This window comes from Schistocerca americana, chromosome 3 (genome assembly GCF_021461395.2).
Source record: "Schistocerca americana isolate TAMUIC-IGC-003095 chromosome 3, iqSchAmer2.1, whole genome shotgun sequence".
Lineage (NCBI taxonomy): Eukaryota > Metazoa > Arthropoda > Insecta > Orthoptera > Acrididae > Schistocerca > Schistocerca americana.
This window is the reverse complement of record NC_060121.1, coordinates 409765678-409837766: the sequence shown is the minus strand read 5'-3', so window position 1 is coordinate 409837766 and position 72089 is coordinate 409765678.

Here is a 72089-nt window from a genome sequence, read left to right as displayed (position 1 = left end):
AACGTAATTTTTTCGGATGAATCCAGGTTCTGTTTACAGCATCACGATGGTCGCATCCGTGTTTGGTGACATCGTGGTGAACGCACATTGGAAGCGTGTATTCGTCATCGCCATACTGACGTATCACTCGGCGTGATGGTATGGGGTGCCATTGGTTACTCGTCTCGGTCACCTCTTGTTCGCATTGACGGCACTTTGAACAGTGGACATTACATTTCGGATGTGTTACGACCCGTGCGTGACTCTACCCTTCATTTGATCCCTGCAAAACCCTACATTTCAGCAGGATAATGCACGGCCCTGTACGGGCCTTTCCGGATACAGAAAATGTTCGACTGCTGCCCTGGCCAGCACATTCTCCAGATCTCTCACCAATTGAAAACGTCTGGTCAATGGTGGCCGAGCAACTGGCTCGTCACAATACCCCAGTCACTACTCTTGATGAACTGTGGTATCGTGTTGAAGCTGCATGGGCAGCTGTACCTGTACACGCCATCCAAGCTCTGTTTGACTCAAAACCCAGGCGTATCAAGGCCGTTATTACGGCCAGAGGTGGTTGTTGTGGGTACTGATTTCTCAGGATCTCTGCACCCAAATTGCGTGAAAATGTAATCACATGTCAGTTCTAGTACAATGTATATTTGTCCAATGAATACCCGTTTATCATCAGCATTTCTTCTTGGTGTTGCAATTTTAATGTCCAGTAGTGTAGCTTGCCCATTAAACAGATCTGGCTTTTTGACTGTTGACGTAATTTTCATTAAAAACACTTGTTCTCTTTTACCCTTATTTATGCATATTTAGACTTTGTCTTGTCGAGGTACCTTGATTTCACATACATCGTGTTTTTTGTGGAAAACATCAATAGGAAAAATACCAAGCCGCCAAGCAATATTTTCAGTGTCACGAAAACAAAGCAAACATTAAAATAAAAATTAAGATGACTCAAAGACGCAAAATAGATTAACAAACTGAGTGAGCTCGACTAGAATAGGTTCACTTCCGATATTCCCATATTTCTGTACATGCGTAGTCTGCAATGTACTGAAGATTTTAGAACTTTACGCTCGGTACAGTCAGCTGTTCAGTGGCAAGCACATGACGCGCACTCACATCGAGTAGTCTATTTTAACAGAAAGTCGCTCATTCGAAAGGGGTTTACGTTGAAGAATATAATGAGCAGACAAGAACTAGGAGCTACAAGCATAACTGAACAGATCAATGAGTATAGAAATAAGTGGAGAGATCGTGTCACAAGACTGAATGAAAACAGAATTCCTGAAATAATGATGAATAATCGTACAATAGAGAAATGATCAACAAGTTGACAAAGAAACAGGTGAGGAGCTCTAATACTCGTAGAAACTATCAACAACAAGAAAGGCACCGACGAAGAGGACGTAACTGGCAAATGACTAACATCTGAAGAAAGAAGAACAATAAACATAAAAAACCTGTTCACCGCAGGAAACATAAATGTCGCTTCTCGTAAAGAGAGTAACTGGCACTTTCGCCGTACATGCAATAAATGTAAACGCTTCGTTTTTGTTTCTGTTTTAACATCAGAATTATGTCAGCCACTACATCCGACGTACTCCTCTTGAGAGATTCAACAACTGTATTGATATTCAAGATAATTCTCTTCTATTGTTACATATAAATTGCACATTTTAATTAGATTCCATGTTTCGATCACTGTTTAACAGAAAGTCGCTCATTCGAAAGGGGCTTACGTTGAAGAATATAATGAGCAGACAAGAACTAGGAGCTACAAGCATAACTGAACAGATCAATGAGTATAGACCTTCGGACCTAAAACAAAATAAAATTAAATATGTACCATTCCTATTTTACAATAAGTTGAAAAGAAAGCAATGGTACATAAATGTAGAATTTATCTGAGTAGTTGCGTCAACAACCCATCTTCTCTACTCAGAATCACATATCAGAGTACTGTGTTTTTCAATTGCAGTCAGTGTTTGAAATAGGTATCTGTTGCAGGTAGGGGAGTGTAGGTGGAGGGGGAAGGGGAATGGAGTGGGGCTGATAGGGGGGAGGGAAAGATGCAAGGAGGGGGTGGCGTGGATGTCACGGATTTAACAAGAGAGATCGTGCTAAAATTATGGAACGTATAATAACATAAATATTCTCTTTAAAACGGTAACAATGTAGAACAATGGGTATGTAAATTGTAAACGGCATAAAACAGTAAAATTATAAAGTTGAGTGAGGGGGATTGAGAGTGGGCAAAGAAGGCAAGGGAAAATGGATGGTTATTGGGATTATGGGTTTAACAAGAGAGGGACTAATGCTAAAATTACATGAAGCCAGTTATGTAAAAAAAACCTTCTCTTAAAACACCAGAATGCGTGCATAAAACTGTAAAATGGGATAAATAGGAGGTTATAAATTAGAAATAAAATAGCAAAAACTGAATTGTATTTCAAGACATATAAAGAGTGAAACTCTGAAAGAATAAAATCGTAAGGTCTTACTCCGGAAGTAAGAAATAAAAATTGTACAAAATCTCAGTCCTCTTTGCCCCACTTTATAACTTTACTATTTCATTCCGTTCACATTTCACATACTCTTTATTCTACACTGTTACTGTTTTAACGAGAATTTTTATGTAATTATGTGATTATAAGTTCTATAACTTTAGCACAACCTCTCTTGTTAAAGTCCTGACATCCACACCAACCCCCCTCCCTCGCCTGCTTCCTTTCCCCTCCCCCACTCAGGCTCACACCATCCCCCCTCTCCCCTCCCCTACCTCCAACATATACCTGTTTATAACATTGACTTCAGATAAATAACACAGTACTCTGATACGTGGTTCTGAGTAGACAAGACGGGTTGCTGACGCAAGTACCTGCGAAAATTCTACATTTATGTACAGCTCTTTTCTTCTCTATTTCTTGTAAGATATTAGTAGTACATATTTAATTTTATTTTGTTTTATATCTGAAGATCATCCTGAGTGATCGAAACATGTAATCAAACTAAAGCTGTCCTACTGAGACGGAACCATAATTGAGAATTATCTTAAACTACTTTAATATTCGAGACTTTATTTACACACCGACCAATCTGACATGTAAATGTTTACAAACACATTTCGAGTAAGCATGAGGGACAGAAAATTCGCTAGCAAAGACATAGTGACGATGGCTCTGAGCACTATGGGACTTAACTTCTGTGGTCATCAGTCCCCTAGAACTTAGAACTACTTGAACCTAACTAACCTAAGGACATCACACACATCCATGCCCGAGGCAGGATTCGAACCTGCGACTGTAGCAGCAGCGCGGTTCCCGACTGAAACGCCTACAACCGCTCGGCCACAGCCCGGCAGACATAGTGACGTATGGATGTGCGTGATGCAGGGAATGCTCACTATTCGTAAAGAGCTACAAACCGCAGCAAGATTTGGTCTCCCAGTTTTGTAGCAGACTACTATATCGCGAGGCAAACAAGCAGTGCTCTGTACTTCCTACACGCGCACGGCTTTTCCGAGTAGCAGTGTGGCAATAGCGCCACACCACGGTTGTCATGCCTGCCTTACGAAACTCTGGGGGAACTGTTGCCCGTGACTTGGTAGAACTGAGGTAGACAAGTGAATCACGGGGATCGCCGGAGCGGACAATGAGAATGCTGCTCTTTCTTCACGTCGTTCTTGCGGCTCCGATATCGCAGGATGATGGACGGCGATTTCCGCGGAAATGACGGACCGCGTCCGTCGGTGTGGACAACGTTCCGCGTGGGTGTTCTGCGCCGACGTTCTGCTCCACGAATACGCCAAGTTTTGGTTTAGAAAAAAGAGAGAGTAGTTGTTTTCATGGCTCCTAAAATGGCGGGGAGTATTGATCTCGGGGTGGTAAGCTGTTTAGTATACAAAAAGTGAGCGTTTTACACCTTTATTTTTCCTCAGCGGCGTTAAATAATATACACAATAATAAGGAATAAAGTTACCGAAAATAACAGTAATTTAATTGACACAGAGCTATTTAATCAGAAAAATATTTCAGATTATTGCTTGTGAATACATCAGAAAATATTTCCCCTTTTTCTTATTTTCAATTTTTGGTAAATAAGGATTCTTAAACATTTAAAACTTTGCTCTAGAGATACTCAGAAAACTATTAACATTTATTCTGCCTCCTAGTAAAACAGAAGTTAGAATAACCACCATCTGATGACACACTAGAAAAATTTAACGAAACTTTTGAGATTCCGAAAACAGTTCACTCAGACAATGTTTTTTGTTCAGTAAGAAAATGACTGTTCTATAAGTTAACAAGTTTTAACACAATGAATCACAAAAGATCAAGAAACAAATACATTTGATTAACAGATTTAAAGTAGAATTCAGAGGGAGATCAAAATAAATACAGCAGCCAACATAAGATTACTGGCTTGAGCTCAGCCCATACATCAAGCAGTTGCTCGATTCAGCATAGACTCTCAGACACGCACAGCATACACAGTCAAATCATATAACAGAAATAAATTACAGTTTGCACGTGGCCGTTGATCTTGGCATAGTAAACTTAAACCAATGGGCAACTGCGCTTTAAAAATAAGCCGCGCGGGATTAGCCGAACGGTCTAGGGCGCTGCAGCCATGGACTGTGCGGCTGCTCCCGGCGGAGGTTCGAGTCCTCCCTCGGGCCTGGGTGTGTGTGTTTGTCCTTAGGATAATTTAGGTTAAGTAGTGTGTAAGCTTAGGGACTGATGACCTTAGCAGTTAAGTCTCATAAGATTTCACAAACTTTTTTTTTTTTTTTTTTTTTTTTTTTAAGAGACAATTGAAGATACAAGTGCTTTATAATAGTTTTAACACCTACGCATTCAGAATAAAATACACATGCAATTTTGACGAGTCAGTATTAACGCTTGCCGACCTGTGTGGCCGTGCGGTTCTAGGCGCTTCAGTCTGGAATCGCGTGACCGCTACGGTCGCAGGTTCGAATCCTCCCTCGGGCATGGATGTGTGTGATGTCCTTAGGTTAGTTAGGTTTAAGTAGTTCTAAGTTCTAGGGGACTGATGACCACAGATGTTAAGTCCCGTAGTGCTCAGAGCCATTTGAACCATTTATTAACGCTTAGTCAGGTAATAGTAGAAGTAGAACTGTGCAGAATGTGAGCCCTTTTACTACAGTGTGAAGGATAACTCGGTCATGTTCTGGTTACCAGGGATGCTGATATATTTTAAGAAGGCAGGCGAAAGTTAGACCAAGCTATGCACGAGAATCCAAAACAAATTTCGGTGAGAAGGGCTCAGTAAAAGAACAGAATTAATTGTTGCCATACCTGCTGAGTTTGGGAATCTTGTCTGTGGAATAATTATTTATGTGTATTTTCTGCTACAGCCATTTTTAGTTTTTTTATGTTTAATTTAACACAATATAACGTGTTTGGAGCATGTTCTGCCTATGTGCAGACGTTTATGCATAAAAGTAAAGTGTCTCAAACTAAATTAAAATAGAACGTTTTGTTTATTGTTCAATGCTGGAGTGACTCTTGGGACTCCCTCCAAATACTTCAACAGCCACTCCAACAGTTAACAACAAACAAGAAGTTCTATGTCAATTAGTTAGATTCATGTTCCATGGATCATTTTGCACGATAGATCTTAATGATGTGGAACGAGTCATTTTGCATTCACATCGATAACTAATAGGCGTATATCGTAACATTCAGAAAATTTCTAAGGTTTTTTTATTACAGTAATAGAAATTCTTCTATGGAATAGAAGGAATTGGCAAGAAGAGACTTTTTCAGTTTGTTTACAAATTTTACTTTGTTGTCTGTCAGGCATTTTATGTTATTGGGTAAGCGATCAAAAATTTATGTCACAGCATTGTGCACCTTAAAGTGAAGCAGTAAATGTCATTTTTCCTTCTGGCATTGTAATTATGTACAACATTGTTCCTTTTGAACTGTAGTGGATTGTTTACAGTAAACTTCGTGAGGGAATATACACTGTGAAGAACTAGTCAGATTGCCTAATTCCTTAAAAAGATGTCTACAAGGCGATCGTGGCTGAGCACCACGTATTATTCTTACAGCACGTTTTTAAGCAAAGATGACTTTCTTTGTCAAAGATGAGTTACTCCAGAACATTATTCCATATGACACCACTGAGTGGAAGTATGCTTGTCAACTTAATGATTTGCCTCTTCGCAAGATTTGCCATGATCCTAAGCGCACATGTGGCCGACTAATGTGTTCTAGGAGTTCCAAAATGTGTTTTTTCCCCATTTAAATTGTTATCAATATGGGCGCCTAGGAATTTTGAAGTTTCCACTCTTTTTATTATTTCCTCACCATGTGTTACGCTTATCATAGCTAAGATATCCTAGAGGTCCAGAACTGAATATATTGTGTCTTTTTAAAATTGAGGCTGAGACCAGTGGCATTCTTAATAGAGCCCGCATCTCGTGGTCGTGCGGTAGCGTTCTCGCTTCCCACGCTCGGGTTCCCGGGTTCGATTCCCGGCGGGGTCAGGGATTTTCTCTGCCTCGTGATGGCTGGGTGTTGTGTGCTGTCCTCAGGTTAGTTAGGTTTAAGTAGTTCTAAGTTCTAGGGGACTTATGACCACAGCAGTTGAGTCCCATAGTGCTCAGAGCCATTTGAACCAATTCTTAATAGAGTTTAAGACAATTTACTTTTAAGTAACAATTTTCTGTTTGCATAAACGCCTGAAGATTGGCAGAATATGCTCAAAAAGTGTTGCAATATGTTAAATTAAACATAAGACAAATAAAAAAGGGCGGCAGAAAATACAAATAAATAAAAGACTAAGAATTTTCAAGAATCACATGCAATACTTAATCACAAGCAAGATTAGGTGCTCAACATTACTTCCTCCACTAGATGTTGGTGAAATAAGGAATGCTGGCAAGACCACATCCGTCAAGCAAGTCAGCAGAAATGGGAACCGTGCTGACTCAGAAAATGTAGCCCATGGCCATGAGGGCAGGGCGAAGCTTTGATTCTCCAAATGACATAGGGACACTCATCACGCTAAATGCTCGCCAACTACAACACGGGGACCAGACCAATGTCCTCGACGAGCGACCCTGATAGCTTCCGGAACAGCCAGCAAGACAAAGCCTTCAAGAAAGCTGCGCATGCAATTAAATCCCTTCAAAGAGAAACAAGCCTGCCCGTCTTAGGATTCCGTGGAAGCATTCAGAAAGAAATGACCCGCCGGAAACAAAATGAGTGTATGCACGGCTCAGGGCACTTGTAAGCAGTTCAGTCGGAATTGGTGGTCTATTCGTAAGGGCGAGTCTGGTGACTGTAAGGTCGCGCGGTCAAATCCCAGTCAGCGTCCGGAATTTTTCAGTATGCCTTTAAGCCAGTCTTCACCTCTCAGTGATGTGTAGATATCGCAGGAACGACACGTGGTTTGGATACCGCCTGAAACGGCAGGATTACTTCGGTAAGTTAAGGGCGGCCAAGTCGCCTCAGTGGCGTCCATTTCAAAAATTTGCAAACAGGCGGCTGAACATCCTTCTTGGAGAATGCCCAGCCAATCATGCCACAAGAATTTACTGACTAAGCAATTCAACTACGTCTTTTCCTCTGTTGTGCCTCACTTCATTGTGCCCGCCCTCTGGGGGGTAGTGTCTTTGATTTGCAATGCAAACGTCCTCGTTTCGGGTTCTAAACCCGCCACCCCTTGAATTTTGAATAATAATAAGCATTGATGGCCGAAGAGTTTTGAGGGAGGGGACTGACAAGGGGAGGTGACCGTGAGAAAAAGATTGAATGGCCAACGAAAGGATAACGTTCTACGAGTCTACGAGTCGAGGGGGGGGGGGGGGGGGGGGTGCAATGACAGAAGATCGAACATGGTAGGATCTCGTATTTTTGGGTTACCGGGAGACAACAACACATTGCGAACAGTTCCTGAAATTTCCTCTACATCTACATCTACATCTACATCACTACTCTGCAATTCACATTTAAGTGCTTGGCAGGGGGTTCATCGAACCACAATCATACTATCTCTCTACCATTCCACTCCCGAACAGCGCGCGGGAAAAACGAACACCTAAACCTTTCTGTTCGAGCTCTGATTTCTCTTATTTTATTTTGATGATCATTCCTACCTATGTAGGGTGGACTCAACAAAATATTTTCGCATTCGGAAGAGAAAGTTGGTGACTTAAATTTCGTAAATAGATCTCGCCGCGACGAAAAACGTCTTTGCTTTAATGACTTCCATCCCAACTCGCGTATCATATCTGCCAACCTCTCTCCCCTATTACGTGACAATACAAAACGAGCTGCCATTTTTTGCACCCTTCGATGTCCTCCGTCAATCCCACCTGGTAAGTATCCCACACCGCGCAGCAATATTCTAACAGAGGACGAACGAGTGTAGTGTAAGCTGTCTCTTTAGTGGACTTGTTGCATCTTCTAAGTGTCCTGCCAATGAAACGCAACCTTTGACCCGCCTTCCCCACAATATTATCTATGTAGTCTTTCCAACTGAAGTTGTTCGTGATTTTAACACTCAGAAGCTTAGTTGAATTGACAGCCTTGAGAATTATACTATTTATCAAGTAATTGAATTCCAACGGATTTTTTTTTTTATCTCATGTGGATCACCTCACACTTTTCGTTATTTAGCGTCAACTGCCACCTGCCACACCATATAGCAATCTTTTCTAAATCGCTTTGCAACTGATACTGGTCTTCGGATGACCTTACTAGACGGTAAATTACAGCATCATCTGCGAACAACCTAAGAGAACTGCTCAGATTGTCACCCAGGTCATTTACTCGTATATAGATCAGGAACAGCAGAGGTCCCAAGACGCTTCCATAGGGAACACCTGATATCACTTCAGTTATACTTGATGATTTGCCGTCTATTACTACGAACTGCGACCTTCCTGACAGGAAATCACGAATCCAGTCGCACAACTGAGACGATACCCCATAGGCCCGCAGCTTGATTAGAAGTCGCTTTTGGGGAACGGTGTCAAAAGCTTTCCGGAAATCCAGAAATGCGGAATCAACCTGAGATCCCCTGTCGATAGCGGCCATTACTTCGTGCGTTGCACAAGAACGATGTTTTCTGAAACCATGCTGATTACGTATCAATAGATACCTTCGAGGTGATTCATAATGTTTGAATACAGTATATGCTCCAAAACCCTACTGCAAACCGACGTCAATGATATAGGTCTGTAGTTTGATGGACTACTCCTACTACCCTTCTTAAACACTGGTGCGACCTGCGCAATTTTCCAATTTGTAGGTACAAAAATGGTTCAAATGGCTCTGAGCACTATGGGATTCAACTGCTGAGGTCATTAGTCCCCTAGAACTTAGAACTAGTTAAACCTAACTAACCTAAGGACATCACAAACATCCATGCCCGAGGCAGGATTCGAACCTGCGACCGTAGCGGTCTTGCGGTTCCAGACTGCAGCGCCTTTAACCGCACGGCCACTTCGGCCGGCCTTGTAGGTACAGATCTATCGGTGAGTGAGCGGTTGTATATGATTGCTAAGTAGGGAGCTATTGTATCAGCGTAATCTGAAAGGAACCTAATCGGTATACAATATGGACCTGAAGACTTGCCCGTATCAAGCGATTTGAGCTGCTTCGCAACCCCTAAGGTATCTACTTCTAAGAAACTCATGCTAGCAGCTGTTCGTCTTTCAAATTCTGGAATATTCCATTCGTCTTCCCTGGTGAAGGAATTTCGGAAAAATGCGTTCAATAACTGCGCTTTAGCGGCACAGTCGTCGGTAACAGTACCATCGGCACTGCGCAGCGAAGGTATTGACTGCGTCTTGCCGCTTGTGTACTTTACATACGACCAGAATTTCTTCGAATTTTCTACCAAATTTCGAGACAATGTTTCGTTGTGGAACCTATTAAAGGCATCTCGCACGAAGTTCGTGCCAAATTTCGCGCGTCTGTAAATTTTAGCCAATCTTCGGGATTTCGCGTTCTTCTGACCTTCGCATGCTTTTTCCGTTGCCTCTGAAACAGCGTTCGGACCTGTTTTGTGTACCATGGGGGATCAGTTCCATCTCTTACCAATTTATGAGGTATGAATCTCTCAATTGCTGTTGCTACTATATCTTTGAATTTGAGCCACATCTCGTCTACATTTGCATAGTTCGGAAGGAATGGAGATTGTCTCTTAGGAAGGCTTCTAGTGACACTTTATCCGCTTTTTTAAATAAAATTATTTTGCGTTTGTTTCTGGTGGATTTGGAAGAAACGGTATTGAGCCTAGCTACAACGACCTTGTGATCACTAATCCCTGTATCAGTATGATGCTCTCTATTAGCTCTGGATTTTTTGTGGCTAAGAGGTCAAGTGTGTTTTCGCAACCATTTACAATTCGTGTGGGTTCGTGGACTAACTGCTCGAAATAATGTTCGGAGAAAGCATTTAGGACAATCTCGGAAGATGTTTTCTGCCTACCACCGGTTTTGAACAAGTATTTTTTGCCAACATATCGAGGGAAGTTTGAAGTCCCCACCAACTATAACCGTATGAGTGTGGTATTTATTTGTTACGAGACTCAAATTTTCTCTAAACTGTTCAGCAACTACATCATCGGAGTCTGGGGGTCGGTAGAAGGAGCCAATTATTAACTTAGTTCGGCTGTTAAGTATAACCTCCACCCATACTAATTCGCACTGAGTATCTACTTCGACTTCACTACAAGACAAACCACTACTGACAGACACAAACACTCCACCACCAATTCTGCCTAATCTATCTTTCCTGAACACCGTCTGCACAGCACAGCATTAGCGCATATACTTTTTGAGAAAAGGCTTCTAGTAACATAAAAAAAAGCGAAACAGAGAATATGAGGTTCAAAGGTTTTCTTCTCATACTTCAACACGTAATAAGCTTACCTCAGTTTTAAAATCCTCCATACTGATACTCCTCGTCCTCCAGGTGTCTCTTTTCTCCTCTTCGAATCTGCCTGGCCTGTATTTGCAGGTAAGACACTGAAGAAAAAATATAGGAGGTCCATTTAAAAAAACATAAGTTTGTGTTAAAAAATACATATGCTTTCGTTTTAGAATGTTTCCAAATATGTACATTCATGGGCCCCAGCCCTACATTGATACCGGTGAAAGTCGTTTTCCAATAGCTGTTATTGTTCCAGAGATATTTTGGGTGAACAAGATAGCTGGGACACCCTGTATAAATCAGGGTATGCAAGAAACCAGAATGTGGGCTTAACTGCATTCATAACAGTTTCTGGTAATGAGTGTTTGTGAGAATACGTTTCATTTATGTTGCTGAAATTACACCAATAGTCTTTCGGACACAGGCTGTGGATTGGTGTTTGCTCAGTGCATAGTTTCTTGAAAAAATTGCCCACACATTGCCTCTAAATTAGGTGTGTCTCTCCTAATAGCTCTCCCATAAAATAACTGAAGAGAATCAGTTTCTTTCAGAGTAATCCTGCCTTTTCCTTCTAGTGGTTTTCCATCCTCAAGTACTTCACCTTTCTTCTCTTTTAGCAAGCAACGAAGCCTACCACCAAGCCTCTTTTGGATGTGGCCAACACATTCCAGCTTTTCTGTTGTTGTATTTTACGGATTTTTATCTGTTACAGCTTTGAACGAAGAGAAGTCCCCATCATCAAGGTATTTAGTATATCTAACACCATTACTGGTCCTCAGATCTGGAGAACAGCCTCACAACTGCTGTAGCCTCCATGCCCCCACTTGAGCCACTATAATTTATAGAGCATGTTACTGCATGCTTTTCTTACCACAGTCTCACTGTCTTCATTGTTGGACATTTTCCTTGTTGCACACTGGTGGCAGTATTTAGACATAATTTCTAAATCTAAAACTTTACCTGAGTCGTTACCAATAACAGGTGTCACTCCATACAGATATGTGTAACCCCTTTTCATCCAGGTCCTATCTACAGACACACACAGGTCAGTAACATTGTAGGAGATACACTGTCATGAATATCTACCACAGGATCTATTTCTTTTTGGTTTACTTCCACCAGTTCCTCCAATGCTTTCTTCCTAGAAACTTCGGCAGTATCGCATACAACATCAGATAGTTCTTTATTTATTTCTTCAGACCTTGCACAAGGTGGAGGCATGTTCAGAAAATCACACAATAAATTACCTGCTTCCCTGCCCAGTCCAAGGCATCTCAGAGGACATGCTAACATAAAATTGCTTCCATAGGTACCAGTGTCAGTCTTTTTGGAGGAGGAAAATGAAAATTCATAGCCACACGAATTACAAATTAATTTAAAATCACAAGCTATTCCCATTCTTCTCTCCTCAACAACAATCATGCATTCCGCATGTTTACAGCTAATACATGAACATGAAAACTTTATAGCCTGGCAGAGAAGCTCTAAATTAATAAGTTTGAATCCAGTGGAATCCATATCAACATCATTCACGCACCTGTACAATTCTCTTGTCCAAAGTTTCGAGGCTGAAGCTGCGAACTTACGTTCTTCATTTCAATCTGCTTTCTCTTTTTTGTTGGCAAACCGATTTCCATGAAACCTCCCTTTCCTAAACACTGTTTTTCCACTACCCATTATACATAAATCTTGACTTCCTCGTAAAGGTTTCCAAATTCAACCTTCCACCTGCTATTATTTGTTAGTATTGTCAGAACGTAAATAAACCACATGCAAGAAAGTTTTCAGGCAAAGATATAGATGTCAGCCAAGGACATAGATTTCCACCAAAGATATCGAAAGAAAATAGCCTTCACACTGACAAAAATTCCGTTGAAGCAAGTACATTCCGAAACGTCGGAAAAGGTGGCAGTGGCAACCAGTGCAGAATTAATCAGTTTAACAATTTAAAAGCATTTCTAAAGCTACTATCACGATAAAATTCCCTTTCAACATAGATTAAACTGTGTAGATAAAAAATAATATTTTTGAAAAATTGAATTTTTGGACCAAAATCCACCACATCCCCTCTTAAAGGAAGGAATAATTTATTGTTGAGAAGAAGACATGTAAGTTTATTGGGATGCATCAACGTCTTGAAAGTGCACTTATGAAACAGCGACATCACTGGAATATGAATATCCACATATACAAATGTAGGGGAAGGGGTTGTGAGATTAAGACTGTACCTCATGTCGGGTTGGCTGTTGTATAGAGACACTGCCTACTGGTACATGATACGTAGATTTCTTTTCTTAAGATTTCTTATGGCTGTTCTTAGTTTTCAGATAGTGTAGTTATAAGTTTATGTGTATTTCGTCCACAGCAATGGAGTGTTTTGGGACAACAGACTACTGAGTATATTGGATTTATGTCCTCGCTAAAGGTGTGGATGGACGTTGATGTACGATTAAGATAGTGTATGTTGAGGTAGTCCAACATCAGGGTACTTTTGGACGAAATGATAGTTTGATGGAGATATTTTTTCAGTTTTTTATATGAGGATGAAAAGTGTGTAGTACTGTGAGGTAAGCGAGATTTTTTGGCTCATAATGAGCGACAAGGATGACCTAAGGTCAAAACAGTACGAGTTAAACTGTTCAGACGAACATCAGCCTACAGCAATCCTAGTGTCAGCAACAATATGCAAACTTTGTGTGGACATTGCAGTGTAATATTTTTTGCGTATTTGTTTATTTAGAACTCAGCAAAGAGAGGATGTATGAGAGAAGTAAGATGACATTGAGACAGAGTGGCGACAGACACGAAAATAGTGCCTGCAAAGTTAACATGGATAAAAGGGAGGACATAACTAAAGAGCTGAGTGCACTAACGAGCAAGTATGTAACAACTACAGTTTCTATGACATCATGCGCACTACTGCTTAAAGTTGCCTGCAATGCTGATGACGATTTTAAATTTTAATGGCATAATTTTGATTGAGATATTGTTTACAAGCAGAGAATGTGATATGGAAAAGACTTGAGAGGGAAGAGCCTGGTGGCACAAGAACATAACATAAACAGATGTACCAGAAGAAAAAAACCGTGGTATTGAGTCCAGATACAACTACATAACAAGGAGGAGGGACAGAATAATTTGCCAAAATAGGAAAAACCGCAGAAACTGTAGTTTGATTATATGAATCACTGGTGATGGTCCCTTTATTTAATCAATATTAACCATACATTTGCTTGATGAAATATAACTAACTGGGATACTGCGTACATGCAACTACTTACGCTTTGTTGACCATATGGAATGGGGTGAGGAGAGGAGAACTACAGTAGTACTAATCATCTAACAATAACCCATTAACCATGTAGCAACATTTATATGAATACGCTGAGGTGACGAAAGTCACGAGATACCTCCTAATAACGCGCCGAACCTCCTTTTCCCCGGCGTTGTGTAGCAGTTTGACGTGGCATGGACTCAACAAGTCGTTGGAAGCCCCTGCAGAAATACTGAGCTATGTTGCCTCTCTAGCCATCCACAACTGCGAAAGTGCTGCCAGTGCAGGATGTTGTGCACGAACTGACCTCTCGATTACGTCCCATAAACGTTACGTGGAATTCATGTTGGGCGATCTTGGTGGCCAAATCATTCGCTCAAATTGTCCAGAATATTTTTGAAACCAGTCGTGAACCATTATGGAATTTTTTTGAAATTTTTTGTAAGTTCCTATGGGACCAAACTGCTGAGGTCATCAGTCCCTAGGCTTACACACTACTTAGTCTAACTGAAACTAACTCACACGAAGGACAACACACACATCATGTCGGAGAGAGGACTCGACCCTCCGACAGGGGGAGCCGCGCGAACCGTTTCAAGGCGCCTAGACCACGCGCCTTCTCCGCGCTGCGAACAATTATGGCCCGATGACACGATATTGTTGTTTGGGAACATGGAGTGCATGAATGGCTGCAAGTGGTCTCCAGGTAGCGGAACATTTTCAGCCAATAATCGGTTCAGTTGAGCCAGAGGACCCAATACACTCCATGTAAACATAGGCCACAACATGATAACGCCGCCACCAGCTTGCGCTGTGGACCTGGGAATACTGAATTACCCAGCGATTTCCGGAATGGAACGTCCCATGCGTTAGCTTCAACTACTATTCTGTGTTCAGAGTCTGAAAATTCCCCCCATGCGGCCATAATCACGTCGGAAACCTTTTCACACCAATCACCTGAGTTCAAATGACAGCTCCGTTAATGCACTGCTCTTTTACATCTTGTGTACACGATACTAGCGCCATCTGTATAAGTGCATATCGCTATCAGCTCAGTGTCTAACGAACGTTCATGATCTGATATGAAAGATAATGATATGCCATAGCGGCAATAATTTGTCAAGTATACTGCTTACATAATAACGTCCATATGATTGTAATGGACGTTAATATGTAAGCAGTATACTTGATGCACCGGGTGATAAAAAAGTCAGTATAAATTTGAAAACCGAAAAAATCACGGAATAATGTAGATAGAGAGGTACAAATTGACACACATGCTTGGAATGACATGGGGTTTTATTAGAACCAAAAAAATAAAAACGTTCAAAAAATGTCCTACATCTGATCAGAATAGCAATAATTAGCATAACAAAGTAAGACAAAGCAAAGATGATGTTCTTTACAGGAAATGCTCAATATGTCCACCATCATTCCTCAACAATAGCTGTAGTCGAGGAATAATGTTGTGAAGAGCACTGTAAAGCAAGTCCTGAGTTATGGTGAGGCATTGGTGTCGGTTGTTGTCTTTCAGCATCCCTAGAGATGTCGGTCGATCACGATACACTTGCGACTTCAGGTAACCCGAAAGCCAATAATCGCACGGACTGAGGTCTGGGGACCTGGGAGGCCAAGCATGACGAAAGTGGCGGCTGAACACACGATCATCACCAAACGACGCGCGCAAGAGATCTTTCACGCGTCTAGCAATACTTTGGTTTTTTTGTTCTAATAAAACCCTATGTCATTCCAAGCATGTGTGTCAATTTTTACCTCTTTATCTACATTATTACGTGGTTTATTAAGTTTTCAAATTTATACTTACTTTTTGATCACCAAGTACATGATTGTAATTGCACAGAAACCAGGTGGCAGTTATAAGAGTCGAGGGGCATGAAAGGGAAGCAGTGGTTGGGAAGAGAGTGAGACAGGGTTGTAGCCTATCCCCGATGTTATTCAATCTGTATATTGAGCGAGCAGTACAGGAAACAAAATAAAAATTCGGAGTTGGAATTACAATCCATCGAGAAGAAATAAAAACTTTGAGGTTCGCCGATGACATTGTAATTCTGTCAGAAACAGCAAAGGACCTGGAAAAGCAGCTGAACGGAATGGACAGTGACTTGAAAGGAGGATATAAGATGAACATTAACAAAAGCAAATGAGGATAATGGAATGTAGTCGAATTAAATCAGGTGATGCTACGGGAATCAGATTAGGAAGTGAGACGCTTAAAGCAGTAAATGAGTTTTGCTATTTGGGGAGCAAAATAACTGATGATGGTCGAAGTAGAGAGGATATAAAATGTAGACTGGCAATGGCAAGGAAAGCGTTTCTGAAGAAGAGAAATTTGATAACATCGAGTATAGATTTAAGTGTCAGGAAGTCGTTTCTGAAAGTATTTGTATGGAGTGTAGCCATGTATGGAAGTGGAACAAGGACGATAAATAGTCTAGACAAGAAGAGAATAGAAGCTTTCGAAATGTGGTGGTACAGAAGAATGCTGAAGATTAGATGTGTAGATCACATAACTAATGAGGAGGTACTGAATAGAATTGGGGCACAACTTGACTAGAAGAAGGGATTGGTTGGTAGGGCATATTCTGAGGCATCAAGTGATCACCAATTTAGTATTGGAGGGCAGCGTGGAGGGTAAAAATCGCAGAGGGAGACCAAGAGATGAATACACTAAACAGATTCAGAAGGTTGTAGGTTGCAGTAGGTAGTGGGAGATGAAGAACCTTGCACAGGACAGAGTAGCATGGAGAGCTGCATCAAACCAGTCTGTGGACTGAAGACCACACCAACACCACAATGATTGTAATAATGAAAGTAAGGTACTAGATGTTAACTCTTTTGTAAATTTACACAGAATGATTGTGCTATGTAATGTTGCGTTATTTAATTTTCTTTAGCGTCCCTGTAGCATTACTTACGTGAACAAAGGGACGTTTAATTCTAGGATTATGTAATTATATAAAGCCGTCCAAAGTAACTTTAAAGATCTTAAAAAATATGTTGTGAATGTTGTTGTATTTGGATAAGGTTTATAATGGATTCGGTTTGGGCGATTGTGCAGAGTCATGAGCGTAGAGTGGGGACGCGGCAGCAACTTGGACAGAGGGTGTGGTGCGCCCGGACCACATGGTGCCGGCGGGCACGAACCCTTCTGGAAGTTGGGTGGCAACACTGAAGATGGCAGCCAGTTACAGCGGCTCGGACACTTTCCCCGTCGGTGGAAGAATGAAAGGCAGAAAGGCAGGCCGTGTGACGGAGTGTTCCAGGGGTCTGGAGTCGGAGCACAACAGAGACGTGGCTTTCCCTTCAAAAGACGGCCGTGCCGAGACCCAGGATGTCGCAGTGCTGATCTTTACATTGGCAACCCCTTGCGCTAAGAGTGTCGTGATTACTTATCGTGACTACCCTGTACAGTAGGAAATGAACATTTTCTCTACAGCCATTCTTATATAGAGGGACTACGTTAAAATGAGGAACTGACACATCTTCCTTCCTGGTGGGAGATTTACTCTATAGCCAGTCTGTTCCACTTCGCAGTACCGTGCTACATGGTCACTGGTCAGTTGGGCTCTTAGGGAAGGACTGACGTAGCATACAGAAAAGTTACAACAACGTTTGGTTAAAGTAAAAGCAAGGGTGGTAACATTAAGGGTGCAATGAGAATTCCACTGTTAAATGCAGAGCGGAGAGTGGATCGGTGTAAATAGTACTATGAAGGTTCTATGAGGAGAGAACATGCTTGATTGATAGAAAAAGAAACAGGACTCGACAGAGAAGATAAAGGAATCTACTATTGGAATCAGAGTTTAAAAGAGCTCTGGAAGGCTTAAGATAAAATAAGGCAGAAGGGACGTACAACATTTCATCGGAATTTCTAAAACCATCGAGGAAGTGCCAACAAAACGACTATTCACTTTAGTGTGTACAATTTGTGACACTGGCGATATACCATCAGACTTCTGGAAAAACATCATCCACACAATTCTGAAGATTGCAAGAACCGACCAGTGCGAGAATTATCGTACAATAAGCTTAACAGCCCATGAGTCCAAGCTGCTGACAGGAATAGCATACAGGAGAATGGAAAAGAAAATTGAAGATTTGTTAGGTGACGATCAGTCTGGTTTCAGGAAAGGTATTGGACCAGAGAGGCAGTTCTGACCTTGCGGTTGACAATGGAAGCAAGACTGAAGAAAAGTCAAGACACGTTCATAGGACTGGTCGACTTGTACAAAGCTTTCGGGAGCATAAAATGGTGCAAGATGTTAGAAATTTTGATAAAAATAGATAAATATAAGCTATAGGGAAAGAGGTGTAATATACAGTATGTACAAGAACCAGAACAGTAAGAGTGGAAGACCAAGAACGAAGTGCTCGGATTAAAAAGGGTGTAAGATGGGGATGTAGTCTTTCGTCCCTACTGTTCAATACATATTTCGAAGAAGCAATGACGGACATAAAAGGAAGATTGAAGAATGGGATTAAAATTCAGGGTGATAGGACATCAATGATAAGGCTCGCTGATGACATTACTGTCATCAGTGAAAGTGAAGAAGATTTACAGGCTCTGATTAATGGAATGGAATGAACAATCTAATGCGTACAGAATATGGATTGAGAGTAAATGGAAGAAAGACGAAAGTAATGAGAAGTAGGAGGAATGAGAACTGCGAGAAACTTAACATCGGAAATGAGGATCACGAAGTAGACGAAGTTAAGAAAATTTGCTACTAAGGAGCAAAATAACTCTTGATGGATGGAGCAAAAACAGACAAAGAAGACTGGCACTGACAAAGGTGGCATTCCTGGCCAAGAGAAGTCTACAAGTATCAAACAAAGGCCTTGATTTGAGAAAGAAATTTCTGAGAATGTACATTTGGAGCACAGCATTGTATGGTGGTGAAACATTGACTGTGGAAAAAACGGAACAGAGCAGAAGCATTTGAGATGTGGTGCTACAGGAGAATGTTGAAAACCAGATGGGCTTATAAGGTAAGGAATGAGGTTCTCCGCAGAAGCTGTGAGGAGAGGAATATATGGATAAGAAGAAGAGACAGGATGATAGAACATCTGTTAAGTCACCAGGGAGCTGCAGAGGATGAAAACTGATGAGGAAGACAGAGATTGAGGTACATCCAGCAAATAACTGACTGGGGTAAACACTTTGGCCACTTTTTCTCTACGAGTAATGTGGCCACGTTTCTCCATCGGACACCATGTCGGTGTTAGCGGTACACGGATGTAACTATCAAACTGAAAGAAACAACATTTGTCGGACAAAAGACGTTGTCTGAACTTTGATATGGTGAAAAAGTATTACTCTACGTGTAAGTGAGATAACGAGAATAATATAAATGACTTCCATTACATAAGACGATTGAAAATCGAAGTAGTTTTTAGTAAAAAATAACGGATCAAGCTTCCTCTGTCAAATTCACTGACTACAAAGATGGTTCACATTAGCACTAGTTTAATCATTTACTTGCAGACACCAGTACTGATCAGGGCAAAAAACAATGCAATGACGCTTTTCTCTCACTGGTCACTTTACCTTATCTTCTCTCACCTGTCCGGAGTGTTTTGCGATGACGTTTGTTTTTCAGGACAAACGGGATTCAGTTACTGAAAGCCGTTCATAATAGCTCTAAACAACAACATGCCCAATTTTGAGAATTCGTTTACTTTCACATTTAGTGGTTCAGCGATGAGCTTAAGTTCCACTCAAGTGAGTAAGTGAAACGCCACAACGTAAGAATATGGGGAGCACTGCATCCACACACCACAGTCAAGAGTATCTAAAACTTTAGGGATTTTGGCCGCAGAATACGCAATTACACAAATGAAGCAGTATTGTGAAGCTTACGCAGTTCTGTAGGACTAAGGGCAAGAGTCGTTTGCGGTCGTGAGTTTGGCTGAACTTTCAGTTTGCGCGCGTTCGAGGGAACGTGGAATGCGAAGTAATTTGCTAACGTGAAGGTATCGCAAAGAGTTTCTTTTATTGCGGTCAAGAATTTTTGTGGTTCACCAAGGCTGGATTTTCGGCGGCGACTATTCACAAAAATGAGTTCAAGAACGCCTGCTTTACTTCTCTTTCATCATTTACAGTGGAGACCTAGTTAATCCTGTGAAACTTCATTATAGATGGCCATGCAACTGTTTATTTTTATTCTCAGTGCTACCGGTTTAGATCAGTAGACCATTATCAACCCGAAGGAAAGCGTAACGAGCTTGTAACTGCAACATTTTAAGTTAACAACTTCAATGTAGGTAGAAAAACATAGCTTGTGTTAGAACAAATAAACTGCAAAAGACACAGATATGTAGGAGACGCACACAAGACAATCATACATTTCAAACTGAAGAAAATTGTAACGGATTTGTTTCTCTTACATATCTGTGTCTTTTGGAAATTATTTATTGTAACACAAGCTATGTTTTTTTACCTACATAGAAGTTGAAGTTGTTCACTTCAAATTTTGTAGTGACAACCTGGTTACGCTTTGCTTCGGCTTGATAATGGTCTACTCATCGAAACCGGTACAACTGAGCATAAAAATAAACAGCTGATAGTGGCCTACAATGAAGTTTCACAGTCATTTGACAGCTGTAAAGCCCCACCTCATCACAAATCTAAAACCTAGTTAAGTGATGAAGAGAGTTATTAGCTCTAAGAGTGGCTGGAATCAGTCAATAAATGAACTCGGCACTGGACAAAATGACAGTGAAACAGTTTCTCCATTATAGATTATTTACAGTATCTGTTTGCAATAACACTGAATCTTGTGCGTAATTTCTTTTATTTTATGGGCACTGTAATACTATTTGATACTGAAGCTGCAAGGGGACGAAAATGACATATGAAGGTGGTTATTAATTCTGGCCAAGGAAAAAATCTTGGTATCTCCTGGTGAAGTTGAAATAATTACGGGGCCAGTTGGAGGGGCTGTTAACTCTGCCACGCATGTGTTAGGAGAGCTCTGAATCTTGCTTGAAAATGGAAGTTGTTACCAAACTGAAGGAAAGGGATCTGAATTTCTTCACGTATCGTCTCTTGCTAATTGAGGAGAGGTTCAGGCCTAATATGTGGAATAAGCTCATACACAGAACTTGACTAGCAGGAATAGACCGTACTGGAACTGCCGGAACGAACGTTTCAGTCGTTTTAAAATTTCAGAAAACTGAGCACTATTCCTTGAAATATCTGTAATTTTCAGAATTGTATTTAATTGTATTCGTATTTAATTATAATTAATAATCACCGAACATGCATTTGTCGTTCGGATGTTAATTATTGTCATCGTACTGCAAGTGTCCATTTCTTTATCTCGTGAGATATTGATTTTACTGATAAAAGCAGTTTTTTTGCTGCTTTGACCGTCTTCTTAGTACCTTGATTATCTTCCAATAAGTTGCTTTTAAAAGAGCCATTCACTTGCGTGAGAAACCTTCACTACTCATGCATCACGAAACAAAAAATAGTTATAGAAGTATTTGGTTCATAATGCACTGTCACAGTTGAAACATTTTATCGAAGACAAATACGAATAATCAGCACATGGCATGAGCAAATATCGAACTCTAGTATATATTTATTATTCGCCAATTCATCCGGGCTACCCTCGGGACGACGGGCTATGATGCGTCAATTGCAGACTCTACAGCGTATTTCAGGAGGAATAGTAAATACACTACCATTACAATTGCTGCACCAAGAAGAAATGCAGATGATAAACGGGTATTCATCGGACAAATATATTATACTAGAACTGACATGTGATTACATTTTCACGCAATTTGGATGCATAGATCCTGAGAAATCAGTACCCAGAACAATCACCTCTGGCCGTAATAACGGCCTTGGTACGCCTGGGCATTGACTCAAACACAACTTCGATGGCGTGTACAGGTACAGCTGCCCATGCAGCTTCAACGCGATACCACAGTTCATCAAGAGTAGTGGCTGGCGTATTGTGACCAGCCAGTTGCTCGGCCACCATTGAGCAGACGTTTTCAATTGGTGAGAGATCTGGAGAATGTGCTGGCCAGGGCAGCAATCGAACATTTTCTGTATCCAGAAAGGCCCGTACAGGACCTGCAACATGCGGTCGCACATTATCCTGCCGAAATATAGGGTTTCGCAGGACTCGAATGAAGGGTAGAGCCACGGGTCGTAACACATCTGAAATGTAACGTCCACTGTTCAAAGTGCTGTCAATGCGAACAAGAGGTGACCGAGACGTGTAACCAGTGACACCCCATACCATCACGCCGGGTGATACGCCAGTATGGCGATGACGAATACACGTTTCCAATGTGCGTTCACCGGGATGTCGCCAAACACGGATGCGACCATTATGATGCTGTAAACACAACCTGATTTCATCCGAAAAAATGACGTTTTGCCATTCGTGCACCCAGGTTCGTCGTTGAGTACACCATCGCAGGCGCTCCTGTCTGTGATGCAGCGTCAAGGGTAACCGCAGCCACAGTCTCCGAGCTGATAGTCCATGCTGCTGCAAACGTCGTCGATCTGTTAGTGCAGATGGTTGTTGTCTTACAAACGTCCCCATCTGTTGACTCAGGGATCGAGACGTGGCTGCACGATCCGTTACAGACATGCGGATAAGATGCCTGTCATCTCGACTGCTAGTGATACGAGGCCGTTGGGATCCAGCACGGCGTTCCGTATTACCCTCCTGAACCCACCGATTCCATATTCTGCTAACAGTCATTGGATCTCGACCAACGTGAGCAGCAATCTCGGGATACGATAGACCACAATGGCGATAGGCTACAATCCGACCTTTATCAAAGTCGGAAACGCGATGGTACGCATTTCTCCTCCTTACTCGAGGCATCACAACAACGTTTCACCAGGCAACGCCGGTCAACTGCTGTTTGTGTATGAGAAATCGGCTGGAAACTTTCCTCATGTCAGCATGTTGTAGGTGTCGCCACCGGCGCCAACCTTGTGTGAATGCTCTGAAAAGCTAATCATTTGCATATCATAGCATCTTCTTCCCGTCGGTTTAATTTCGCGTCTGTAGCACGTCATCTTCGTGGTGTAGCAATTTTAATGGCCAGTAGTGTACTTTAGGAAGTGGGACTACAGAGCAATTCGATAAAACTACCCGTGTAACATGTGTCTAGTTTTTGTTAGTTGCAGAGGTACAGCTGTTAGAATGTAACCCAAACCAATACTCAGAGAGAGAGATGCAAAGGCACATGATTAATTCAAAGTTAATTTTCATATACTCTTCCTTCTTCTTCGTTGCACTTTAGAATTCTCTTGACAACGCCGTGGGAAGTCTTCTACGGTCGTCTTTCCGTTGTTTCATGTGGGCAGCAGTGTTGACAATGCGAGTGATCAATTCGTATCTTATGTTTACTTTTTCTTTGTAGACTCCTTTCAATCACCCAGGCAGGAAAAAATCTAAATGGCTGGTTCCGACGACCTACGTGACCAAGAAGCGTACCCATTTCTGCCATACACTAGAAATGTTAAATTTCGACAATGTGTCGACTAGAATATGCAGGAGTCCCGTCGTGCTAAAATAACATACCCGTCCTTGCTGCCAAAAGAAACTCATCCACTTTAAGAAAATCTAGATAACAAGGCCTTGAAATATTATGCGGTAACACTCCAGGTCCAGTCAACAGATTGTCTATCATGCCACACCATACACAGAGGTGACTAAAGTCATAGGATAGCGATATGCACATATACAGATGGCGCTAGTATTGAGTACACAAGATGTGTAAAAGGGCAGTGCAGTAACGGAGCTGTCATTTGTACTCAGGTAATTCATGTGAAAAGGTTTCCGACGTGATTACGGCTATACGACGAGAATTATCAGACTTTGAATGCCGAATAGTAGTTGGAGCGAGACGCTTGGAACATTCCATTTCGGAACTCGTTAGGTAATTCAATATTCCGAGATCCACAGTGTCAAGAGCGTGCCGAGAATACAAAATTTCTGTTATTACCTCTCATCACAGAAAACAGTGGCAGATGGCCTTCACTTATCGACCGAGAGCAGCGGCATTTTCGTAGAGTTATCATTGCTAACAGACAAGCTACACTGCATGAAATAACCGCAAAAATCAATGTCGGACGTACGACGAACACACCCGTTAGGACAGAGGGTCGAAATTGGGCGTTAAGGGGGTATGGCAGTAGACGACCGATGCGAGTGCCTTTGCTAACAGTCCGAAATCGCCTGCAGCGCCTCTCTTGGACTCGTTACAATGTAGATTGGACCCTAGACGACTAGAAAACCATGGCTTGACTAGATGAGTCCCAATTTCAGTTGGTAAGAACTGATTGCAGGTTCGAGTGTGGCGCAGACTCGACGAAAGTTGTCAACAAGGCACTGGGCAAGCTGCTAGTGGCTCCATAATGGTGTGGATTGTGTTTACATGGGATGGACTGGGTCCTCTGGTCCAACTGAACCACTCATAGTTGGAAACGGCTACCTGGAGACCATTTGCAGACATACATGGACTTCGTGGAATTTTCGTGACGACAATGCACCATGTCACCGGGCTACAATTGTTTCCAATTTGTTTGAAGAATATCCTGGACAATTCGAGCGACTGATTTGGCCACCCATATCGCCCGACATGAATCCTATCGAACATTTATGGGACATAATAGAGAGGTCAGTTCGTGCGCAAATCCTGTACCGGCAACACTTTCGCAGTTATGGACGGCTATAGAGACAGTACGGCTCAGTATTATTGTTGAGTCCATACCACGTCGAGTTTCTGCACTACGCCGGGAAACAGGAGGTCCGACACGATATTAGGATGTATCTCATGTACAATTGAGTGTACATTCACAGTGAAGTGTCTTTGAAACCGTGTCTCCACAAAGGAATGTGTGTTTTCGTCGGAATACTGATGTGAAGATGTGACTTCCTAGTCTTACTAATAGCATCACGAGTGAAAGTGATTTGATCAGTGTGATTCCTCAGCGATTTACCACTAGCCAACGACAACATTTCAACCATTTACCTTCATCTCCTTCTAGAAGATGTTGAATCCGTTGCAGATAATAAGGACATAGCCCCGGGACACGTGATGTCCGCCATGCTCGTGTATGTGCAACACCGACGTGTAAAATAAAAAAAAATGGTTCAAATGGCTCTGAGCACTATGGGACTCAACATCTTAGGTCATAAGTCCCCTAGAACTTAGAACTACTTAAACCTAACTAACCTAAGGACATCACACACACCCATGCCCGAGGCAGGATTCGAACCTGCGACCGTAGTAGTCCCGCGGTTCCGGACTCCAGCGCCAGAACCGCACGGCCACCGCGGCCGGCCCTACGTGTAAAAATTCTGCACGTGCTTGTTGAAGCGTTATGCTCTGCCAACTGGAAAACGTCTTCCATTGCATCCACACTCCGTTCAATTGCACGATCAAGTGGTTTATGGCTACTGGGCGCTGCACCAGTCTCATTAGCTTCGCAGCAGCCGAGTTTCCATTAAAAAATCTTTATACTAATACCATATCAGCATATTCGGCATTTGTAAATACGCATGGCACATTTAAACGATGCAGTAGAATTGACTTAAAAATCACAATCAGAGCTGAAAAATTCAAGTATGTAAAGTCAAGCACAGCTTCACAACTTGAACCTCAAAACAAAAATGATAATCGACAAATAAATTCGTAGCAAGCGGAGGACCAACATGCGAAATGAAAACTGACCTCTCTAACCAGTTGTATCTTTGTAGCCTGTAAAGGTTGTGCGCTTTAACGTGGAACGTTTTATTCGAACAAATTTATCAGTACCACTTCCTACAATATTTACTATTCCTCCTGGAACATCCCTGTCAGCCGCGCCATAGTTTAGCCTGCCGTCGTCATGGCAGCTTAAACAACTAACAAGGGGGCGCACGAATTTTCGCGTGTCGATTTGACTCACACTGATAGGCTGTGCCGGCCGGGGTGGCCGAACGGTTCTAGGCGCTACAGTCTGGAACCGCGCGACCGCTACGGTCGCAGGTTCGAATCCTGCCTCGGGCATGGGTGTGTGTGATGTCCTCAGGTTAGTTAGGTTTAAGTAGTTCTAAGTTATATGGGACTGATGACCTCAGAAGTTAAGTCCCATAGTGCTCAGAGCCATTTGAACCATTTGATAGGCTGTGCAGGCCATGATCACAACTTCAACGTATGTAAATAACAAGACGCAACTCCAACCGCTTTCGAGAAATTTCGAGTCTGAACATTTTACACGTGCTTACATGCTTCGTATGGCCACTCGTAATCAACGATTTCGCAGCCAAGAGAGTAAGCGCTCAGTTTTATACGCGCGAGATGTGTGGATCGAATCTCGCTTCCGGTATTATTTTTTTTATTTCATTCCCAGGTAATTCTAACAACAGATAAAGGTGCTACGTCGCGAAATTATATGATGACCGAGCACCGCTTACGACTGTCACCCAAGTCCGTTTTGCAATAGACGTACTGAAAAAACCATGCACATGTAATGATCGGCGTTCATTACAAGTGCTGTACGTCGCAATAACTATTGTTTCCCATGTTTCTGTGATTTGTGTCGTCCTGATTCGTACAGTGCTCCATAGGTTACGCATTATACCTGCCACCCATGTAGATAAAATAATATAAATCAAATGACTATACTGATTTGATTGAAAGTTCTTGTGTATCGATTTTTTTCCAATCTCATTACGAAGTTGCCCACCCGGTTGGCCGTGCGGTCTAACGCACGGCATTCTGGGCGGGAAGGAGCACCTGGTCCCCGGCACGAATCCGCCCTGCGGATTTGTGTCGAGGTCCGGTGAACCGGCCAGTCTGAGGATGGTTTTTAGGCGGTTTTCCATCTGCCTCGGCGAATGCGGGTTAGTTCCCCTTATTCCGCCTCAGTTACTCTATGTCGGCGATTGCTGCGCAAACAAGTTCTCCATGTACGCGTACACCACCATTACTCTATCACGGAAACATAGGGGTTACACTCTGGTGTGAGACGTTCCCTGGGGGGGTCCACAGGGGGCCGAACCGCACAATAACCCTGGGTTCGGTGTGGGCGGCGGAGGGGTGAAGTGGACTGCGGTAGTCGTCGTGGGGTTGTGGACCACTGCGGCTGCGGCGGGGACGGAGCCTCTCCGTCGTTTCTAGGTCCCCGTTAACATACAATACAATACAATACAATACATTACGAAAATGTTTTCTTCTTTATTTTCCGGATAAAAGTTATGAAAGTAATAAATTAAATCATTCAGTAATGATAGATTGCACAGTCATAATAAGTACGTCGGAAGTACAAAAAGAATTGCCGGTAGCGACATTCCATCAGTAGACCTCGCGCTCTTGAAACTAAACGCTTCAACGCAGTCGAAAAAATGGCTCTGAGCACTATGGGTCTTAACTTCTAAGGTCATCAGTCCCCTAGAACTTAGAACTACTTAAAACTAACTAACCTAAGGACATTACACACATCCATGCCCGAGGCAGGATTCGAACCTTCGACCGTAGCGGTCGCGCGGTTCCAGACTGTAGCGCCTAGAACCGCTCGGCCACTCCTGCCGGCTACACAGTCGACTGTGATTACTTGAGCCTTAGCAACTACACAATTTCGAAACTTGATTTTCTCGAAAAGGGTTGCGTGTTGTGTTTTCCTGTTTACATAAGTTAAAGTCGTAGTCGTACCCTATACATCTTGTCAGTACGAATCAAATCGGTGAAGTGAAGTACGGTGTCCTTGTAAGCAAACAGCGTCAACTCTTAGTGCAATCGGACATCCTACTCATTCAAAATCCAGCATAAAAATTCGTTCCCTTTCAATACATCTGGGATTCTTGCTTCCTTTGCGTCACAGGGTTATTTGGTAGGCGTGATAGCGTTACGGAGATGTTTAATAAACTCAAGTGGCAGACTCTGCAAGAGAGAGGCTCTGCATCGCGGTGTAGCTTGCTGTCCAGGTTTCGAGAAGGTGCGTTTCTGGATGAGGTATCGAATATATTGCTTCCCCCTACTTATACCTCCCGAGGAGATCACGAATGTAAAATTAGAGAGATTCGAGCGCGCACGGAGGCTTTCCGGCAGTCGTTCTTCCCGCGAACCATACACGGCTGGAACAGGAAAGGTAGGTAATGACTGTGTCACGTAAAGTGCCCTCCGCCACACACCGGTGGGTGGCTTGCGGAGTGTAAATGTAGATTTAGATGTAGATGGTGAAACACGTCAGTTTATTCAACACTCGGTTACTTGCGCTAATGCCTCTGTCAACACGTGCCGCTGTGTGCCAGGTCCCCTGACGTCATGCGCTGTGTGGCAGGTAGCGGCGTTGGTCGAGGAATCTACATAGTCGTAGGCGTGCACGCTGCGAAGCTTGGTACCACGCAGCCGAGCAGTTGCGATTAGGCCTACTGTGGTTGAGTGGATCCTGCCAAGGAGTAGTCACAAGGTTAGATACACCTAACCACTCCACGACAGAAACTTTCAACGATCGAGGGATTACATTCAAGTTTACGACAGTATTCTTCGAAATAATCCTATCTTCGTCAAGGTACAGAGACCTAAAACGTAAGGAGCTCGAGTACGTAAGTAGAAATTATACGTGCTAGATCGTGATTCATTGCGAAGCATCTAAGGACGTGCAACATGGCCAGACACCAGTGCGGCTCTGTTTAGGACCTTTACGTGCTGGTTTACGAAAAATACGGAAGCAGACAAAAAATTCTGCGAATGAACGAAGGAATATTTGATCACCACGAAGGTGTTGGTTACAAAAATATATCCGTAGCCATCACGACACTCTTCGCAGGTACACTCACTTTCGAAATACTAAGACAATGTTTATGCGGACGGTTCTCAGAATATATAGTCCTGCTACCATATTTCCTAATGCTATGAATGACGATTGTAACTTCTTTGTTGCTACTTTTTAAACTATGTAAGTGTCTGTCTGGTGACACTTTATGCTTGTTGGGGATAGTGTGTAGCCATCAGTTGTAACTGTGTGAAACTTCCGAATTTGGAGTTCGTATGTGTATAGCTGTACACGCTTTATAAAATATCTGTGAAGCCTACAGATCTCATCATCTAGATGTGATTACTGTATAAACTTCATGTGCATCCTTTCTATTTGGATTTCTAATGTAAAACATTTATACAATCTTTTAATTGTACAATTTCGGTATATATGTTAACCAAATCAACATTCACATATAACTATGCAATATTCTTGCATAATGACTAAACAGGTCACTGAAAATAAAGTGTGCCTATCCACTGCTATGAGCACCAGTACTTTTGGCCTAACGACAATCATTAACACATATATGAAATAAACACATACAGCAGCTAGATGTAATCTGAATCTGTGCAAAATGAATTAACACTCACAGTTCCCTAAACACTCTAGATAATGTATGAACCTGGTCCTGCGGGCCGGCCGGAGTGGCCGAGCGGTTCTAGGCGCTACAGTCTGGAATCGCGCGACCGCTACGGTCGCAGGTTCGAATCCTGCCTCGGCATGGATGTGTGTGATGTCCTTAGGTTGGTTAGGTTTAAGTAGTTCTAAGTTCTAGGGGACTGATGACCTCGGAAGTTAAGTCCCATAGTGCTGAGAGTCATTTGAACCATCTGAATTACCTGTGCAATAACAGAAATATAGCTATACCATGCAATACAAATCTTGTCATTTGCAACAAGATGAGCTTGAAGAAGTCACAGTGCTTTCCAAATTATGTAAATAAATCTCGCTAAAGTAAAATGTTTGCAAGCCAAGTGCCAGTAAATCACATATTACTAATCGGATCACGTGAGCTCCAATATGTGTCCGGATAATCTTATTTTGGAAACTTTTTGAATATGCAGGTGGAATGTGAAGGACCAGTAACGGATAACTTGAACAATATTTTGGTTTAATTGCACATTATTTACCGGAATTATACATTGAAGAGCCAAAGAAGCTGGTACACCTGCCTAATATAATCTAGGGCCCCGTGAGCGCAAAGAAGTGCCGGAAAATGAAGTGGCATGGACACGACTAATGTCTGAAGTAGTGCTGGAGGGAACTGACACCATGAATCCTGCAGGACTGTCCGTAAATTCGTAAGAGTACGAGGGAGTCGAGATCTCTTCTGAAGAGCACATTGCAAGGCATCCCAGATATGCTCAATAATATTGTTGTCTGGCGAGTTTGGTGCCCAGCGGAAGTGTTTAAAGTTAGAGGAGTCTTCCTGGAGCCACTCTGTAGCAATTTTAGACGTGTATGATGTTGCATTGTCCTGCTGGAATTACCCAAGCCCGTCCGTCGGAATGCACAATGAACATGAATGGATGCAGGTGATCAGGCAGGATGCTTACTTACGCGTCACCTGTCAGAGTCGTATCTGGACGTATCAGGAGTCCCATAGCACTCCAAATGCATATGCCGTGCAACCAACTTGAGCAGTCCCATGCTGACATGCAGGGTCCATGGATTCATGAGGTTGTCTCCATACCTGTACACGTCCATCCGCTCGATATAATTTGAAACGAGACTCGTCCGACCAGGTAACATGTTTCCAGTCATCAACAGTCCAATATCGGTTTTGACGGGCCGAGGCGAGGCGTAAAGCTTTGTATCGTGCAGTCAACAATGGTACACGAGTGGGCCTTCGGTTCCGAAAGCCCATATCGCTGATGTTTCGTTGAACGGTTCGGACGCTGACACTTGTTGATGGCCGAGCATTGAAATGTGCAGCCATTTGCGGAAGGGTTGCTCTCCTGTCACTTTCCACGGTTCTCTTCACTCGCCGTTGGTTTCGTTCTTGCGGCATATTCTTCCGGCGGCAACGATGTCGGAGATTTGATGTTTTACCGGATTCCTGATTGTACACTCGTGAAATGGTCGTACGGAAAAATCCCCACTTCATCGCTATCTCGGAGATGCTGCGTCCCATCGCTCGTTTGCCAACTATAAGACCACGTTTAAACTCACTTATATCTCGATAACCTGCCACTGCAGCAGCAGTAACCGACATAACAACTGCACCAGACACTTCTTGTCTTATATAGGCGTTGCTGACAGCGCTGCCGTATTCTGTCTGTTTACATATCTCTGTATTTGAATACGCATGCCTAGTGTTTCACTGTAAAATATGAACATGTAAGCATTGATCATCGTTGTCATTAGTAATTACTGTAATTTTTGATACGCTGTAGAAAGCTCGTGAAATAAACACTTCAGATAAAACTTCCTCTTACATTCAGTACTTTGAAAGGGAAAGAGTAAAGAGTGACTTGATTCTTTGCTGGTTCATGCATGTTACGAAGCGCTTAAAACAAAAACGTTCTAATAGTCGAAACACATGTTACAAAACTGGAGATGTTAAAACTGAAACACCTCCCTAAACGAGACATTCCGTTTCCTACAGTGACAGCACCCGCAAATGCATAGCCAGATATTACTTTACTCGATATTTTCCAAGCTGCATCAACTACATATCGAAATCAAGCTACCACACCAGTACTTCCCAAGTCAATACGCCCAATTCCACCAACACTCGACAAAGAAGTGCTCGCCAGTAGAGGTCTGGAATTTGGACGTTTTGCTCACTCATACTCATTCGAGCCCACCAAATTCGGGCCCTGTTTGACCTGGTACTAATGCTCGAAGCGGGCAGGTTGTGTTGGAACGAGGCGCCTTGTGGAGGGCAGCGCCCGGCACGCTGCTACTGCCACCGTCCCAGTAGCCGCTGTGTGTGTCTGCGGGCTGGTGCCGCCCCTGACAAACGCCCACCAGCTGATCCAGCTACACTAACATCGCTGTAGTTATGCTATAGACGTATATCCCTGGCTGGTGGTAACTAATTGCGACATCTTTGTGATCCAAAAGAGAAAATAGCTTGCTTTATCCAATAACGAAAATCTGATAACAGTTGGAGTTTCACAGGAAAACTATGCAACTACCAACTTTTGCAAAGATCGTAAGGTACACTACTGATCATTAAAAACGCTACACCAAGAAGAAATGCAGATAATAAACGGGTATTCATTGGACAAATATATTATACTAGAACTGACATGTGATTACATTTTCACGCAATTTGGGTGTGTAGATCCTGAGAAATCAGTACCCAGAACAACCACCTCTGGCCGTAATAACAGCCTCGATACTCCTGGGCATTGAGTCAGAGCTTGGATGGCGTGTACAGGCAGAGCTGCCCATGCAGCTTCAACACGATACCACAGTTCATAAAGAGTAGTGACTGGCGTATTGTGACAAGCTATTTCCTCGGCCACCATTGAGCAGACGTTTTCAATTGGTGAGAGGTCTGGAGAATGTGCTGGCCAGGGCAGCAGTCGAACATTTTCTGTTCCACAAAGGCCCGTACAGGACCTGCAATATGCGGTCGTGCATTATCCTGCTGAAATGTAGGATTTCGCAAGGATCGAATGAAGCGTAGGGCCACGGGTCGTAACACATCTGAAATGTAACGTCCACTGTTCAATGTGCCGTCGATGCGAACAAGAGGTGACCGAGACGTGTAACCGATGGCACCCCATACCATCACGTCGGGTGATACGCCAGTATGGCGATGACGAATACACGCTTCCAATGTGCGTTCACCGCGATGTCGCCAGACACGGATGCGACCACCATGACGCTGTAAACAGAACCTGGATTCATCCGAAAAAAGTGGCCGTGCGGTTAAAGGCGCTGCAGTCTGGAACCGCAAGACCGCTACGGTCGCAGGTTCAAATCCTGCCTCGGGCATGGATGTTTGTGATGTCCTTAGGTTTAACTAGTTCTAAGTTCTAGGGGACTAATGACCTCAGCAGTTGAGTCCCATAGTGCTCAGAGCCATTTGAACCATCCGAAAAAATGACGTTTTGCCATTCGTGCACCCAGGTTCGTCGTTGAGTACACCATCCCAGGCGCTTCTGTCTGTGACGCAGCGTCAAGTGTAACCGCAGCCACAGTCTCCGAGCTGATAGTCCATGATGCTGCAAACGTCGTCGATCTGTTAGTGCAGATGGTTGTTGTCTTGCAAACGTCCCCATCTGTTGACTCAGGGATCGAGACGTGGCTGCACGATCCGTTACAGACATGCGGATAAGATGCCTGTCATCTCGACTGCTAGTGATACGAGACCGTTGGGATCCAGCACGGCGTTCCGTATTACCCTCCTGAACCCAGCGATTCCATATTCTGCTAACAGTCATTGGATTTCGACCAACGCGAGCAGCAATGTCCGGATACGATAAACCACAATCGCGATAGGCTACAATCCGACCTTTATCAAAGTCGGAAACGCGATGGTACGCATTTATCCTCCTTACACGAGGCATCCCAACAACGTTTCACCAGGCAACGCCGGTCAACTGCTGTTTGTGTATGAGAAATCGGTTGGAAACTTTCCTCATGTCAGCACGTTGTAGGCGTCGCCGCCGGTGCCAACCTTGTGTGAATGCTCTGAAAAGCTAATCATTTGCATATCATAGCATCTTCTTCCTGTCGGTTAAATTTCGCGTCTGTAGCACGTCATCTTCGTGGAGTAGCAATTTTAATGGCCAGTAGTATAATAAAAAAAACACATTTCTCTTTTTTATAGCATTATTTGCGCCATTGATTCAACTGTATATATCTGAACGTGACCACTTAGGAAGTTAAAATTCTAACAGGAACAAAATTGTTTGGCAATTATTCCCTCTTTCCGTAATTACAGTAAGTCTGCTTCTTCCGTCCGAGATACCAGGTGTAGAATTATGAAACTGGAATTTCCCTATAGATGATGCTAGCCGTCAGTGTAGGGCCCGTGAGACCACGTCTGCAGCCCCATCTGCTTCCTATAACGGCTGACGACGAATGTCAACACATAGTAGTCCAAGTTCCGTACATCGGTATCCGTTTCAAACCCGTACACATGTCGAGTTTTGTGTCTACGAAATACGAATTGCGGACAGTATTGGTTTTCTGTTTGCATTTGAAGAAAATTGCTGCAGAATCGCATCTACTGCTTGTCGAAGCTTTCGGCGGACATGCATTTTGGAAAACACTGTGTTTCGAGTGGTTCAAAAAATTCAAAAGTTCGAAGACAACGAATTCCAGGCCTTATTGGATACAGATGATACTCAGACTCAACAGCAACTTGTAGAACATTTGAATGATACGCAGAAAACTGTTTCTCTTCGATTGAAAGCTATGGGAAAGGTGCAGAATGTGGGAAAATGGCTTCCGCATGCCGGCCGGGGTGGCCGAGCGGTTCTAGGCGCTACAGTCTGGAACCGCGCGACCACTACGGTCGCAGGTTCGAATCCTGACTCGGGCATGGATGTGTGTGACGTCCTTAGGATAGTTAGGTTTAAGTAGTTCTAAGTTCTAGGGGACTGATGACCTCAGCAGTTAAGTCCCATAGTGCTCAGAGCCATTTGAACCATTCTTGGGTTCCGCATCAACAGAATGAAAGACAGTAAGCAACTCGAAAGACCGCTTTTGAAATGCTGCTCGCCAGATACAAAAGAAAGTCGTTTCTCCATCGAATAGTGACAGGTGATCAAAAATCGATATATTTTGAGAATCTTTAGTGTCGTAAATCATGAGTGAATCCAGGCAAACCATCGACATCCGCTGCAAGACCAAATGGCTTGGGAAAGAAGACAATGTCCTGTGTTTGGTGGGGTCAGAAGAGTGCCATCTATTACGAGCTGCTAAAAACTGGTGAAACCGTTAACACTGATCGCTACCAATAGCAAATGATCGATTTAAATCGAGCATTACGTGAAAAACTACCGGAATATGCAAAAAGGCAACACAAAGTCATATTGCTCCATGACAACGCCCCATCACACACAGCAAAATGGATCAGATAGACGATCGGCGAGTTCAGATGGGAAATACTAGGACATGCGGCTTGTTCTCCAGACTTGGCTCCGTCTGATTATCATCCATTTGCATCACTAGGACACGCTCTCGTTGAACAATGCTTCAACTCGCATGAAAATGTACGGGAAGGCTCGCTGACTGATTCGCTTCAAAAGAAGAACTGTTTTGTGTGTGTGTGTGTGTGTGTGTGTGTGTGTGTGTGTATGTGTGTGTTTGTGTGGCATTTATAGTTTAACGGAGAGGTGGGAGAAATGATTGTTTATCAGTTTCAAGCATCAGACTTGTAATTATTGCAACCAAATTTCGATTTCATACTTCTGCACCTGGTAAGGTTCCATGCCGCACTGAAATTTCTTTCGCTAGTCCCATTTGAGGCTGGAACACAAAATATTCTTCTCGCTAAATTAGATAGCGTGGGAATGAGACTAGGGATATGCATTCGTCTCTCAAGACGATCATCATCGTCACCACTATCCATTCGGGTTAAATAAAAGTCAAAATCATCGGTAGATTGAGTATGACATGACCCACAGCCTAGTGACTCCCGAAAACAAACTTCATTTCTTTTGGCAACTGAGTGCGGCTGATATTCGCTCAACGACAGTGTTATTCAAACTGATTTAGACACTTTCAAGTGATTCCAAAAAAAAGTTTGTACTGAGGTAATGTGATATAATTAATTTGCCTGCGCTGGCACCAATGAAAAACAAGAAAGAACGGTTCTTCAATTAGTGAAACAAAAGGGATGGCAGTCCTTCAGTAAATGAAGAAAACAAACGATGGTTCGTAAATAACGGAGACACTTGGACATCCCGAATCCCAAAGTAAATAGATAAGTTTCGCTGTACTTCAGTGAACACAATCTTAAAGTCTGAAGAGCTTTATGTTGAAAACCGTGAATTCAGTTTCTGCAGTTACATACTCTTCAATGAACAGTGTCTTGAAGTCCTAATAATTTAGATTAAAACGGAAAAATAAGATTCTCACTTCATGTTTAAAACCAAGGTCCAAATCCTAGCATCAGTCAAGCAGAATGAACACTTAATAGCTCTTACGGTGTGCTTCGCGGAAGAAGTATAGAGAGCCAACAGTGATGAAACACCAAAGTCCGACAAGGATTGAAGCGTCCAATCTGACACTATCTTATCGACTAGAAGAACAACAGTGAAATACGCTGTTTTCCCCATGTTAAAAATATGATTCGGATTGTTGTTATTCTGAGTGTTTATAAAATTCAAATAGCATTTAAGGTCAATAAGCTCACAAAATATCTGTTATTTTTATGTAATTACAATCCAAAAATCATTAAATATTAAGCTTTGGTGATGTGATCGGAAAAGCTCTGTTACTGGCTGAAGCTCTGGCGACGTCACACACTAGGAGTAAGACTTAAGTTATTTGTGCGTTATACGAGCGTTAGCCGAAGTTACGAGGTTTTTACGTAGTTTTTCAAACGCAATTACAGCTTTTAAGTAAAAACAGAACGGAATTTTGTGAACGGTAATAGTGGAAACCTTCCGAAAGTTGATGCGTTTCCTCTCCACCCATTTAGAGCGGCAATATGTGCAAAGACGGACATTCTTTTCCCTGCTCCCTGCAACATCAGTTATCCCGCCCAAATGTAAGAATTTGTGGAATTTCTGCAAATTGGTCCGTATTTTACATCTCGATTGTTGACTATCAGTCATGAATTACGACCCCAAGAGAATAAAATTATTCTTTCCAACTATTAGTGCTGATTTCCTTACAAGTCACTCCTCAGAGACCTCGCTCTTAATATGTGCCGTGTGGCACAATGGATTGCGTAACCGAGTGCGGATAAAGAAAACACCCGTTTCTTATTCCAGAAAAGGCATATATTTCTTAAAAGTTTTACACAAAATATGAAAATAGCTTTATCAAGTATTTATTATAGCAATTGTTTTCACAGGTTGTAGGTTGTGTTCCAAAAATGAACAGCATAGAGACAGAAGTGATGAAACTTTTGCAGGACCTGACCATCATTTTGCAGGACAATGCTCAAGCACGTACAGTGCAAGCTGTTACTGATTTGTTTGACTGATGGGGCTGCTAAGTGCTATCCACCTACTGCACTTCCCTGACTTAAGCCCTCGTGAGTTCAACTAGATTTTTAAACTGAAGGAAACACTTCACGGCGTTCGCTTCAGAACTGCTACAAATTCGTCGGGCAATAGACCGCGGCGCTCGAACTGTCAACATAAGTGGCACTGCTAAGAGTATCCTGGCGACGGGTTATACGCAATGCTGGCGACTACTTTGAAGGTCAGTAAAATTTTGTTGAAACACGTATCTATTTTGTACGAGCTGTAAATAAATAGTTGCCACTATTAAAGTTCCAACCCTCTTAGCTTCACACTGACTTTTGTCTGAGAAATGGACAACTGAGGATAAATGTATTTACTTTGCGTAAAAACAGTTCAGTTCACTTTTTTGGAAAGCATTGCTTGTATTGAAGATACCACCTTACACCCACAGTACAACGAGGTGTAGGATGCTGACGATTTGTTTGGGGAGAGATAAAAAGCATTTACAGTACAACTTTCAGATAAAACAAACGTAAGGAATGTGATGTTCGTGAGTGTAAACTAACGTCAGTGTCAGAAAGAGACACATTTCATTTCTATGTAAGATGAAGAAACTTCAAAAGTTTAAACAATAAGCATCCTGGATGACCAGTACGAAGATAAAAAACATTGTTTCTAATAAAGTAATAAGTCTGTGGTCACATTAATTACAAAATAATTTTTGTAACTTGACGATTGTGAACAGCAACTGCAACGCAAACGCATGTAGCCAGCAATGAAAACAAAATAATACTCTAGAACTAAATTTTCACTCTGCAGCGGAGTGTACGCTGATATGAAAATTACTGACAGATTAAAACTGTGTGCCGGAGCGAGACTCGAACTCGGAAAATTTGCCCTTCGCGGGCTACTGCTCTACCATCTGAGCTACCCAAAGACGACTCACTAGCCGTCCTCACGGCTTCAATTCTTCCAAAACCTCGTCACCTACTTTCCAAACATCACGGAAGCTTTCCTGCGAACCTTGTAGAACTAGCACGCCTGGAAGAAAGGATGTTGTGGAGATGGTAGAGCAGTTGCCCGCGAAAGGCAAAGGTCCGGAGTTAGAGTCTCGGTCTGGCACACAGTTTTAATCTGCCACGAAGTTTCATATCAGCGCACACCGCGCTGCAGAGTGAAAATTTCATTCTGGAAACATCCCCAAGGCAGTGGCAAAGTCACATCTCCGCAATCTCCTTTCTTCAAAGAGTATTAGTTCTGCAAGGTTCGCAGCAGAGCTTCTGTAAAGTTTGGAAGGTAGGAGACGAGGTACTGGCGGAATTGCAGCTGTGAGGGCGGGTCGTGAGTCGTGCTTGCGTAGCTCATATGGTAGAGCAGTTGCCCGCGAGAGGCAAAGGTCCCGAGTTCGAGTCTCGGTCCAGCACACAGGTTTCATCTGCCAGGAAGTTTGAAAATAATATTGTGTTTCTGATCGCTGCGGTGAAGTTTTGTAATTGTGATTTGGTTTTCATATGAGAGGACTGTTGAGTCGCCCTTTGATTTAAAACATTCTTTCGGGCTAGATTCGAATCAGCTACCTTATAAAATTCGGCTGTCTACCACTCTCCCAACCGAGCTACCAAATGATGCATGAGAAAGTGAGTAAACGACAATTTTCGCTAATAGTTTAATTTCGTTGACTCGCGCTATGCTTCAAAAAATGGCTCTGAGCACTATGGGACTTAACTTTTAAGGTCATCAGTCCCCTAGAACTTAGAACTACGTAAATCTAACTAACCTAAGGACATCACACACATCCATGCCCGTGGTAGGATTCGAACCTGCGACCGTAGCGGTCGCGCGGTTCCAGACTGTAGCGCCTAGAACCGCTCGGCCACACCGGCCGGCCGCTGTGCTTACATGTAACAGTGAGAAAGCGCATCTCGGAGGTAAATTGATTTTAATACAGAGTGCAAGACACTTTTAATTAAATAGGGGAACTTGCGCATCGGCGTGTAGCATTTGATCGGTACAGCACAACCACATTTTACGCATCTTCTCATTCTTTGGAACGATCAAAAACCATTTTTCACAAGTTTTCATAGATGTATTTGTACAGCGTAGTACTACACACTATTTCTAACCCATTTTCAGAAACGTAAATTCCAAAACAAGACATCACTGTGAATGAGCTTTTGACAGTAGGAGCAGCGAGCCAGTGGCGTCACAAGCATCACATGACTCGAAAGTAGCATTTTAGAGGGCTTTCAAATTATTTGAATTTAATTTCTGTTTTTGTAATAGAAGAATACTGAAATTCGAGAGAAAAAAAAAGCATCCTGTGAGCATAAAATGATATAATTAACCATTCAAGACGATTTCCAGAAAACAGTCAAATACTCAATATACTCAATTATATCAAGTCTCAACGAGCACATCGCTGAGCAGTTAGAGTTCCAGCTGAGGAGGTGTCACGTTGGCCAGAAGTCGATGGTCCAATCGGCGTTGCGTAGTGTAGATCTTCAGGTGCTGGTTGCGACGGAACTACTCTCCAGAGCTCGTACGCTGGCCTAAATAACAGCCTCGGGGAGATATTCGTGTGGGACTATTTTTGGCGCGTGATATGGCGGATACGTGAAGAGGTGCTGTTTGCCGACGACCCCTACCATCGCTGTGTACGCTACCTGCTGGTCTGGTCGGAGTGCTGTTGACTCCCTCTGGTGGTCTGGCTGAGGAGATACGGTGTTGTTAAGTTCCACGTCCTCTGAACAGTAGGGGCTGAGCTCACTGCAACCTGCAAGACGAATAAGCTGTGCGCGGTGCAGTCGACGCCTGACGTCTAGGGCTCAACGGCAATAGTTATCCACTGACGGAAAAAAATCGCAGGACCAAAAAATAATTAATATAGAATAATGAAATTTTGTGAATACATTTGTCTCGGTAACGCATTTAAGTGATTAACGTTGCTAGATAACAGCTTAATGTAGGTGCGAAATAAGCCATTGCAAATGTGAAATGCTGGTACATTAAGAACCAGTGTAACCGCCAGAATGTTTAATGCAAGCATGCAAACGTGCACGCATTGTGTCGCACAGGTGCCGGATTTCAGTTTGTGGGATGGATTTCCACGCCTGCTGCACTTGGTCGGCCAATACTGGGACGGCTAATGCTGTTTGTGGATGACGCTGGCGTTGTCTTCCGACGACGTCCCATACGTCCCACATGTGCAACATGTCGACACTCTTGAGCAGCCGGCCGCTGTGGCCGAGCGTTTCTAGGTGCTTCAGTCCGGAACCGCGCTGCTGCTACGGTCGCAGGTTCGAATCCTGCCTCGCGCATGGATGTGCGTGATGTCCTTAGGTTAGTTAGGTTTACGTAGTTCTAGGTCTAGGGGACTGATGACCTCGGATGTTAAGTCCCATAGTGCTTAGAGTCATTTGAACTCTTGAGCGTGTTGGGTTACAACAGAGGTATGTGGGCGAGCGTTATCCTGTTGGAAAACATCCCATGGAAAGCTGTTTATGAATGGTAACGCAACAGGTTGATCACCAGACTGAATACAAATTTGCTGTCAGAGTCCATAGGATAACCACTAGAATGCTCCTGCTGTCATACGAAATCGCACCCCAGACCGTAACTCCAGGTGTAGGTCCAGTGAGTCTAGCACACACAAAGGTTGGTTGCAGAACCTCAACTGTTCTCCTTCTAACAAACACAGGGCCATCGCTAGCGCTGGGTCAGAACCGAGATTCATCAGAGAACACGAAAGACATTCAACCTGTCCTCCAACGAGCTCTCGCTCGACAGCACTGAAGTCACAAGCGGTGATGGTTTAGGGTCAGTGGAATGTATACTACAGGGCGTCTGGCTCGGAGATGTCCTTAAAGTAACCGATTTGTAATAGTTTGCTGTATCACAACAGTGCCAACTGCTACTCAGATTGCTACTGCAGATGCAGTACAATGCGCGAGAGCCATATGCCGAACACGATGGTCTTCCCTCTCGGTGGTCCCCTGTGGCCGACCGGAGCCTAGTCTTCAGGGGACTGATGACCTCAGAAGTGAAGTCTCATAGTGCCATTTGGAGCTAGTCTTCTTGTGACTGTACATCCTCGCGACCTCCGCTACCGTTAACCACGTTCAGTGGCTACATTTCCGCCAAGTCTTTCTGCAGTGTCGCGTATAGGACACCCAGCTTCTCGTAGCCCTATTACACTACCTCGTTCAAACTCAGTGATGAGTTGATAATGGCGTCTTTGTCGCCTTAAAGGCATTCTTGCTTCCCTCCTCCAAATGTCATAACAACTTCCACAATATGGCTACACATTAACAAGTTTTTTTCGTCTTAATCAGACCACGTCTGCATTAAGCTTCCGCTCTCGAGAGACAATAAAGAAACGGGTAGAAAAAAAAGAGTTACAATTTTAGTATTTTCTCTGCCGTCGAGCGCCGCTGCGTCGGTATAATTTATGTCTGAGGGAACGAGTGTAGCGCGGCGAAATTCAAAGTCCCGCTACAACAACTGACTCAAAGCTAACGAAGGCTCACAATCGTTACAGCGTCTATTTAAAGTAAACCTGTTTTGCATCCTCATAGGGGCACTACTAGCGCCACTCTTGTGCAACTGGCGTGAAATTTGAATACAGACGATCTTTCACACCTACTAACTTTCGTTTATGTCACAGAACTCCTTCTAGGCGTTGCGATTTTGTTTCTGTTACTACATGCCCAGATACAGCAACTCAACAAGTTTTTTTTTTTTTTTTTTCTTTTTTCCCCAGCAACACGGCTGCCAGACCAATGAAGATTGTATTTTGAGTGCTGGCGTTCTGCAAGAGACAGTCAACAAATGCAGCGCATCGCAAATTTAGGACCACACGTAACAAGGTTCCAACTACCAGACACTCAGTTTATGAGTGCGTATAGACGTTTATGGAAACAATGTATTTACAAAGGCAAACCCTTCAGAGCAGCTGTGACTGAGATTGATGCAGACACATTGGCGCGAGTTTGGCCCGAATTGGACCAAAGATTCGATGTTTGCCATGTGGCTACCGGTTCACACATTGAACATTTGTGAACACGACGGAAAAAAATTCTCGAGTTTCTCATTCTACGCATTTAATCATGATACTTCACAACAAGGATTGGCATAATTTTAAGGAAAAACACATGGAACGTGAACACATATGTATATCGTCATTTGTTATTTCATGGAATACACTTTATTGCTCAACAACAATTATTATGATTACAAATTAAAAACCTTGTCAAAAGGAATAACAACGGTCACAATAATTTAAAAAACTTGAACAGAATCAATTCATTGATAACAAACTTTGACAATATTTACTATTAAGAACAGGGATTGAAACCAGGATACACATAAGTCCCCAAATACAAGTAAGAATTCACACCAACTAGGTATGACTGCAATCTGGTACAGTAAAGTGAGTTTTATCAGTAAAAAGGTACTGATAATTCCCACGCATGGATATCACTATAACGAGATAGACAACGCCCGCCCAAAATACAGAAATGATAACAAGCCACGACACTGACTGTGGCTGTTGGAAAGCCACTGACATTGTATAAACCTTAATTAAATCCCTTAATCAATAAAATACACAGTCCCCCAAAATACAAGAAAAGCTGGCAAAGTATATAATTTAAATGTGACTCCCATCTGGTACACACCAGAAGAAACATTAACAGTGACCCTTAAATAAATGTACAGTCCCCCAAAATATAAGATAAGTTGGGAAGACATGCAGTTTAAATGTGACTCCCAGCTGCTACGCTCCAGCAGAAACGTTAACAATGAGCCTCAAATAAATATGCAGTCCCGCTACGAAAGCTGGTAAATTACAGCAGATGGCCATCACAGTCAAGAGGCAACAAGCAGGCAAGTTTTACAATGAACTGAGTTAGCTAATGACTATGGATAAAAAAAGACACTAATAACTGTTCATATTCTTCAGTAAAGGTCCTTAAAACTTAACACGCTCCAGAACTAGCACTTAGGGTGTAAGGGTTGGGGTTGGGTTGTTTGGGGAGGGAGACCAGACAGCGAGGTCATCGGTCTCATTGGATTAGGGAAGGATGGGGAAGGAAGTCGGCCGTGCCCTTTCAGAGGAACCATCCTGGCATTTGCCTGGAGTGATTGAGGGAAATCACGGAAAACCTAAATCAGGATGGCCGGACGCGGGATTGAACCGTCGTCCTCCCGAATGCGAGTCCAGTGTCTAACCACTGCGCCAAACGGTGTAAGGTTTAAACAAGTAGTGAAAGAGCAGGTATAGTGACAAGGAACTTCGGGCTTGCAGAAAATGTTTCAAAGCTTATGTGCTAGCTGAATTCACAATACTGAATAGATCAAGAGTTCCGGAATTAACTGGCGACACTCCACTGTGACACGTATCAAACGACCAAATTTACTTAACATGAGCCAACACGAGGCGGCAGGCAAGCGCGCAAGACTGCGGGACAACCTAGACATCGTGCGACTACAGAAGTGTTGCCGCGGCAGAAAGAAAACACATCTCTGCTCTGGAGCCACGAAACGGGAACACGTTGTCCTCTGCCAAAACTACCTTGTCAACACACATCAGAAGGGAACAGTAATCTGCCCAGATAAGGCTACAAACGAGAATGTCTAGGATGTGGGAAATATTAACTTATTCTACAAGTAACTACACATACGAGCGACAAGCTTAATACTCCTTAAAATTACTTGAAAATTAACGAGGTGAAATATCAGCGCCTGCAAATCCAAACAATAGGGCATACAGATCTATAAAAGTTCCTTACCTTTGACACAGACAATGTGTAAGTAGGCTGTTTAGGCTTTTATGTTGGTAACGTCATGTAGCGCTCTAAATGAAAATCACTGACTGTGCTGTGTGAAGTCTGTGGCTGGTTTGCATTGTTGGAATATTTGCTACTGTAGTGTTGGGCAGTTGGCTGTGAACAGCGCGTTGCGTTGCACAGTTGGAGGTGAGCCGCCAGCAGTGGTGGATGTGGGGAGAGAGATGGCAGAATTTTGAGAGCGGACGATCTGGACGTGTGTCCATCAGAAAGAGTAAATTTGTAATACTGGATATCATGAACTGATATATATATATATATATATATATATATATATATATATATATATATATATATAATTCATCATATATACATATGATATGTATATATGATGAATTTTTAATATTATTAAGGTAAATACATTGTTTGTTCTCTATCAAAATCTTTCATTTGCTAACCATCCCTATCAGTAGTTAGTGTCTTCAGTGGTTAGAATCTTTTATTTAGCTGGCAGTATTGGTGCTCGCTGTATTGCAGTAGTTCGAGTAACGAAGATTTATGTGACGTAAGTGATTCATGAAAGGTATAGGTTATTGTTAGTCAGGGCCATTCTTTTGTAGGGATTATTGAAAGTCAGATTGCGTTGCCCTAAAAATATTGTGTGTCAGTTTGGTGTTGATCAGAATAAGTAAAGAGAGAAATGTCTGAGTACGTTCAGTTCTGCTCAGCTGGTTGAAAATCAAATAACGTAAGAGGTTTATCAGCATAGTAATTCACTAATTTTTCTAAAGGGAAATCAAATAACGTAAGAGGTTTATCAGCACTGTAATTCATAAATTTTTCTAAGGGGACGTTTCAGATGTTACAATTTCAATGTCATCGATTCAATTTACAACAGAGAATGCTCGTACACTTGCGCAGAATATGGCCTGGAACAACAAATTATTATCAGTTATATTGACAATTACCACCCACACAATCACTCGGAGGCGCGTTAGTATGACAGGTGTAATTCCGCATTCACGCAGACGTGGCCTTACGATAACAAGTACCAATAAAAAACGACACTTAACTTCACTCAGGTGTGAAGGAGCCGTGATTTCCAGGATTCCAAGCAGGGGTGTTACTGCCTCCAATCCTTACAGCTTGCAGAGTTGTCTGGGAACTTGCTGACCATGTTGCACGGGCTTTCGCTGCTCTTCCCGCAACTCGACTCTATCAGTCCTTAATCCATCTGGTAAAGCTTGCATCCAACCGATTTAACCACTCGTTGTTTCTCGAGGCCCGTACCGGACAGCAGGAGTCCTCCAAGGCCAATAACTTGACAGCTACCTGCCCTCCAGCTAACTTTGCACCAGAGCCCGCCAAAATCCGACAACACACGCCTAACAGAAGACCTATCTGCAGCCCAACTACTGAGTGGCCCCCTCGAATTTCCGTGCCCGCCAAAATAAAAGTGGCCTTGGCTGAAATCACACAATACTGTCCTCAACACAAACATTTTTAGAATCAGTTGAAAGTGTCTAGATCGTTTTGAATAACCCTGTATTTACAGATATCCCAAAAATAAAGAAAACGGAAGCAGCATTGAAACAGGCGATTTGACAACCCTGGAAATAGCAATTTACGTTAGGAATCAGAGAGTGAGAGTGGTACCATATGGACAGCAAACCTTTTGTCATTGACCCTGCTATTGATGTTCAGTCGAGATGGCGTCATGGACCAGTGAACAAAGCGCTGTTGCCGCGAAGGAGTTTTGTAAAAACAACGACAGCTTAAGTTGCCGCACAGCGTGTATTTGGTGCTCATTACAACCTCGCATGTTGTGCCCCAGTCACATCGGCACATGCTACCAACGTACGGGCTCGGAATTGTGACGGAACAGGTGATACGGTGCGAAAGAGGGCTGGAAGTGCAAAACGCGTGTGCAAGCGAGAGAGTGGAGGAAGCCTTCAGCCGAAGTCTGAGACTGCTGCACGCAATCATGCGCTGCAATATGACAGATCGGATCGCGGTGTGCGGCGAATATTGTACGAGGAACTGCAATACCTCGCATACAACATTAAGAAACTGAATACGGAGGACCACTCAAAGAGATTACGCTTTTTCGAGTTGTTGGAACTCACTGAACGATAACTCAGGCCTGTCAGACAATCTGATCATACGCGACGAAGCCAGTTATATGCCAGGTTTTGTTAACAAGCAAAACGTTGGATACTTGTCCCGTGAAACCCCTGAAATGCTTCACGAGACGCCACTTCACATCAGAAGATGGCAGTGTAGAGAGGTGTATTTTTTTTAATTTATTTATTTATTTATTTATTTTTTTTTTTTTTTGAAGACGAACGCTGCAATACTTTTCCTTAGAATACAGAATGCTATGCTCACATATTGAACCATTCCCTAGTGCGATAGATTGCTGATTTTCCTGTAACTGCAAGCACATTCTTCGAACAGGACGAGAGCACATGCCATATCTCGTGGCATTCCATTACCGCGGTATGGAACATTTTTCCTAATCATCTCATCTCTGAGGGCGGGGACATTTCCAGGACTCCGAGATCCGCTGACCTTCCAGTGTGTGTGTTTCTCCTCTGGGGATCATTTGAAATCTCAGATTTTCCAGTGTGATACACCGCACACCATCCAGGAACTGAATGATCAAATTCGAGGGGAAGTTAATCAAATTCCATTGCCAGTCCTGTAAGATGTCATGTCTAACTTCCGTAAAAGACTTGAAATGTGTGTGAAGGAAAATGGTGGCCATCTAAGTGATGTCATCTTCAAGTGATGGGCATTTCAAATTGCAAGCATAGTAAATTCATGTTGTACCTCTTTTGTATCGCTGTGTATAAATTTGTTTCGCTGGTGGAGGTTTCAAAATAACCAGTTTCACTACCGCAGTTGTTGTTAATACCACTTTATAATCTTGTTTTGTCTTATTAGGAACTGATGTTTCATCACATATTTGACGCACAGTATTTAACGTCTCAACTCTGTCAGACACAGACATTTTCAATAATCGGAAGAGTACCATAGAAATAAATGTTGCTATTTTTTGCAACGTCTGAATATAGACTTTCTCCTCTATGAGACAAAGACAGCGCTCTTTCAGTGTCGTGGTATCCACAGTTAATAGGCAATAAGACGACAATTGTACTATACTGCCAATATGTCGGTCACTCTGAAACTGGTGTTTCGCAATTAACTGCAATTTTCATTTGCTGGACACACAGCGTCTATTAAGAAAGAAAACTGAATTTATAGTAATTTAAATATACCTCTGTATCTTCGGGCCTTGTGTTACAACATTTCAGTTTGTGCACCCATAACCAAAAAACTGAACTGATGGAAAATTCCCGCCTTCCGACACTCGTATTGCATCTTTGAATGGCTCTAAAAATGTAACAAGTTCCTTTGCACTGTTGTTGTCGTAACAAGGACGTTTTTCAGAGACGCCTCTCTCTGGAAGCATTTCCATGATTTTATCGTATTACCTAACTACAGACTGTATCATTTTAAACACGCTGTTTCACCTGCATTCCGTTTCTTGCTTCAAGTTTGTCTGTCGAATTCATGTCGCCAGTTATCTTCATGAAACGGACAATATCTTTGGCAGCATCAGTTATGGAACAGACCATTGCAGTGTCATATATCATATAATCGTAATCGAAAATTTGTTTCAAGGTTGTGTTCATACATATGCTGAAAGGATGCTGTGCCTTGCATTTATTAGCGCCTCGGTCAGTGACAGATGAAATCTTATTAAAATGCGGGTGATTCACTCCTAACGATTTGAATAACGTTTCCTCACTCAATTCTTAATAAATTCCCCAGGGTTTTTTATTCTCAGAAAAATTTAATTGTCACCAATATCACATTTCGCAGTGGCTAAACTTGATAAGTAAAGTGCGCAGTAATAGATAGGTAACACATTTTACGATATGCATCGGACCATTCATCCGCAGCACATCCACACGGATTCACACCTATGACCTGGATAATTATGGATATCATACTCGCCCATACTTCACCTGCTTGTTTTTCAGTGTTTCATGATATTTCGTAGAATAAGGAAAAATGTAGGAGACCTCTAATGTCCCAATTCTGAACAGACGTTTACAAGCTCCTGACATAAAACGCGAAATCTTAGACTTAATATTAATGTAAACGGACGAAGACACTGGCACACACTTCTAAGCATTTCTTTAATTGCTGTAGCTTCCACTGAAACTGATAATGCTTGAGAACATACACTTTGTCGTGTTCTGCAGAGATGTGCCTTCACATGTGTGGCGGCGGATCTGTAAGACAGGAGAGCAGAGCAATTGCCACAGTTCATGTAGCAGACATTCTTATCAGTCACTAATAAAAATCGCTTCCAAACACCGCTATGACCATCGTCTTTTGCAGTCAGGATATATTCGTTCGGATGAAATGTCGCTTTCGCACTCTCCTTCATCTCAGTTACACGCGCCGTGATCCTGCAGCAGACGACTGAGCGGCGCTCGGGTAACCATGGTAGACGGCCAGGCAATCGAGTGTGAGGTGTTCGAACGAGTGTCAAGGAAGTCGAGTGCAGCTGTACCCCAGTCCATAGCAGCTATATCGACATCTGCTGGACTTCTATGGAACTACATGCACCTGGCAGTTCGAGCGAGCAGACCTCCACTCGCCAGCGCGTACTGACTACTCGACAACAATACGTATAAACTCTTGACTCCAAAGACTTTCCTCTATACGTGTACTCAGGAAATACGCTTTCTGTGGCAAATATTACAGACAAAACTGGTATCTCTTACAATATAGTATGCACAGATTTCCTCCTGAAATATCATTTGGGAAAACACATTGCTTTTATTTATGTGTAACACGTTATTTGTACCATACGACGTCCTTTTCGACTTCCTTCTGCTGTCTTGTCTTGCACGTAAGTCTCTCTCTCTCTCTCTCTCTCTCTCTCTCTCTCTCTCTCTCTCTCTCTCTATCATATTTCAGGATCCCGTCTATAACCCCACAGACCATATTGGTCAAGCAGACTGTTCATAACCAGAAACAAATTAAAATGATTGCAATGCCCCTGACTGTGCATAACCAGAAATAAATTGCAATGACTGCAAAGCCCCTGTCACGACCTTGGTTTTCGGGAGGCTTTCCTTATTCATCATACGGACGACAGAATGGGATATCCATTTCCAAATATTGCTAGTTAGGATTCCCTCTACTCACTCCAAGTCTACTGGTTTATTTGGCTGAAGGGAACGAAGTTCTTCAACAACCCAATCTGCTCTCTAGAATAGGGAATGGAAAAAAAGCTAAAAAAATTAAATAAACAAACTGTTGACCAATCCCATTGTAAGTACTTGTAAATGTTCGCACAAAGAGAAACAAGAAAACTTGATGCAATGAACACGGGAACTGACTAAGGTCTCGTTATAGAATTATTGGCTTCCACCCAAAATTATTTAGGTGAAACTCTGAAATGCCTTGTGGCATGCTGGAAAGCTAACTTATGTGCTGTGCTTCGCTATGGGACGTTGGACCATCCCATCAGTCCTCAAAAATAAGCCAACAACTCAACTAGCGCTGCATGCTACGCCGACTAGACTGAACAAACAGAAAATTATTCTTGAAACAATATTTGATGCCACACAGGCACCATTATGATGAGCTAATTAAAAGCAGGATTAAAACTGTGGAAGGCGACTTCCGTGTCAGTATCAGGCAGTTGGCCCGCCAGTACAAGGCAAACCAAACTACTGTGTGGAACATTCTCCATGACAATTGTTACTACCCTTATTACTTACAGCGTGTGCGGGGCTTACAAGCGACGGAATTTCCACATCGGGAGCAATTTCGTAGCTCGTTTCTTCACCAGACGACCACAATTCCGGGATTGCATCATCCATCCTATTCACCAATGAGGCCACCTTTATGCAGAGTGGTATCTCCAACTTCCATTACAGCCATTTAAGGGATAGTATGTAGAAGCCCAATGGTATGATGAAAGAAAATCATCAGCATCGGTGCGGCCGGAATGTGTGGGCTGGAATAGTTGGCGACCATATTTTGGGATCAGTCTTCCTTCCATACCGCCTAAAAGGTCAAAACTATCGGTGTTTCTTGCGTGTGATTGCTTTCCCTGCTGGAAGAAGTGACGTCGATGATTCGGAGGGTTATGTGGCTGCTATATGGTGATGCTCCAGTCCACTTCGCCGTTAATGTCCCGATGCATCTCAATCGTACACTGATCGATGAATTTGAGGGTCCAGTTGCATGGCCTGCTCGTCCACCGGATCTCAACCTGTGCGATTCCTAGTTGTGGGGCCATCCCAAAAGTTTCATGTATGCAGAGCCCATTCCAGATGTGGAGTCATTGGAGCAGCGTATTCATGTTGCCTTTGACACTGTCTGGACGCAGCCTGTCAGAAGTGAACAAGTGAGACAGAACATGCTACGGTGAGTACACTCATGCGTTGAGGTACGTGGAAACCATTTTCAACGCGTACTGCAACTGTGGCTGCATGGTACAGCGCATATTAGACCGCAGTCTCTGTAAGACTGTATGACTGTATAAATGGTCTCTAGCATGGAAACCATACATTTCCGTAAGTAAGTTCATTAGACCTTTTTTGTTCCGTATCCTCTCCTTGATCAATCCCTAGAGTTTGTACACGGTGGAAAAAATCATCCTGTGTACTACATACTTATATATCGACGTACGGAATATATTAAAGAAATGCTTAGCCTATCTTCGTCCCCACGTTCATTAGAGAATCGTGTTAAAGTTCGAAGCATATTGGGCAAGAACTTTTCGAGATTTTTGGTAACAACGATAAATGACGACTTGTCTTAATATAGTAATATATGTAACCTCAGCTATTCCCTCTTGTCACAAGATCAACTGCTATTCCGTTCTCACAATGCCGGCTCCCCATGTATACAGATGATTCCGAAACGTTGGTTAACGTTTTCGAAAGTTTCCACAGCTTTGTGATTCTTTTTTTTTTTTAACTTTTTACGTTTGTCGGTAATGCGCTATCATCTCAACCGTTAACACAACTGCAACTAAATTGAAAATAGCGCAAACTATCCCAATGACCGCCGATATGGTGACAGCGTCCACATTTGTGTGGCACAGTAATAAATAGTCACTGTCAGACTGGCGTCCCTAATAGCTGCTTGGGGAGTCCCGGCTTATCGATGCCGGTATGGCCGATAGCGAGGAAACAGCCCATTTTCTTCGAATCAAGGCGACATTTGGAATAACGATCTCTCGTCGGTACATAGGCTTTTTCTCCTGTCAATGAAAGCATATTTTCTCAAATAATGCAATGCATGAAGATTGTTGTTGTTGTTTTTGTTGTGGTCTTCAATCCAAAGACTGTTTTGATGCAGCTCTCCACGCTACTCTATCATGTGCAAGGCTCTTCATCTCCGAATAACTGCTGCAACATACATTCTTCTTAATCTGCTTACTGTATTCTTCCCTCGGTCTCCCTCCACAATTTTTACCGCCGCACTTCCTCCAGTATTAAACAGGTAATCCCTTGATGTCTCACAATATGTCCTGTCTACCGATCTCTTTTATTAGTCAAGTTGTGCCAAAAATTTCTTGACTCCTCAATTCTATTCAGTACCTCCTCATTAGTTACGTGATCTCCCCATTTAATCTTCAGCATTTTTCTGTAATATCATATTTCAAAACTTTCCATTCTCTTATTGTTTAAACTGTTTATCGTCCGTGTTTTACTTTCACACATGGCTACACTCCAGAGCCGTGCGGGATTAACCGAGCGGTCTGCGGCGCTGCCGTCATGGACGGTGTGTGTGTTTGTCCTTAGGATAATTTACATTAAGTAGTGTGTAAGATTAGGGACTGGTGACCTTCGCAGTTAAGTCCCATAAGATTTCACACACATTTGAACATTTTTGCTACACTCCAGACAAATACCTTCAGATAATACTTCCTAACACTTGAGTATATATTCGATGGTAACAAATTTCTATTCTTCAGAAACGCTTTTATTTGCACTGCCAGTCTATATTTATATCATCTCTACTTCGGCCACTATCAGTTACTTCGTTGCCCAAATAGCAAAACCTATGTACTCCTTTAAGTGTCTCCTTTCCGAATCTAATTCCCTCAGCATCACCTGACTTAATTCTACTACATTCCATTATTCTTGTCTTGCTTTTGTGCCGGCCGCGGTGGCCGAGCGGTGCTAGGCGCTTCAGGCCGGAACCGCGCGACTGCTACGGTCGCAGGTTCGAATCCTGCCTTGGGCATGGATGTGTGTGATGTCCTTAGGTTAGTTAGGTTTAAGTAGTTCTAAGTTCTAGGGGACTGATGACCTCAGCTGTTAAATACCATAGTGCTCAGAGCCATTTGAACCATCTTGCTTTTGTTGTTGTTCATCTCGTATCCTCCTTTCAAGACACTGTGCATTCTGTTCAACTACTCTTCCAAGTCTTTTGCTGTCCCTGACGGAATTGCAATGTCATCGGCAAATCCCAAGGCTTTTATTTCTTCTCCCTGAACTTTAATTCCTACTCCAAATTTTTTCTTTGGTTTTCTTTAATGTTCAGTGTAAAATGAATAACATCCGGGATAGGCTACAATCCTGTCTCACTTTCTTCTCAATCACTGCTTCCGTTTCACGCCCCTCGACTCTTGTTACTGCCGTCTGGTTTCTATACAAGTTGTATGGGAGTTTATCCAAAATTAATTTGTCGTCTCCCCTAGTGTGTTTTACTATTTATCATTCGTTTTCAGGGTTTGAACATTTTTATTTAGTTACATTTAGTTATTATACAAATTCAATCCAGGTAATATACAGCCGCATTGAGATATACGACTTTCAGAATTTCATAGAAAGTTACGCCGAGAGGAATGCATCCGTCCACTGTTGTAAGAATGATGTCCTTCTTTCTAGAACGAATTGCTCACTCTGCAGCGGCTCATACGGCGTTGTGAAACTTGCTGGCAGATTAAAACTGAGTGTCGGCCTAGGACTCTGACCGCTGAATCGTTGTCATCCGCAGGAAACGCTGCTACAGATTCAGCTATCGTGGGTGGAAGATACACACTAGAAGCAAACCCTGGGCTGCCACTCTGCTATTTCTACGCCATCTTCTGCGACGATAAGTATCGTCCCCACACTCTGATTGGCAAAACAGTTGATCACGTTTCCAAGCGATTACGGATTTTTAGGAGGAAGGCAGGTGATTTCGAGTACACGGAAATCACAACGGGTAATGTATACATCACGGTGTCAAGAATGACGACGAGTTTGCACTCACTACAAAAATTTATAGGTAAAAAATTGTTAATCAATAGGTTATTTGCAGCGCTGAAATGAGTCGGAGAGCTTATAACAAATATTCGCTGCTCGAAAGAATGACATATTTGAAAACCAAAAGGTCTCCAGTTTTATTGGACAAATCTCATTATAAAAGTAAGTAGTCGGCAGAAGCAACCCTATTCTACACTCGTGTGCAAAACTTAACGATGAAAGTAACTGTCACGTGATGTGTCACGCCAAATAACAGTCTGAGGATTGGTCCATGCATATAAAGGGCCGCTGCAGTATAGTTCCCTTAACTGAAAGATATACGCGTTTACACGAACAGAAATGAGGTTTTTTTAAAAAAAAATAATAATTGCAGTGAATTCATCTAGATTTATAACGGTCCCTAGGAGAATATAAAAGGCGTGGGGGGGAGGGGGAGGGAGGAGGGGGGGATATAGTACTCTATAGGATGTGATCACCACGAACGGCCGTGGATACTCTGCAATGTGTTGAAATGCTGACCACAAGGTTCGTATGCGGTTCTTGTGGTAGGGCCTTCCCTTCTTCCACCAGCGCGGTTGACAGTTGCTGGATCGTCTTTGCTCCATGTTGATGTGTTGCTATACATGTCCCCACTAGTACTCCTTGAGATTTAAGTCGGGGAAAGATAGGCCAACCCATTCGCCGAATTGATAAAGAAATCAAGACCCTGTAAGAGGTCCATGATTAAAGAATTTGTTGCTAGCGCACTCGAGCAGATGGAATTTCGATGGATTGCTCACGCGCTTCCTGCAGTATGTAAGCTATAAGAGAATCTCAGACCAGAGAGCAGTGCTGTCAGCAGTAGGAACTGTGTAGCAGATGTAGTAGCAGTAGCGAGCAGTCGTGTGTATGGAGTTGGCTGGGCCGGTCGTGTGGTGCGATGGCGGTGCCTGAGCGTTGTAGTATAAGGTAAAAGCAGCGTTGCGCATATGTATTATTATTATATCAAGTCCCATGTAAATGTTTTAAAAAAATATCTTTCTTATAAAAATTAACTTTTGACAGTCATTCATCTCAATTTAAAGAATTTACTAATTTCTCCAATCAATGGTCATCCTGATTATTGTAAAGAAAAATCAGTTATTTCTTTTATACATGACAAATCTATCGGCCAGCAGTGCACAGGGCTGTGCCAGAAAAATTTCTTATAGGAGCAGATACATATATACGTTACCCGGCGACCTTATCGAGGTAAGAATTTCAATTTATTCAGAATGATCTTTCAGGGCCATGACACAGCACTGCTGACGTCCAAATTTACCAGTTCAAATTCACATTCAATTATTGAAAGGTTATAAGTGACCCACAATTTTATTGAGACATTAGTCACGTTATTATTGGTAGGTTACGGAATAATAAACTGTTGCTAGGTTACACTGAATGTCAATGATATAAATAATTATATTTTTTACTCTTGGGAGGTATTTTTTACTGTGGGGAGGTTACACTAAATGTAAATGCAATATACATAATTATTCTTTTACTGTTTGGAGGTTACACTTGGCGACCCTGCCAGGATGGTATTTTTGTGAATTTCTGAGAAGTAGTCATTTATATATCTGCTCTTATTTACTTAATGTTAAATGTAGTTTGCATCTGGCGCAACGCATTTATTAATTTGTCACTCTTTTTTTTTCACAGATCATCGGCAATTTATTGCTCTTTGTTGTCATTGTATTTGTTCCATTTTTGCTTTGTCTTTGTTTGATTTTGCGCTTATCTTTTACTTGTGAAAATGCCACGAAAGACTGCCAACGGTATATCGCGATGCACAATGAGTGAAAAAGCCGACTTGAATAATTTGATTGATAATACTAACGACATTCAGTGTCATAATGATGATATTCCAGTTACAGATAATCAGTGCGTGCCGACCACCAGTAATGATTTTATTTCAAATGACAAACAAACAAATTCAATCATGTCCACACTTAATTTAACGACAATTGATGATGCTGCACGTTCCGTTACAATGAACGCTGCCCCGTTTGACACACCTGATTTGCAAAATTTATGCAGTGAACAGATAAATGTTTCTAACGAAGGTGAACAATATACAGAAAACACGTCAGATTTATTTGATTCCGAAGTAGTGACCAACAGTGCACATCCAATCAGCAAACCTTTTCGTGAATCAGATAATGACCAAATGGTTACACAAAACGTAACACATGCCGATATGCCATCACACTGCACAGAAAATAGAGTCGTTAATTTTGGCATGGATCAAGCTATGACATTATTCCTACAATTTAATGAAAATATCAAACAGTGGAATGAAAAACTAGACAACAATTACAAACAACTTAGTGAATCGAACAAACAACTTAATGAAAATCTCAAACAGTCGAACGATAAACAACAATTACAAACAACTTAATGAAAATCTCAAACAAATTATTGAAAAACTTGACACCCCTATTGAACAGCTTAATGAACACATTGCAGCCATTTCCGTGCAATGTAATGATACTAAAGAACAATTACGTGAGGAAATTAAGGCTTGTGTTAGGAATAGTAGCGAAGAGTTGCGTAATACACATGCAGCCACAACAAAACCACTTAGAGATTAAATTAGTGCGGTTGGTAAACAATGTTTAGAAAACGCCACACAGTTACGCGACGAGTTTAAATTAATGTCAGCAGAACTTTCACGTACTCTGGATACGAAAGTCGATAAGAAATTTGAACAGAACAGCCAAATTGACGAACTTTTAAGGTGACAGAGATGAAAAATGTTTCAGCCTCTAATACGACACAGCATACGCCACATTCCGAACATGTCTCACACTCATACACCCAGTATAATTTAGGTAATTTACAGAGACTTAGATTCCGAACAGACACAGAAAAATAGATTCTCATGCAATCTTGAACCTGCTCAGACATACAGAGACGATAATTTTGATTATAAGCACTTTCTATCCGTGAGAAAATTTAAGGTATTTAAGAATGACAGAACACAGATACACTATCTGGACTGAATACAACAATTTGCTTTTGAATTTTCACCGGCATCACCTGTAATGCAGAAAATAAAATTTATTTGCAGCGCGTAAGTGACCTCAGGGGATTCATTACACTTTGATGAATATGTGCCGTAGCGTGCACAGGGCCCCGAGCCGTAGTAGTGCTATTTCTTCTTTAGTTTTCTGCACTGCTGCCTACTCTTTTACTATCCTTTATATCTATCAAAACAGCTCTTCAACTATCGATCTATCTAGGATTAAAAATGAGAAAGGAAAACCTGATATGACAATTTACCTGAAAGTGACAGTCATCTTTATACGCTCCAGAAATGACAACCACGAGAACTTTAATACCAGACAAAAGTTTAATCATCAGTATGTACAAAATTTTCAGTTATCGCAGACACATTTTGGTAACAATAGAGGTTTTTCCCCACAACAACAACAAAACCAGCCAGTTAGCATAGTTAATAACAGCACGTCAGAAAGAACTTGACTGGATACAGTACAGGTTGCATCTTCCAGCAACGTAAGCAATACTTTTGACACACACAATCTTGTTCACGAAAATGTTATTACTTTTGACGATATCGGAGACACACTTTTGCATGTAAAAACCAGTTATTCAAAAAACCATTTCCCACCCTGTTATTGAAGTAAAGATTGGATCATCCACATTTTCAGCATTAATCGATTCTGGATCACCTATGTCAGTTATAAATGAAGAAACTTTCAATGAATGTAACAAAGAGAACACCTGTCCTACGTTACCATTAGGCTAAACTAATGTAAAAAAAGCAGTATCCGGTGAGGGAGTAGATGTAAAATTACAGACACACTTATCATTTTGTATTGCACGTCATACGTTCAACTCAAATTTTTGGATTGTTCCCTTATTGACAACAGACGTTATTTTAGGTACGAATTTTTTGGTACAACATGACGCAATTATTGACCTTCTAAATTCCCATTTAATGTTAAAGGATGAAAATGTACAACTGGCATTAGAATTTCACTGCAGATGAACAGCCGATTAATCGAACAGAGGTCATTTCTACATCACGTAACATGGACTGTCATTCCACATTGTTCACAGATACGTATGTTCACAACTTCAATACACAAGGCGAAGCCGACTATGACGTTATACAAATGATTTCTGATAAGGTTAAACAGAGCAGTGCAAATACAGATGACGAACGTACTGAACTACGCAATATTCTTTTACAGCAAGCTCCTGTTTTTGACAACATCCCTGGTACTATGTCCGGTTTCATGTATGAATTTCAAGTTAAGCAGCATGACACATTTAAAGCCCCTACTCCGTATTTTACACAGATCATAGAGCTATACAGTTTTTACTTTCCACTAAATTTTCGCGTGACTGATTAAGCAGATGGAAACTTTATTTACAGGAATTTAATTTTAGAATTGTTCACATTTCCGGTACACAAAATATTGTAGCAGACGCACTGTCCCGTTCTCTCAGCAACAATCAGCAAGACATCGCAACCAACTTCTGCCAAGCAAATTCTAGCGTCATGTATATTCAACGAGTTGCATTTGAAAATTTCATTTCGTCGTCATTACGAGACATAGCACAAGAGCAGAACAAGACAATGTATGGAAAGAAATTAAACACCTTTGGCAAGATAGGAATAACGTTACCATTGGAAACCATTGTACTGTACCAGTAACATTCTGTTTCGCCGTTCTCACCCTGACTGCAACAACTGGTTGTTATGTATTCCTGACGAGCTTGTTAACAAATTAATTTGGTATACTCATTTAAGTTACGCACGTTATGGAGCCAGAAAATGTTATTTTATACTCAGACAGAACTGTTATTTTGCGAACATGGAGAGTTTTAGCGTCATGTAAAATCTGCCGGAAAGCTAAATCAGACACGACTTCACACATTCCTTCGTTACATCCCATTGTACCCGTTAAATTGAGACACATGGCCGCTGCAGACATTTTTGGTCCGATTCCCAGTTCTAATAGAGATCTTTGTCGCTGGTGAACTCACTTCGAAATTTGTTACCTTCACTCCGTTACGCAAAGCTACTGCTAAATCTATTTCGAATGCATCTGTAAAACATTTTTTATTTCATGTAGGGCATGTATTGAAAGTAATTTCCGACAATGGACCACAATTTCGATCTGCGATATGGACACGTATGTTACGAGCTAGAAACATTTCTCCGATCTATATATCCAGGTATCACGCTTCTTCGAACCCTTCTGAGCGATTGATGAAGGAAATTGGTAAACTATGTAGAATATACTGCAATAAAAAACATATTGATTGGGATACACACATACTCTCATTCCAGGATGAAATTAACTCCATACCAAATGAATCTACTATGCTATCTCCGGCTGTTATATTGAAACGTGTTGAACCACCTAACAAAATTAAAGAATCAGTATCCTTTCCTACATCTCGTCGACTACGCCAGCATGAAATAATTGACATTGCGCTCAACAACATCAAACGTGCCGCAGAGCGCCGGAAAAGACAGCAAAAGCAGGTTTGTACACGCCGTGACTTTCACATTGGACAGAAGATATTAGTACGCACACATTATTTATCCAACAGAGGAAAGAGCAGATGCAGTAAATTTGAGCTTCTATACGCAGGTCCTTATAGAATTCGCAGCATTCCTCACCCCAATGTAGTACATGTCGAAACGTTGAGAATCATAAAAAGCAAGGGCAATCACCATATTTCCAATATTAAACCATTTATTGAATGAACATACTTTATGATTTATCACACTGTAATGCCATTTCCAGATATTTATATGACCACTTACTGATGATGATTATATTTTTTTTCTTGGCAAGTGCCCTGCAAGGAAAGGTTAGCAGGTCGCTTTTCTTGTCATTAGACATCAGACCGTGCACATTTTCCATTTTTTGTGTATGTGTGATTGTTTTCCTATCGAATGTAGAATTTTTTTCTGTATGCACTATGAAATCTTTAAGATGTAACAAACACCAGTTGACTTTGACATTTTTCCTTATGATATCTCAATATCTTGACTATTGTACATTTTTTGCTACTACATTATGATACTGTGTGTACATTTTTGCACTTGAAAATTGTCTATGGTTTTGACCTAATACGTTTTCTGTCATGCTATGCTGTATGCTTAGTTATATCACTAGAAACAAGTTTTTATTTAATGAGTATATGATTTAAATGCAAGATATTAATCCATATTCATAGTTTTCAGAAAGCAATACCATGTAAAAGAAATAAATTAAACAAACCACAGTGGTTTACTATGAAATAGGAATTTCACCTTGGGAATGAACGAAAGAAAATGCAATAACTTGTCATGAAGAGTAAATGGATCAGAATTAACAAGAATATACTGTACACATCGTATGATAGCAGACTTGACTAATTATTTTTCTTTCAGAATACGAGGCGATTATTGCCGGCTCTCAGACAGAACTACACATGTTAATTTTAGTGATGAAATATGCTAGAAGTAAGAAACTCTATACTATGAATAGTTGTATGAAGTAAATGGTAACATGAATAATGAATAATGAAGTGTCTGTTTTTTTGCAGATGATAATAAATGATGATGAATAGTTATTTCAAAAATATGGTAATATGAATGATGAAGTTTTTCTTTGCAGATGATGGTAATGATGAAGTTTATATATTTTCTTTTAGTTAAGAAATGCTATGTAGTTATTTAAGTATTTGTTGCAGTTCCTTTTGACAGTATGTCTTATGTCGCACAGTATAATGACTGAATGTTTTGGGAAAGACAGCTAGAGTACATACAATTGAGTACACGTTTCATTACCTGTTAATTCGAAGTTTACTACTTTTCAGCATAATATACATTTTTTTCCTTTCAGCTCAATAATCCACTTTGTATTTTTTCCAGGAGAAGCTTCTCATGATATTAATATACTATAAGCACTTAGTTATTAAACCTGTTCTAACACTTGCATTTTTTATTACCCAGTTGTGTGTGTCATTCATGAATGTGATCACATATACTGTACTTGTTTCATAACCTTGCTACAGCTGACTCATGACGAATGGCGTTAATAATCCTTATTTCCTGCAATAAGTCAAAAACAAATATTTTCATGCCCCAGCAATTGACTATCGATCCCAGCACAATGCATTGCTAGCACACAAAAAATATTACTAATCCCAACTATTACCAGTATACAACTAAATAATGCTACCAGTTTAAGATATATTTCTAGTCCTAAATATAATGCAAATTTTTCTGATGTATTGATTCACTATGTCTATGTATTATTAGACTACAGACCTTGAGTAATAGTTCCAATGTCTTACATTTTAAATATGTCTTATGTCACTTACATGATATCATATATAAACACTAGCAGCTTGATGCTACACCCAATAACTCCTGTTCTGAATGATGACTTCTAAATAATGCATAATAAATGCCTTGTAACTGGCCAATGAACGCCAATAATTACTGTAATGAGATGTCTTATGATGCTAATGATAACTGTAATGAGATGACTTATGCATAAATGAATGCCAATGATTACTGTAATGAGACGACTTATGCATAAATGCTATGCCAATAACTACTTTAATGAGATGACTTATGAATAATGTTCTGTAATACTCCATACATACCACATGAATGTTTAGTAACTAGCCAATAAAGACAAAAAATTGTTCAACTCGGTTGATACACTAGTGTAATTCTGAATGATGACTAGCATAAGACTTAATGTCCTTCACCTTCTGAGCTAATTACCAGCAATTATGCAATATCCGTATGTCCTGTCCATCCTCATGATCATGGAGCACTATACTTGGTTTTTGCACTAATTCTACGTTGATGTAAGAGTATGGATTCTACCAGAATGTGGTGTTGACATCAAGCTGTCCACCACTCTGACCGAAGGAGATGTTATTATGGTCCTACTGTTTGGTGTACCTAATGTACTGCTGGCCGGTGTGGCCAAGCGGTTCTAGGCTCTACAGTCTGGAACCGCGCGACCACTACGGTCGCGGGTTCGAATCCTGCCTCGGGCATTGATGTGTGTGATGTCCTTAGGTTAGTTAGGTTTAAGTAGTTCTCAGTTCTAGGGGACTGATGACCTCAGATGTTAAGTCTCATAGTGCTCAGAGCCATTTTTTGAACCTAATGTACTACCAAAATAATAACATGCAATATTAATACAACATTTCAGTGTCTTGGCTACACTGATAAATACTTCAGGGAAGAGAACTTCAGATTGTCTCACTTGGTGTTGTGCTTCTGTGGGAAGATATGGACTTTCAGCACAGCTACGTGCAACCCACTGTGCTTGTAACCATGATCCCATCCTTCCCATTCCTTTTCTAGTTCTTGTAAAATCGTAAAGACTTATACAATGCGTTTAAATTCTTGTAAAATTGTAAAGACATATACAGTGCGTATGCACTTTATTTCATTTCTCAATATGTTTAAATTCTTGTAAAATGGTAAAGACTTATACAATGCATGTGCACTTTTTATCATTTCTCAACATGTTTCAATTCTTACAAAATGGTAAAGATTTATAGAGTGCGTGTGCACTTTATTTCATTTATTAATGTATTCAGTTCATGTAAATATGCTAAAGACTTCTACAGTGTGTGTGCACTTTATTTGACTCCTTCATATGTCTAATTCATGTAAAAATGCTAAAGAGTTTTACAGTGCGTGTGCACTTCATGTCATTTGTTAATATATTTTGTACTCATTGCGTGTATATTTTGTCATTTCTTAATATGTTCTGTACTCAGTGCGTGTGCACTCTATTTCATTTCTTAATATATTCTGTACTCAGTGTGTGTGCACTCTATTTCATTTCTTAATATGTTCTGCACTTATCAATAATGTATATACTCTGTAACTGTAGACTTTGTAAACTAAATAGATTATAGAAAAATTTGTTGCTCATGGCAAGTCCAATTGACTCACCATCGCTGCCAAATTTTTGCCCCCCCCCCCTCCCTCCCCCCAGTGGAGGGTTAGGTAAAAGGTCCATGATTAAAGAATTTGTTGCTAGCGCACTCGAGGAGATGGAATTTCGATGGATTGCTCACGCGCTTCCTGCAGTATGTAAGCTATAAGAGAATCTCAGACCAGAGAGCAGTGTTGTCATCAGTAGGAACTGTGTAGCACATGTAGTAGCAGTAGCGAGCAGTCGTGTGTATGGAGTTGGCTGGGCCGGTCGTGTGGAGCGATGGCGGTGCCTGAGCGTTGTAGTATAAGGTAAAAGCAGCGTCGCACACATGTATTATTGTTACATCAAGTCCCATGTAAATGTTTTAAAAAAATATCTTTCTTATAAAAATTAACTTTTGACAGTCATTCATCTCAATTTAAAGAATTTACTAATTTCTCCAATCAATGGTCATCCTGATTATTGTAAAGAAAAATCAGTTATTTCTTTTATACATGACAAATCTATCGGCCAGCAGTGCACAGGGCTGTGCCAGAAAAATTTCTTATAGGAGCAGATACATATATACGTTACCCGGCGACCTTATCGAGGTAAGAATTTCAATTTATTCAGAATGATCTTTCAGGGCCATGACACAGCACTGCTGACGTCCAAATTTACCAGTTCAAATTCACATTCAATTATTGAAAGGTTATAAGTGACCCACAATTTTATTGAGACATTAGTCACGTTATTATTGGTAGGTTACGGAATAATAAACTGTTGCTAGGTTACACTGAATGTCAATGATGTAAATAATTATATTTTTTACTGGTGGGAGGTATTTTTTACTGTGGGGAGGTTACACTAAATGTAAATGCAATATACATAAATATAATTTTACTGTTGGGAGGTTACAACCCTAAGCTGTCGACAGGCATTGACATACATCAACGGCGCCAGTTGAAAACGTGTGCCCCAACCAGGACTCGAACCCGTGATCTCCTGCTTACGTGGCAGACGCTCTATCCATCGGAGCCACCGAGGGCACAACGGTTAGTGCGACTGCAGGGATTTATCCCTTGCACGCTCCCCGTGAAACCCCACATTTCCAACTTAATGTCCACACATTACATTCGTAGTGCTCCTGCGCATTACACTTATTACTCGCGGCAGACAAGCTTACCGAGTCCCGTAAGAGTTCGGGCAATGCGTGTGCATCCAGCACAGAATAAGAAGGTCGATGGCCGGTTAGCCTTAACTATGTCCGAAAGAACAGATACCATCTTCATACATTCGCCGAAGATCCTTCCGTTCCAAGAGTTCCTCCGCCTGCGCCGTTCGGTGCGATAAAGCATTGTCATCCACAAAAATGATTTCAGGGCTGAATGCATCCCTGAAAAGACACACATAGGAAGAAGTACAGTGTCACAGTAACGTTCACCAGTGAGTGTATCGTGTTCAAAGATTTGGTGGTCAGTACGCCAGTGCCTTCCCACACCATAACACCCGGACCACGAAAATGATCCATGGTCTGTGTCTGTGCAATATTCCGGCAGGCTACTATCTGAGTGGACTACCAGAAAGGTGAAATCGCAGCTTGCTACTGTATCCTCAGAAGAATTTTCCTCATCTGCGACTTGAATGTCCTTTCCGAATTTGACGGCAGGTGAAAAGGGACTAGGATGATATCACTCCTTCTGCAGTAATTCTGGATGCTGATTATCCGATACCAGGGCCTGTGACACAGCCTCTATGGCGAATACGGTCGCTAAGGCCCGGATCGTAGGAGTTGTTGTTGTTGTTGATTGCATCCGAGCCCTGCAGACCGCATGCTTTATCTCAGCGTCGATTCTGGGCCAGTAAGCATTGTGTCGAACCGTTCCCTTCATTCGACACACTCCCCAGTGCGCTCGATGCAGCGTCTGCAGCCTCTGGAGCCAGAGCGAAAGGGGAATGACGACCTGGCACTCCGACTCGTCGATGGCTAGAAACTGTCCAAAGAATTGAGATAATATCAGACCGAAAAATCCAACTCAAAGACTGGGTCTAGTTTCTTGGGTAATAGCTCCGGTCACGCACGCTGAGCCAACGACGAGACCTTGCGAAGTAGCGGATCCTGATCTGTGATCTGGGCCACTTCACAGGCAGTACTAGGGAACGACTGGAGTCTGGCGCATATTGCTATCGACTGTGAAGCATACGGCTACAGAGTTCTTATAGAGGCCCATAGCAGGCGAGACAGAGCATCATATTTTGCGTGCTGCTCATTGGTCCTATAATGAATGTCATAGTTGTAATTGCTCGAAAACCTGGTCACCCTTACAACCGCTGTGCCGGTTTTACCAGCAGCTTCTGTCAGTGCCCAGAGAAGAATATCAGCAGTTTATGGTCAAATTTTGTGCCATGAAGGAACGCTGTAGATTATTGCCACTGTTACGTGACCGCTTTCCCAAACTGCCCGTGACTGATGTAAAACCCGGAACAAAAGGCTAGTCGAGTCGGAATAAATTAATCTCCAGCGATAAATGAATATGTATCAGTACCACTGACTGCCAGTACTTCTCTAAAATAGATTACAGTTTGCTACAGTGAACTGCAAGTTCACCTACATAAGTAGCCTCGTTGAAAGCATCTTTGCAGTAAGCTGTAAGCGAGTAAATGTGCCGTAGGTCATAAAAAATGGACCGGGACACTGCCTCAGTACAATTTGCAGAACGCACTGTGACACATGCAACGGACAGCACCGTGCGAGGTCAGGCTGCCCTGTGCTTTGAGGGAAACTGCGCCTGGCCGCCGGACGCTGAAATCACTAACAGATTGTATCTCCAAGCTGTTCCGGGACAACAGAGTCTGTTTTTAAGGAGCTGTTCGTGGTAGGCGGGTTCGTGCCCTTTTCGGCAGTGCCTCGGAAGAACGCTATTGTGGATAGAACAGTACAAAGCCAGAATTCGTCGAAATACTCAGATCGCTACAGATAATATCCGATAGTCGAATGGGGAACAGAAAAGTTAAATACGTCTTTGGAGAGCGTGAGACACAGCCACCGAGTACAAACCATGCAGGGCAAATTGCTTAACGAAATGTGAAAACAGCAACTATTGAGTAACTCGAATAATTTAGAAGCGGAAAAGAAAAACACAGCTGTCGTGACACAGATCCACCCTCACTGGCCGACATGCGAACATAGACACAGAAAGAGAGAGCGAGATACACATACATTACTGGCCATTAAAGTTGCTACACCAAGAAGAAATGCAGACGATAAACGCGTATTCATTGGACAAATATATTATACTAGAACTGACATGTGATTACATAGTCATGCAATTTGGGTGCATAGATCCTGAGAAATCAGTACCCAGAACAACCACCTGTGGCCGTAATAACGGCCTCGATACACCTGGGCATTGAGTCAAACAGAGCTCGGATGGCGTGTACAGGTATAGCTCCTCATGCAGCTTCAACACGGTACCACAGGTCATCAAGAGTAGTGACTGGCATATTGTGAAGAGTCCGCCCTTCGCTGGCCAGGGCAGCAGTCGAGCATTTTCTGTATCCAGAAAGGCCCGTACAGGACCTGCATTATCCTGCTGCAATGTAGGGTTTCGCAGGGACCGAATGAAGGGTAGAGCCACGGGTCGTAACACATCTGAAATGTAACGTCCACTGTTCAAAGTGCCGTCAATGCGAACAAGAGGTGACCGAGACGTGTAACCAATGGCACCCCAAACCATCACGCTGGGTGATACGCCAGTATGGCGATGACGAATACACCCTTCCCATGAGCGTTCACCGCGATGTCGCCAAACACGGATGCGACCATCATGATGTTGTAAACAGAACCTGGATTTATCTGAAAAAATGACGTTTTGCCATTCATGCACCCAGGTTCTTCGTTGAGTATACCATCGCAGGCGCTGCCGTCTCTGATACAGACGCAACCGCAGCCATGGTGTCCGAGCCGATGGTCCATGCTGCTGCAAACGTCGTCGAACTGTTCGTGTAGATGGTTGTTGTCTTGCAAACGTCCCCATCTGTTGACTCAAGGATCGAGACGTGGCTGCACGATCCGTTACAGCCTTGCGGATAAGATGCCTGTCATCTCGACTGCTAGTGATACGAGGCAGTTGGGATCCAGCACGGCGTTCCGTATTATCCTCCAGAACCCACCGATTCCGTCTTCTGCTAACAGTTATTTGATCTCGGCCAACGCGAGCAGCAATGTCGAGATACAATAAACCGCAATCGCGATAGGCTACAATCCGGCCTTTATCAAAGTCGGAAACGTGATGGTACGCATTTCTCCGCCAATCTTGTGTGAATGCTCTGAAAAGCTAATTATTTGCATATCACAGCATCTTCTTCCTGTCGGTTAAATTTCGCGTCTGTAGCACGTCATCTTCATGGTGTAGCAATTTTAATGGTCAGTAGTGTAATTTTGCAGCTTCAAGTGTTATGAGCTTTGTGAGCTTTGTGAGGTAAGGGAAGGAGACAGCTTCTTACCGATAGGCGCTCAGAATATCTATCGTCCTGTCAGTTATTCGGCGCCAGAAAAACGCAGAGCTCATAGCCTTCTACGTAGGAAGCAGATGACAAAAATTTACTCTTTAACCAAATGTCTCTACAGAGAAGTCAGATTTCCCTGCGGGCGCTAGTACATATTGCAGCCCCTCTACAGCCTTCTCTGGAAGATTGCACGTACGTACTTTTCCACCCGACTTGAACTTCCCGCAGTGGCAAGTTGTCGGTAAAAAGGCAGTGACTGATTTTGTACCCACTTAAGCTGTCACCTGCAGATTATAATGGTGAGACGTAGCAGCAACAGCTAAGGGAACTGTAACGAAACTTGTGTCTTTTTTAGCGAAATTCAGTATTTTCAATCCTCCTTCTGAACACTTGTTTTCAGTTAAAGGTACAATACCCTATTAACTCCGACGACAGACGCAAATGCATACCCTTCTATAGCGCTTTCTGTCTTTAAACACTGACACTTCGGCAACCAAGATACGACATACGCCAATGCAGTGTTTAATCCAGATAAGCATCCATTGAATCACATTCCAGATCCCTTGTCCAAACTTGCCAAGACAATTGCTTATCATTGTCTACGATTGTTAATCAGTTTCTCTTGCTTTTTATGTAAAAAAAACTGAATTAACTGAGATCCTTGTTCAATTACGTAGATAACGAATTCCTTGATCATTATTTTTGGAGGGCATCGATTTTAATAACGTCAGGTATACATGGAAATTTTTAGGCTTCCGTACCTCAATGGAACCCTCAGGGAATCGCTATGTTGTGTGTCTGCCTCTTTGTCTGTCTGTCTGTCTGCCTGACGGTTCAAAATCCTGTTTCTCAGGAATGGGTAGACGTATCAAACCGAAACCGTCCGCCCGGCTAGCCGCGCAGTCTAACGCACTGCTTCCCGAGCGGGAAGGCGTGCTGGTGCCCGGCACGAATCCGACCGGCGGGACTGTGTTGAGGTCCGGTGTGACAGCCAGCCTGTGGATGGTTTTTAGGCGGTTTTCCATCTGCCTTGGCAAATGCGGGCTGGTTCCCCTTATTCCGCTTCAGTTACACTAGATAAGCGATTGATGCGCAAACACTGTCTCCATGTAGGCGTCCACCATAATTACTCTACCACGCAAGGGGTTACACTCGTCTGGTATGAGATGTTCCTGAGCGGGGGGGGGGGGGGGGGGGGGGGGGGGAAATCCACTGGGGGCCGAACAGCACAATAACCCTCGGTTCAGTGTGGGGCGGCGGTGGACTGCTGTGGGGTTGTGGAACATTGCAGGCAACGGCGGGATGAAGCCTCTCCATCGTTTCTAGGTCCCCGGTTCAATATACAATACACAAGCTGAAATTTATGCCACTTATTAAAGATCTATGGTCCCTTGGCGGCGTACACGGTACAACTAAAGGGGAAAAAACTTGAAAATTGTAAATCTATAATGCTTTGGCAGTTGTTATCCTACTGTCTGTCTGTATGTTAAGATCCCTTTTTCTCAGAAAGTGTAGACATATCAAGTTGAAATTTGTCACGTATTAATGTCTATCATCCCTTGGCGGTATGAAAAAGGTAAGCTTCAAATCAATGCAATATAAAGGTATCGCAGTTTATGTTGCATATTTTGTTACTTGCAACCTCATTTATCGAAACCTACAGGGAACTTGCCGTTTACCTCGAATCACGAAATTCGTCAGGAAGCTAGGCTTAACGGTAAATGCAAAGGAGAAAAAAAATCCTGCCACGCAGGATTAGCTGAGTGGTCTAGGGCGCTGCAGTCATGGATTGTGCGGCTGGTCCCGGCGGAGGTTCGAGTCCTCCCTCGGGCATGGGTGTGTGTGTTTGGCCTTAGGATAATTTAGGTTAAGTAGTGTGTAAGCTTAGGGACTGATGACCTTAGCCGTTAAGTCCCATAAGATTTTTTAAAAAAATCCGAAAATTGTTAATATCTAATTGAATCGATCAGCTGGAAAAGAAGGCATGCCCAATTTTTTTAAAAAAAAGTACGTTTTTTTATATGTGCACTATCGTTTGTTTTAACAACGATTCGTTTCCCATCAAAAAAACTGCGCTTACACCTATGCGCCGTGTGCCATGCGCTTGCCTCGCACGCAAGCAGAGGCGCGCTTGTAGGTAGCATGCCTCTTCCTCAACGTGTGCGTGCGAGTGAATCCGTTCACACTGGGCGCCCCTGCTTCCGTGGGGGCAAGCTGCAACCGCACGGCGACCAGCAGCTAGGCGCACTGGTGTAAAACGCACCTTCACACGGCTACTGAGTTAGAGAAGGGGCCATGTCAATGTAAACAAGCGTATAGTGGACCTGGCTGGAGGCGTGGGGTGTTGCCCGATCAGTCGCGGTTTCCCTCGTTTCACATAATGCATGGCGTCTAGTGCACTGATGGTCCAGCGAGGTACTAACTCGTCATGTGTGGAGGTGTGCAATCTCTTTCTCGCCGAATCAACGTCATTGTCAATGTGAGATGCAATGTTAAACTGTATTAAACGTGATATCGCCTGGGGATGATTAATGTATTATCTGGAGAGCTTGATTTCGCCACACCATGTTCCAGTGACTACGAAGTGCATATTTTGTATAAAAAATATTGGTATATGAACACAATGTTTGTAAAATGCTTTCCCACGAAACACTCATGGAAAGAAAATCAGAGAATCAAATATAGCTGCACATTTAGGAGACAAACTAGTAAATCCCATCTCTATAGTGAATAGAACTCCCGTGTATGAAACTGCTTGAAATCTCTGATTACTTAACAAATGACTTAGCCGGCCGCGGTGGTCTCGCGGTTCTAGGCGCTCAGTCCGGAGCCGCGTGACTGCTACGGTCGCAGGTTCGAATCTTGCCTCGGGCATGGGTGTGTGTGATGTCCTTAGGTTAGTTATGTTTAAGTAGTTCTAAGTTCTAGGGGACTGATGACCACAGATATTAAGACCCATAGTGCTCAGAGCCATTTGAACCATTTTTTGAACAAATGTCTTAATGTGTCGAATAGTTGACGTTACGCCGGTAAGCGAGAAAAATGTCTGTAAAACGTTTGAAATTACGTTTAAAATTTCTTGGAAGTCGCTAAGTGCTCTAGTTATCAAACGCTGGGTAGGTGTAGTCTGAATAATTTGCGTTCCATTTTAAACAAAAACTAGTTTTTCACACATATGAGTGTTTTGGCATCACACCTCCTAAAACACGTACAATTATATATACTGAACTGCCAAAGAAACTGGTATAGACATGTATATTCAAATATAGAGATACGTAAGCAGACAGAATACAGCGCCACAGTCAGCAACGCCTATATAAGACAACAAGTGGCTGGTGCAGTTTGAAACTTCCCCTTTGAATGTAAAGAATGACTGTGCTGGTAAAACTTCTACGTTACTTTATTTTCAAACTCGAGAGTGAAACTGAACGTACTGTGACTTTTCTCTTTACTTATAATGATCATTTCTAAACTGACACACAATATTTTAGCCCAACGCAATCTGACTTTTAATAATCACTACAAAAGAATAGCCCTAACTAACAATAACCTATGCCCTTCATGAATCACTTACCTCACAAAAATCTTCGTTGCTTGTACTACTGCAATACAGCGAGCGCCAATACTGCCAGCTGAATAAAAGATTCTAACTACTGAAGGCAGTAACTACTGATAGACATATAGTTAGAAAATTAAAGATTCTGATAGAGTACAAACAATGTATTTACCTTAATAGTGTTCAAAGTCATTATATATATATATATATATATATATATATATATATATATATATATATATATAATATAAAAATTCGTGACATACAGTTTGACAATTATTTTTTTCTGACGGACACAAGTCCAGATCGTCCGTTCATATGAACATCTCAGAACTCTGGCATCTCTCTCCCCACATCCACCACTGCTGGCGGCGCACGTTCTAGTCGCTGTTCAACTTACTGAAAAACTTGCTTCTTTCACACCGTTACATAAATCCACTGGACGGTCTGTATCCAACGCCTTTGTTAAAAATTTCTTACGTGAAGTTGGACACGTTGCTAATGTCATTTCAGATAACGGACCACAATTCAGATCTGCTGTTTGGTCGCGCGTGCTTCGGAATCGTAAAATCAAACCTGTTTTTATTTCATTGTACTTACCACATTGTAACCCGTCTGAACGGATTATGAAAGAAATTAATAAGCTTTGCACACTTTATTGTCATAGGAAGCATCAATATTGGGACAGATATTTACACTTATTTCAAAACGTGCTCAATGAAATGCCTCATGACTCCACTGCTTTACCACCTGTTCTTTTACTGAAGAATGAAGAACCACCGAACAGAATCAGAGAGCTTGTACCTTTTCCGAATACACGTAAACTTCGACACAAAGACATAACTGATTTGGCTATTAAAAATATAAATTCTGCTGCAGACAAAAGGAGAAAACCACATGGTAAGACAAATGCAAAGAAACTACATATTGGTCAGATAGCTCTCATTAAAGCTCATTCATTGTCACCTAAGAAGAAACGAAGAAGAAATAGTTGAGTCACAAATTCTTTCTGATTTACAAGGGACCTTGCAGAATCTGACGTATACCACAGATAAATGCACTGAAGTTGAAACTCTGCGTACTAGGACTAGTAAAGGATTACATCACATTTCACATATAAAACAATTTATTGGGAGATAAGTTGCTTTCTGACTTAGTTGTTGCTGTAAGATTTCTACTTCACATTACTAGTACGCTTTGTCACACTCAGAAACTGTCAACATGCAACAATGTTTTGAAGTCAACTATCTGGTCAAGAACCTAGGGAATGTATTAAGACTGTTATAAGTGCATTTTCATAGGGAACTGATGACACAGTCTCAGAGTGTGTACATTTTGTTTGTTGGTTGCAGGATTACGTAACGACTATAGTGCTTCCATATTTGGAACATGTACTGCTAATGAGATTTTAATGCAACATTTTGGTTTACTTAAAAAGACATTTTGTATTTAAAGTACTTTCTGAGAGATTATAGAGGACATAGTATTTGGTTTGTTTGACAGCTACACGATTATATTACGACGCTACTAATGAGTGACACAATTTACATTATTACTTTTGCGCTGTATTTGTTTTATATCTGCACAGTTTTTCTATGTTCTTCTGGAAAGTAAAATACGAGTATGTTTTAGTAGCAACCTTTTTGGCATAGCTACAATGAGAAAGCCTTTCTCGCAACACAACAATACGTTATAGTACAGTACTTTCTTGGTCACGGTAATGCACGTAATAACTATGACATTTATGCGCATAGCATTTCAGTTTTGTTTATGACAAGGTAAGTACATTGACTTCTACAGAACTTTGCTTACAGACGACGGCAACTACGGCACTTGGCACATTTTTACCATTAAGTAATGACGGAAATTATCTTACAGCAAGATGCATAGATTAGTGCTACAGGTC